This window comes from Melanerpes formicivorus, unplaced genomic scaffold (assembly GCF_026170545.1).
Source record: "Melanerpes formicivorus ecotype bairdi unplaced genomic scaffold, bMelFor1.0.p_v2 SCAF_153, whole genome shotgun sequence".
Classification (NCBI taxonomy): Eukaryota; Metazoa; Chordata; class Aves; order Piciformes; family Picidae; genus Melanerpes; species Melanerpes formicivorus.
Genome location: NW_027142505.1, coordinates 690,493 through 762,581, shown reverse-complemented (window position 1 = coordinate 762,581; position 72,089 = coordinate 690,493).

Here is a 72,089-nt window from a genome sequence, read left to right as displayed (position 1 = left end):
TCTTTTGCTGCAGCCCAGGATGTGATTGGCTTTCTGGGCTGCAAGCGCACACAGGTGGCTCACATTGAGCTTCTCATCCACCAGCTCCCCCAAGTCCTTGTCTTCAGGGTTGCTCTCAAGCCAGCTTCACTGTGACAGCATGTTGTTGTTCATTATTCAAGATGGGTGATTATCAAATTATTTTGTTTGCTGTACCCTCTGTTTCTTGATTGAGTTGCTAGATTGGTTTCAGAGCAAAACAGAAAAAAATAAAGCTGAATCCCCTTGTTTGTTCTGTGATGAGGCTCCCTTATAAAGGGGGAAGAGAGTTGCATGAAAATACATCGAATTGAAGTAGTTACCATCTATTTGTGTGAATGTAATCTCGTTTTACCGAATGTTTGCATATACTGAATAAAAAAAGGGTTGGTTTTGGGGCGAGTTTTTGTTGGTTTGTTTTTTTTTTTTTAAATGGTCAAATAGAGCAGCTGCTTGGAAATCCAAACTGAATATTCATAAACTCTCTTCCTGCCTTATTTAACTGATTTGAGCTTTGAGTCTGCTTCCTCAGAAGTTGTACTCAAATTTTAACTAATAATCTTCCTGTATTTCTAAAGCATGTGAACACACACACGGCACATGTACAGGCATTATCCTCTTATTAGCTAGATTTTGTGGAGGGGGGGAAAAAAAACCCCGACCATTTAACAAATGTATCATTTGCTGACTTTATTGCAGTTTTATAAGAGGCACCATTATAAAAATGGGTTTGACATTTGCATTTCTGTTTAATTGCTGTGGAGTGAACATAAAAAGATAAGAGAGCCAAGAGAGCTTATTAAAACCGAAATGAGGGCAAGTGATAAAAGAATGATAGTTTAGTGGAGCTGCAGTCAGATCTGTCACTTCCCCCCCTCCCTCCCAAGAACAATCTTGCTCTTGGTTTTTTTGGTGGGGAGAGAGGATGTAGGGGTTATATAACCACTCTCTTTTCTGATCTGCATTTGTATACATCATCTCTCAATGCCTGTGTTTCAACTTGGTAGGGCTCAGGAGTGTGTATTCTGGAGAATAATGTGACTTGTTTTCTGCCCCAGAGGGACTGGGGCACCTGGATGCATTCCTGTGCAGACTACCCTAAGTGATCCTGCTTTGGCAGGGGGATTGGACTTAATCTCTTGAGGTCCTGTCCAACATTTCTTTCCTTTATTATTTATTTTCATTTCCTTCTATTCTTTTTTTTTCTGTTTTGATGGGTTTTGCAGTTTCCCATGTTTACTGTGAAAAGGTAATATAAACAATACTCTTCACAAAACAGCCCTAGAAATTAAAAACACAGGTCACAGGATCACAGGATATCAGGGGTTGGAAGGGACCTCAGGAGATTAAGTCCAACATCCCTGCCAGAGCAGGACCATAGAATCTATTGCAGGTCACACAGGAATGTATCCAGTTGGGATGAAACCAAGAATGCTATTTAGATATTGTTTTCCTATGAGTGGTTTTGGTGTTGGATTTTTTTGTTGTTATTTTTTGGTAGGTATTTTTTATTTGGTTGGTTTTGGTGGGTTTTCTTTTAGTCTAAACAGCTTTGGTTTTATAACTACTTTCATTTGGTCTGGTTGCTTTGCTTTAGTGACAGAAAGTACAGTTAGATAAGTTGTGGTTAAAGGGGGGAAAAAATAGTCAGCAGTGTGGTGAGAGTGTCCTGGACCTCACACAGTGGTGGTCACACAGTATCTCATTTCTGCACATCAGCACTGTAGTCTACCTGGACTTCAGCAAGAAGGCCTTTGACACCGTCCCCCACAGCAAACTCCTGACCAAGCTGTCAGCCCATGGCTTGGACAGGAGCACACTGCATTGGGTTAGGAACTGGCTGGAGGGTGAGCCCAGAGAGTGGTGGTGAATGGTGCCACAGCCAGCTGGCAGCCAGTCAGTAGTGGAGTCCGCCAGGGATCAGTGATGGGCCCCATGCTCTTTAACATCTTTATTGATGATCTGGATGAGGGCATTGAGTCCATCATCAGTAAATTTGCAGGTGACACCAAGCTGGGGGCAGGAGTTGATCTGCTGGAGGGTAGAGAGGCTCTGCAGAGGGACCTCGACAGGCTGGACAGATGGGCAGAGTCCAAGGGCATGAGACTGAACACATCCAAGTGCCAGGTTCTGCACATTGGCCACAACAACCCCATGCAGTGCTACAGGCTGGGGTCAGAGTGGCTGAGAGCAGCCAGGCAGAGAGGGGCCTGGGGGTGCTGGTCGATGGTAGGCTGAACATGAGCCTGCAGTGTGCCCAGGCAGCCAAGAAGGCCAAGGGCATCCTGGCCTGCATCAGGGATCAGTGTGGCCAGCAGGAGCAGGGAGGTCATTCTGCCCCTGTACACTGCACTGGTTAGGCCATACCTCGAGTCCTGTGTCCAGTTCTGGGCCCCTCATTTTAGGAAGGATGTTGACTTGCTGGAATGAGTCCAGAGAAGGGCAACAAAGTTGGTGAGGGGCTTGGAACACAGCCCTGTGAGGAGAGGCTGAGGGAGCTGGGGTTGCTTAGCCTGGAGAGGAGGAGACACAGGGGTGACCTTATTGCTGTCTACAACTACCTGAAGGGGGGTTGTAGACAGGCAGAGGTTGGTCTCTTCTCCCAGGCAAGCAGCACCAGAACAAGAGGACACAGTCTCAGGATGTGCCAGGGGAGGTTCAGGCTGGAGGTCAGGAGGAAGTTTTACACAGAGTGATTGCCCATTGGAATGGGCTGCCTGGGGAGGTGGTGGAGTCACCATCACTGGAGGAGTTCAGGAGGAGACTTGACAGGGTGCTTGGTGCCATGCTTTAGTTGATTAGGTGGTGTTGGATGATAGGTTGGACACGATGATCTTGACGGTCTCTTCCAACCTGGTCTATTCTATTCTATTCTATTCTATTCTATTCTATTCTATTCTATTCTATTCTATTCTATTCTATTCTATTCTATTCTATTCTATTCTATTCTATTCTATTCTATTTCATATTAATGGATTGGGTTACTGACATGCTAAAGGGCTCCTAAGGTAGTACTGATGTTTATCATAGTACTGAGGTTCATCAGAGCTATCATACATTAAAGCTGATGCATGCTTTTATGTTACAATCTATTTGAACCTTTTTTGAGTTCTAACCTTACATAAAGCTGCCATATTGCAGGTATTTTGAAATTAGTTTAATCATTTCTTGAATTAAACATACGAAAAGTGTAGAAAATTTCCATTTATTGTTCCACTTTTGATAATACAGCCTACATTTTTTCAGGTAGTGTATATTGAAATATATGTTTAGGATAGAATAGAATAGAATAGAATAGAATAGAATAGAATAGAATAGAATAGAATAGAATAGAATAGACCAGACCAGGTTGGAAGAGACCGTCAAGATCATCACATCCAACCCATCATCCAACACCATCTAATCAAATAAACCATGGCACCAAGCACCCCATCAAGTCTCCTCCTAAACACCTCCAATGATGGTGACTCCACCACCTTCCTGGGCAGCCCATTCCAATGGCCAGTCACTCTGTCTGTGAAGAATTTCTTCCTAACATCCAGTCTGAACCTCCCCTGGCGCAGCTTCAAACTGTGTCTTCTTGTTCTAGTGCTGGTTGCCTGGGAGAAGAGACCAGCCCCTGCCTGTCTACAACCAATGTATGTGTTTGATTATTAGCTTTACTTCAACAGAATAAGTCAGTAATTCTATCTGGATCCTTAAAGAAAGTGTAAATAAATTCTTAAGGGTCAAATATTTCATTGTCAACACATTTTGAAATAACATACTATATTCTTGTCTCTGGCACCAATGCGTACATATGAAAAGCAAAACTTTGCCTCTGTAGATTAAAGACTGTAGGACTTCTGCTCTTGATCTCAACAGCAGCAAGAGTTTTTTTTCATAAATTCCAACCAGCAGAAGGAAGAAGCTGAATATAATATGAGTGCTTCAAAATCGTGTTCTTCAAAACGTTTGTGTTGCGTCAGTACTTTGCGTAGTTCAGCAAAACCCTTTGCTTGCACATTTTCTTTGGTGTACTACAATGTGTGCACTTATTCAAGATCTCAGCATTTCAGTATTTCTCTTTATCTCTCAGTAATTGGAAATTGAAATATTTATGAGTTACTTTTCTGGAAAAAAAAAAAAGAAAGAAAAAAAAAAGGAAAGAGAAGTTTTACAGGAAGCTTCATGATTGTGGAGTTCTGAATATTGAAAAAAAAGCTTGCAAATTCGTCCCTGAAAACTGTGACAAATATTTAATCACTATAGGAGTTCACAAGTTTTCCTTGTTGCTTGCTAGTCTGAAGCGGGGTGGGGAATAGATTGCAGGAACAAAAATATAAAGCAGAAAATGTGATACATAAATGACAATACAGGTTGAATTTTCTATCCAGAAGGAGCTTTATATTCACTCATTTCTCTACCAATTATGCAAATTGATGGTTGAGTTTTAAGCCATAGTGTATTTTTAAACCAAAATAAACTGTGTCATATAGCTATTCCTGTATTTACATAGTTGGGAATTTGAGGATGAAGTGAAGGTCAAACAGGGGATGATTAAACTGGAAGCACCCATCCAGTTGGAAGCTGTGTCCTGCTGTAGGAGGAAGCCTCCAAGCAAGCTGAAGTAGAAATTCTGCTTTTCTGACTAATTAAGTAGACTTCTCTGCAAGACCACCACCACCGAGAAACAATGTGTGAGGTCTCTGGCACTGTCCTTCACATATCTGTGCTGAAAGGCACTGTACAAAGATACTTACATATAAAGGTCGGGCAAAGGTGCAAGTGAAAAAGAGAAGCCAATGACTTGTAGTTACCCTAAAGCTAGTTACACCTAGTTTACCTTTTATGTTTGAGATGGAAATTAAAATGTCTAAAGCAAAGCTGATTTTTGTAAGATTAAAATAACTTACTCATGCACACCTGAATTGGATAAAATTATTCCCTATGCAGAAATGTCTTCATGCATTCACATTGCCACATGACTTGGATTTTCATGTCTGGATATTCTGGGTGATATATGCTTCTGAGAATGAGAGGTAGCAGTGATCTTGAGGATTTCCATTGTCTGGAGAAGTGGCATTGATATGCTGTGAAACAGTTAGCCTTGAAGCAGTCACTTAATAAACGTGATTTTTTCCCGCTCTTGTTTAGTGTCTACCTTCAAAGCATGTCATATTTAGTCCCATTTTTAGTGAGTTGATATGGGAAAGAGTTATGGAGAGAATTTCAGAGGAACTTTATTGATATGCAAATGTCATTTTTCTAATAGCTATAATACTGAGTATTATAATTTTTGGATATCTGTGCATATCTACCTCTCATGAGTAACTCTGATAATGGCACATAAGAAATATCTGTTCTGAAAAGAAGACACTCGTGGAGATAGCAAGAGATAAATATCTAATCATTCAGAAACAAGACAGAAACCTTCAAGGGATATTCTTTCTGCAGCTGCTTAACAGCAACAGAAGACTCCAGCAGCATTTGAGATGGAAGCATAGTATCTGTCCTCCTCTAGCTGCAGTTGAGAAGTATAGGTTGCACTTGTGCTAATTCATCAGGCAAGGAGAGTGAATGAGGCAGAAGCCATTCAGCAGCACCTTTGTTTCCAGTAATGCTTTCAGTTTTAGCACTATAAAAGGGGGTGGATTGCATTTGCAAAATGGATGATTTCGTGCTAAAGATGTTCCAGTATTTGATGACCTTCTGAGTCATCAGGATGTAGTAACACTCAGTTGTTCCTGAATGCAGAACCCTGTGAAGGCACAGCTGCTTGGGCACGCACTGTTGCACCAAACAGTAGACATCATTTTAATGTCCTCCGGCTTCAATATGTGAGCATTTGTTCCATTCATTCTCATATCAACTGTAATTTTTTTCCCTGTCCTTTTTATATAAATCCTTGGAAAAAGTATTTTCCTTTAACAGATCTCTGCTTCCTGCCAGTAAAAAACAAAAACAAAATAAAAAACCTAAACACTGCAAAACAGGTGCTCCATGAATAACAATATACACAGCTTTTCAGAAGAGCGTCTGGGGGCCCTGGTGGAAACCAAGTTGAATGTGAGCCAGCAAAGAAGGCTATTTACAACCTGAAATACATTACATAAAATTTTGCCAGCAGGTCAAGAGAAGTGAGCTTCACAGTGGTGAGGCTATACCTGGAGTTCTGTATCCAGTTCTGGGTTGTCCAGTACAAGAGAGACATGTACAGACTAGAGAGAGTCCAATGAAGATGCACAAAGATGCACCTCAAAACCCACCTGGATGCATTCCTGTGTGGACTACCCTAAGTGATCCTGCTTTGTCGGGGGGTTGAACCGGATGATCTCTTGAGTCCTTTCCAACTTCCAATATACTGTGACACTGTGATATGTGAGGAAAACCTGAGGGAGATGGGACTGTTTAGCCTAGAGATGAGAAGGTGCAGGGAGGAATCTCACCAACAGATCTACACATTTGAAAGGAGGATGAAAGAGGAGGGAGCCAGGTTCTTTTAGTGTGTTGCCTTATTGACTGGACTAGAGGCTTCTGTCTGCACATTGGGAAACACTTCTCACTGTGAGAGTGACAAAGCCCTTGCATAAGTTTCTCAGGGAGGTTGTGGAGTCTTCCTCCTTGGCAATATTCAAAAGCCTGTTGGACATGTTCCTAGGCAAACTGCTCTAGGTGGCCTTAGCTGGGTTGGGAGTTTGGACCAAATGGCCTCCAGAGATCCCTTCCAACATCAAGTGTTTTGTAATGCTGTGATTCTATAAAGGAAAGAAATTAGAGGAATAATAAAACTGTTCACTTGTCATTTTCCAAAAATCCATAATGCTACATTTCGCCTATTCTGGCATGTGGTGTTAAATACAGAATTTATTCTTTTTTAGGATCATTGGTTCCCAAAAGTAAGCAAGTGCCATCATCTCCTGAATTATGAGGAGATAGTTTACCTAGAGGCATTTCATGCTAAGGTATTATCTCCCTGCTGCAGTATGTTGAAAGCCAAAGGGATTTTCATCTAGAAGCTCTTCACACTTCCATCTCCTTTGGGAATATACATTGATCTGCTGCAGAGAAAACATTTAGTGTCATTCTGACACATTGTGACACACATCTCCATTTTAGCACTTTATGACTCACTGGCACAAAGGTTTGTTGTTTTTTTTCACTAGCAATCCTGGGAAGCCCCAGTAAAATTAGTGGTTATTTTAACAATAAGTTTAAGATTAGGACTAAAATATTCAAAGTATAAATTCAGAGCAATGGTGTTCCATACAGTACTCAACTTGTATATTTTCTGAAATGCAATGGTTTTTTAATTTGATTGATTTCCACCCATTTGTTTTAGCCACTTCTCTTTTTTTTTTTTGGCCTGCATACATATGTAAATGCTCTTCTCTGAATGAGTTTACATAGCAAATATTTTCACAGAAAATTACTTTAAAAATTGGGTTTTACTTGCACTGAATGTCATATAGATAGAGTATTACTATGCTGTAAAAACCTTTATATGGTAACTTTCTTTAAGCATATACTCTTTCTGATGAATATTATAATTACTGGTATCGCTAATTTACTCATATGAGGCAGGGGAGAGGCCTCAAGCACAAGCCCTATGGGCTGAGGGAGCTGGGATTGTTTAGCCTGGAGAAGAGGAATCTTGGGGGAGACCTTATTTGCTGTCGGCAACCTCCTGAAGGGAAGCTATAGCCAGGTGGGGGTTGGTCTCTTCTCCCAGGCAACCAGCACCAGAACAAGAGGACACAGTCTGAAACTGCACCAGAGGAAGTTTAGGCTAGAGGTGAAGAGAAAGTTCTTCACAGAGAGAGTTGTTAGCCATTGGAATGTGCTGCCCAGGGAGGTCGTGGAGTCACCATCCCTGGAGGTGTTCAAAAGGTATTGGACATGGCATTTGAAGCCAGGGTTTAGTAGTCATGAGGTCCTGAGTGACAGGTTGGACTTGATGATCTTTTGAGGTCCTTTTCAACCTTATTGATTCTTTGATTCTATGATTTTATGACTGATTTATGCATATATATGTATATATTATATGTATAGACACCTAAAGTATAGGAATATATGATGTAAATATTTGGGAGGTAGTTCTTTTTAAACTGAAAGAAGGCTTTAGCTGCAAATAAAGTGTATATATATGTATGTATACATATGTATATATGTGTGTGTATATGTATTTTTTTCCTATATTCTATATAAGGGTGGAGAGTTACACTATAGGAATATTTAGGTATTCCTGTACTGTAAGAGTGTAGATTTACTTATTTATTTGAAGTTAGCTGAATGGAAACTCTAATTTTATAGAAAATATTTTATGGGGAAATCAGTTGATTTTATGTAATTGCCAAGGCATTTTTTTAATTAAGATTATTGTCATCACTTTGTTCATGTCAATGGATTCCTTCAGGGATCAGTACTGGACCAGTCTTGTTTAACATATTTGTTGGTGACATGGACAGTGTCATTGAGTGCACTCTGGGCAAGTTTGCTGATGACACCAAGCTGTGTGGTGCAGCAGATCCCAGAGGGACCTTGACAGGCTGGAGAGGTGGGCCCATGACAGCCTCATGAGGTTCAAAAAGACCAAATGCAAGGTCCTGCATATGGGTCAGGGAAATCCCAAGCACTGATATAGGCTGGGCAGTGACTGGCTTGAGAGCAGCCCTGAAGAAAAGAACTTAGGGGTGCTGGTGAATGAGAAGCTCAACATGAGCCACCAGTGTGCACTTGCAGCCCAAAAAGCCAATCACATCCTGGGCTGCATCAAGAGAAGCATAGCCAGCAGGTTGAGGGAGGTGATTCTCCCCCTCTACTCCACTCTGGTGAGACCCCATATGGAGTACTGCATCCAGTTCTGGAGCCCCTATTACAGGAAGGATCTGGAGGTGCTGGAACGTGACCAGAGAAGGGCCACGAGGATGATTAGAGGGCTGGAGCTCCTCTCCTATGAGGACAGAATGAGGGAGATGGGGTTATTCAATCTGGAGAAGTGATGGCTCTGAGGAGACCTTATTGTGGCCTTCCAGTATCTGAAGGGGGCCTACAAGAAAGCTGGGGAGGGACTTTTTAGGGTGTCAGGTAATGATAGGAATAAAACTAGAACTGGGTAGATTCAGATGGGATGTTAGGAAGAAGTTCTTCCCCATGAGAGTGGTGAGACACTGGAACAGGTAGCCCAGGGACACAGTAGAAGTCTCATCCCTGGAGGTTTTTAATTCCAGGCTGGATGTGGCTGTGAGCAACCTGATCTAGTGTGAGGTGTCCCTGCCCATGGCAGGGGATTTGGAACTAGATGATCCTTGAGGCCCTTTCCAACGCTAACAATTCTACGATTCTATGTGTTTTGTATTAAAAAAGTGAAGTTTTAACTAAACATGGAAATCAATTTTAGATTGATTCCAAGTCTCACAAGGGATAGGTTTGAGTTACACTTAAAAAAAAATAAGAAAGAAAGGGTTCATACAAAGAAGTCAGTAACACACACATTCATTTTTTCCCACTAGCTTACTCAGTAAAGAAGCTTTAGGGTGTTATGATAATGAAAAAATGCAATTTCCTTTTTAAAGGCTAAATTGTATTATGTTTTTTGTTTTTCAGGACATCAGTAAAAGGCCTTTCACATATGCCGGTAGCTCTGTTTAACACAAAGAAAGTGTTGCTGTAATGCAGTTAGACTTTGGCGTTCTCTTTTGGTGGGTTTAGAGAGGAGAAGGGGAAACCTGGGAAGGCAGTGTGTACCACGTGTGTCAGAAGATAAAATGTGGAAATTTTGGCATCCAAGGGTGGGCACTAAAACTCAACAATGTTTTCTGGTCTGACTAATTCAAACATATGAAAACAACTATCTTGCTGATATTCAGGTAGTCCTGGAGGCTCATGTGCAGTGTGTTATTTCATACTGTCATGCCCTTAATTAGGTGACCCTTGAGGGAAGAAATCACTGCTTATGTAATCTAGTTGAGGTCAAAAGAAGTTTTCAAACTGGGTTGCCCCCCTGGGGTGTGGAAGCAGTTTCTAAGGCATAGAAGAAAATTCCCAGCTGGCCACTTTTTTTTTTTCCCCTCTCTTCCTCCACTCCTGCAGCACTGCCCCGGCACTTGCAGCTCAGTTTGCTCTGGAAGCTTTGTAGAAAAGGAAGTCTGTGAAGGAAGCCGGGAAGTGTGGGAGCTAGACCTCCCAGAGCTTCTGGATTCAAAACAAAACAAAACAAAACAAAACAAAACAAAACAAAACAAAACAAAACAAAACAAAACAAAACAAAACAAAACAAAACAAAACAAAACAAAACAAAACACCACAAATGAGCAACAAAAGGGAACCTTGCATAAAATGTTTGAAAACTACTATCCAGAACAAATGCCCTGCTGAGTGCATCACACCCCACAACAAAGGAGAACTCACTGCTCAGCAGCAATTCTGGCAGCAGTAAGGTACGCTGGCCTTTCCCCTTTTTTGCAGCCCAAGTCCTCAGGAGTGTCCTCAAATAACCCCTGTGCCATCTAAAGGCTTTAATTTATTTTTTTTTGTGTGCAAAAGTTTTAAAGCTCACAAAGAGGCTTTGGAACCACAGGCCAAGAGCAAGTAGCTTATTAAAAACATGTTTTTGTTTTTCTCTTGAATTAATACTTTTCTCTTCAGCTTTCAAACATCTGAATAACTCTAACAGAAGTTACTTGAACTGAAAAAAGGACCAAATTGTGTCTGTAAAAACATGGGGGGGGAAAAGAAATTAATAAAAATCATCATAATGGATCATTTATAGAAAGTGGGATATTGGCATCAGTGGCAAAGTTTGTTTATTGAAATTTAAAATACTATAGGTTGGGCTTGATGATCCCTGAGGTCTTTTCCAACCTGGTTGGTTCTATGATTATAAGAAAAGACATTTCTCAAACTTGACTTTTTCAATGTCTAATTTAGAAGGAGTTGGCATTAAAGTTACTTTGCTAACTCTGTTTGTATGATAGAATAGAATAGAATAGAATAGAATAGAATAGAATAGAATAGAATAGAATAGAATAGAATAGAATAGAATAGAATAGAATAGCATTAACCTGGCTGGAAAAGACCTTCGGGGTCATCAAGTCTAACCTATCACCGAACACCATCTAATCAACTAAACCATGGCATGAAGTGCCTTATCCATTCTCTTCTTAAACGCTTCCAGTGATGGTGACTCCACCAACTCCCTGGGCAGCACATTCCAATGGCCAATCACTCTTTCTGTGAAGAACTTCTTTGTAACATCCACCCTAAACCTCCCCTGGTACAGCTTGAGAATGTGTCCTCTTGTTCTGGTGCTGGTTGCCTGGGAGAAGAGACATACCCCCACCTGGCTACAACCTCCTTTCAGGCAGTTGTGGAGAGCAATAAGGTCTCCCCTGAGCCTTCTCTTCTCCAGGCTAATCAACTCCAGCTCCCTCAGCCTCTTCTCATAGGGCTTGTGCTTGAGACCACTCACCAGCTTTGTTGCCCTTCTCACAGTATCACAGTATCACAGTATAACTAAGGTTGGAAGAGACCTTGAGGATCATCCAGTCCAACCTATCAACATAGACCTCATGACTAGACCATGGCACCAAGTGCCACGTCCAATCTCCTCTTGAACACCTCGAGGGATGGTGACTCCACCACCTCCCTGGGCAGCCCATTCCAATGACAAACAACTCGCTCGGTGAAGAACTTCCTCCTCACCTCGAGTCTAAACCTCCCCTGGTGCAGCTTCAGACTGTGTCCCCTTGTTCTGGTGCTGGTTTCCTGGGAGAAGAGGCCAACCCCTTCCTGGCTACAACCACCTTTCGGGTAGTTGTAGAGGGCAATGAGGTCACCCCTGAGCTTCCTCTTCTCCAGGCTAAACAGGCTGGACACCTTCCAGCATCTCAACATCTTTCCTAGACTGAGGGGCCCAGAACTGGACACAGTACTCGAGGTGTGGCCTAACCAGTGCAGTGTACAGGGCAGAATGACTTCCCTACTCCTACTGGCCACACTAATTTTGATGCAGGCCAGGATGACACTGGCCTTCTTGGCCACCTGGGCACACTGCTGGCTCGTGTTCAACCCAGGTCCCTTTCTGCCTGGCCACCCTTCAGCCACTCTGACCCCAGCCTGTAGCACTGCATGAGGTTGTTTTGGCCAATGTGTAGAACTCGGCACTTGGATGTGTTAAATCTCATGCCATTGGATTCTGCCCTCTGCAGAGCTCTCCTACCCTCTAACAGATCAACACCTGCCCCCAGCTTGGTGTTATCTACGAATTTACTGATGATGGACTCAATCCCCTCATCCAGATCATCAATAAAGGTATTGAACAGGATGGGGCCTAGCACTGATCCCTGGGGCACACCACTAGTGGCTGGCCTCCAGCTGGATGTGGCACCATTCACCACCACTCTCTGGGCTCAGCCCTCCAGCCAGTTGCTAACCCAACACTGTGTGCTCATGTCCAAGCCATGGGCTGATAGCTTGGCCAGGAGTTTGCTATGGGGCCTTGTCAAAGGCCTTGCTGAAGTCCGGGTAGACTACATCCACAGCCTTCCCCACACCCACCAGGTGGGCTACCTGATCGTAGAAGGAGATCAGGTTGGTCAGGCGGGACCTGCCCTTCCTAAATCCATGCTGGCTTGGCCTGATCCCTTGGCCATCCTGTAAGTGTTGAGTGATTGCTCTCAAGATGACCTGTTCTATAATCTTGCCTGGCACTGAGGTCAGGCTGACATGCCTGGAATTCCCTGGCTCCTCCTTCTGCCCCTTCTTGTGGATGGGCATCATGATGAGAAGAAGCATAAGACAGTTTTATTTTTGCTATCTGTTTTGTGCTCCAGTTTGTTTACCCTGGTAAATTACATCTACATACTGCAACATGACTCAGTACAAGCAGCTGATCTCTATTAATACAAAGCTTACCATTTTTGTAGTAATGTTAGCAAAATGGGGAAAAAAAATAATTTGCTGTCATGATGTATGCTGAAAATTCATTTGTTCTGTTGCCAGTTAATTTTCTGATTAATGTTTAATATACCCAGAAAAATCTAGTTTCATGACAGGCCTTGTACTATCATTACTGCATCCTTTGAAAACGAAGGAGAAATAAAGAGTATGCAGAGGAATATAAAGACTGAAGACTGCCATCCTAAGTGAAAAGCATTGTTAGAGGTTGTGGCTGCATTCATGGTTATCATGATTCACCTGTAGTTCCATTACACCTTACTTAGAATGTTGGAAAGATGTTGCGCCTTAAGGGTATGTGTGGTGAAACAGCACAGCGGACAAGTAATGAATAGACTCAGCTTTGCTCCTTCTGTCATGATGATGAAAGGTGCTGTCTGAGGGCTACCAAGTTGTTTAAATCCGCTATTGAGCTCTCTCTGATGAGGCTGAAGATGAAATTAATTACTGTATTTTTTTTTTTAATGCAGAAAAATTTAGACTTTCATAAGAGCAACCCACAAGGCACAGTTTAGGTATCTATTTTACAAAGAAATTGTGCTTTATGTATCTAATTGCCTAGGAAACTCCTTTCAATGTATATGTCAATATAGTAAGTGTTAATGTAGATAACCTATTCTTTCCCTGTTTGTGTTCTCTTGTCTGTTTTTCATTTTGTGTCGCCTCTTCCTCCTCCTTCTGTTGTTTTCTGAGAAGTGTGGCTCTGAGCAACCTGATCTAGTGTTGAGTGGCCCCTGCCCATGGGAGGGGGGTTGGAACTAGATGATGCCTGGGGTCCCTTCCAACCCTAACAATTCTGTGATTATATGATCATTACTACTACCAGTAGAAAAGACCTCATTCCAAAACAAAGATAATTCTAAACAATTCCATTGGACAGATATCTACCATAAGACTGGTTGTACCAAAACAAATGTCTTCTCATCTCCTCTCTTCTTGCTTGTTTGATCATAGGAGATACTATCTTGCTTCTGCTTGACCTTGGCTACACTGTTTTGGTTAAGTTTAACAGCAGCTTTCTCTGTTCTTTTCTTTTCTCCCTTTTGGACAGGGTGGGGACCAGAAAAAAGATAAATAAAGAGAAGCTAGTAGCTTCCCCTAGTTCTTGACTGGGGGGTTCTTGTGCTATTTGTTAACTGTAAATATTTGTAAATGTGGTAAACCCTGTATATTTTGTACATATTCATTGCATTCCATTGTAGATTGCAGTTCTGCCTGTAAATACAGCTTTCATTTGCTTCCAACTGAGCCGGTCTGGCAAACATAATGTTGGGGGGAATTTCAACCCACCACACCAATACAGATTAGCCCATGCTATTTTTCCAAAGCAACCATATCACAGCAGAAAGATTGGCAGAGAATTGACAAAATCTGAGAACTGACATCATGAGGGGGGAAAAAAAGTGTTGGGTTTTTTTTTTTTTAAATATTAAGATTCTTAGTTCCTGACTCTGGCTCCCCCACAGGCATTTGACTGCTACAACACAACAAGAAATGGTGAATATTGCAGCTTTTTGCTTTTTTAGATTTAATGGCCCTACACAAATATGTCAAGATATACTCAGAGGTAGTAGGCATTTGTGTATGTATGGTAAAGTTAGCAATTACATTGTAGCATTTCAGTGTAATTGATTTCAGATGAAATGGATCAGCCACTGCTTTTAATACAAGTACATTTGATAATGATGCACGTATTGCTAGTTAGTGATAATTAATGGTAAAACCCCTTATCAGTAATGTGTTGTTATTAGTTACTAGTATTCTGTGGTGATTGTATTCATTAACTATCTGAATAAAAAAATTAAATTAATTTCATTTAGATTGATTATTCTTTCTTCTGCTCCTAGACCCGGAAATCAGCAACTTGATAGAGTCTCTAGTGTGTTAGTAATTACTAAATGATGAACATTATGCTGGCTGTGAGAGTTCTAGTAATTTTGTCACCCACCCCTTTAGTTTGTTTTTATAGAGAGCTTGCAAAGGCCTTTCACTTTTTATGTGCTACATATTATAACACTATTATATACAAAATTGAATATACCAGTAGGAATTAAAATACATGTGTTTGGATTTTATTTTCCTTCCAAATGTATTTTAGATTGAGTGCATCTACTGACACTTGAATTAACTGATACTACTTTAGCCTAGGTAAAGTAGTATTGGAAAAATCCAACCATCTGGAGCAACATATTGTATCAAAATCATCAGGCTTTTTGATGTTACTGCCTACAAATTTCTCACCTCTCCCTGGTTGTATTTTTTGGTTTGCTTATTGTAATGGTAAGAAAAGTAGAAACAGTTTTTTGCATGGTGGCATGCCTATCACAAAATCACAGAAACATTCAGGATGGAAAAGACCTTCAGAATCACCAAGTCCAACTGATAACCCTACTTGACAAGGCTCACCCCTAAACCATATTGCCAAGAAACACTTCCCAGCTGCTTTTCATGACGTCCAGGGCTGGTGACTCAACCACCTCCCTGGGCAGCACAATCCAATGCCTGACCACTCTTTCCATGATCGATTTTTAATTTTCTCCCTTATGTCCAGTCTGAACCTACCTGGTTGTAGCTTTGGGTCATTTTCTCTTGTTCTGTCACTAATTACCTGTGAGAAGAGACCAGCACCAGCCTCTCCACAATGTCTCTTCAGGTAATTGAGAGTGGTGAATGAGAGTGGTGAAGCCCTGGAATGTGTTGTCCAGGGAGGTGGTCGAGGCCCCGTCCCTGGGGGTGTTTAAGAGCAGGCTGGATGAGGCTCTGTCCAGCCTGATCTAGTGTGGGGTGTCCCTGCCCATGGCAGGGGGGTTGGAACTAGATGATCCTTGTGGTCCCTTCCAACCCTGAATGAAACTATGAAACTATGAAACTATGAAACTATAATTGCAGACAGCAATGAGGTCTCCCCTCAGCATTCTCTTTTTCAAACTAACCATCTCCAGCTCCTTCAGTTGTTCTTCATCAGATTTATTCTTCAGGACCTTCCCCAGGTTCGTTGCCCTCCTCTGCACTGTCTCCAGCACCTCCACATCTCTCTTGTATTGAGATGCCCAAAACTGAACACAATACTCAAGGTGTGGCCTCACCAGATCTGAGTACAAGGGGACAATCACCTCCCAACTCCTGCTGGACACAACATTTCTAACACAAGCCAGGATGTCATTGGCTTTCTTGGCCACCTATGAAGTTGTTCAGTTCAAAATGGTGTTGGGACTATTGCCTAACTGATAATAAATTTAATACACTGACTCAATATTTAATTAAAATGTGTATTTGTATTAATTTGTTGGTTGTCTGCCTCTTAATGTCTCTTGATGACTGAGAAGTTAATTTGTGAGGGTTTGTGTGTGTATATTTTCTTCCTTACAGCTGGTGAATGACAACCTGCTTGGTCAAATGCTGGTATTCAGAGGTTTTTTTTTTCTCTGCAAATTTATCAATGTATCTATTTTTCTTCTCTCTTTCTTAGCGTTTCACCAAGTTTAAAGGAGATACTTTCCTGATATTCAGTCCTTGTTTCCAGGTGAACTACAGGATAGAATGAAAAATGCAGGGGAGAAAAAAAATGAAGCCTCCTAGGAACTACAAAAAAGGAAAAAAAGAAACATAAATCAGCTACAGGAGATTTTTATACATACCTTTAAAAAGAGAAGTGAGGTATATATTAATGCTATAAACATAAAGACAAATTTCATGAGTTTCTAGAAATACATAGCTAATTGATCTCCTGTGTGTTCTTTCACACAAGGCAGAATGAGGCAAAGTTAATTTTCAGCTGTATGTCAAATTGCTCTTCACTGGCTGCTGTAAAGGGTTTTCCAGTGACCTGTTCTTGTTTATTAATCATCTTATTTTTCAATTCTTGCTTTTAAGGGTGAATTAATGTTATGTGTTGCGTTGTGCAGTATTTAGGGAGTAGAATAATAACCTGATTACGTAAAGCATGAAGATCTTTGGTCATGCCTTTGTAAATGCAAAACTTCAGGAAACCCTTGAAAAAATTGCAACAACCAACAAAGCTAATTTAATCTTACTGAAAACAAATTCATTATCAAGCTTTTGATTCCTGAAATTCTGCTTTCTTCAAGTTTCTCAAAGATATCCTTTGTATAGAATTTTGTCTGAAGTTTGACAAGTTGGTCTGTGTCCATTCATGGACTCCCTTTTAAATTTTTCTTCATTTTATTTCATTGTTTTTCCTTTCTTCCCTAATCCATTGGAAATAAGATTTGCAAATGTTTGCTTTTATTTTTTGGGGTGCATTTTTATCATTTGTACTCTGTAAGGAGCCACTGTACAAGCATTTTTATAGACACAGTCCCCCTCTATTCTGCACTGGTGAGGCCACATTTGGAATATTGTGTCCAGATCTGGGCCCCTCAGTTCAAGAAAGACCGTGAGCTGCTTGAAAAAGTCCAGCAGAGCCATGAAGATGATTAAGGGAATGGAACATCTTCCATAGGAGGAGAGAGGGAGCTGGGGCTCTTTAGCTTGGAGAAGAGGAGGCTGAGAGGTGACCTCATCAATGTTTATAAATATGTAAAGGATGAGTCTTGAGAGGGTGGAGCCAGGCTCTGCTCAGTGGTGCCCAATGACAGGACAAGGGCCAATGGGTGGAAGTTGAGGCATAGGAAGTTTCATGTAAATATGAGGAAAATTTTTTTCACTGTGAGGGTGACAGAACACTGCAACAGGCTGCCCAGGGAGGGTGTGGAGTTTCCCTCTCTGGAGAGATTAAAATCTCACCTGGATGTGTTCCAGTGTGATCCACTGTAGATGATCCTGCTCTGGCAGAGGGGTTGGACTAGATGAACTTTCAAGGTCTCTTCCAGCCCCTGAAATTTTGTAATCTCAGCCTTATATTAATCAATGGAAATTTTGTATTTTCAGGCCTATCTGCAATATATGCATAACTTGTCCTTGAATTTTACTTAAGTAGCTGTTGCAGATTTGAGTTTTCAGACTGGGACTGTTTTGAAGCATATCTGCCTGGTCAAAAAGGTCCGCAGTTTGGACCACACTGGAGAACAAAAGGAGAAAATCTGCTTGTAGCATTTGCTTTTGAGAATGAATGTGACATTGGATTATAAAATTTTTGTTTGTTTGCTTGTTTGATCTGATGCCTCCGTAAGAGATGTGCAGAAAATTTTCTTAGTTCTAGCACATGAACAGTTTTTAATCTTCTGCAGTATATGCATGCTTGCTGAAGGGCTTTGCTGACGGTTACTTTTTCTGCTAGCTTAGGGGCTTCACATAAACTCTATCCATCATGCTCTGGCTGTAATCAGCAAACTCACCTCCTCTTTCCTCTTCTTCTTCGTTTCCATCTGGGGACTGTTTAATTTTCTTCCTCTTTTTCTGTTGTGTAAGCCCATTAGCTGGATTTTCTTTGCTCATGCTGCCTTTTATAACCTTGTTTTGCAGATTTGTTTCATCCCAGCAGCTTTGGTTTCTGACACAGATTATGAGATGAGTCAGACTGACAACGCAGTTAGTATTTAGAGTCACAATAAAAACGTCTGTGTCACCAGGGGGCATCTGTAACTTTAGGTTCTCTTGATGATACTTCTGAGAGAACATTCTGTTAGGGAGCTCAGCTGACAAAGTATTTGCTCAAAATGTTTCAGTACCTTATATCTGACAGTTTAGAACTCAATTACCTTAAAACCCAGTCAATTTGTGCTTCTGTCTGTAGGTATCTTATATCCATATGACTCAAATCACAGACATGCACAACTTTCAGTCATTAAATACCAACGTTCTCTTCAAATAATAGGTTCCAATATTCTGAGGTATTTTCAAACTGCCTCTGTTCTTCTAGAACAGGGTGATAGGATCCTAGAATGATTTGGATTGGAAGGGACCTCCAAAGGCCATTTAGTCCTAACTCCTCTGCAGTAAGAAGGGCCATCCTCAACTAGATCAGGTGGCTACCCAGATCCCTGTCAAGTCTCACCTCAAGTATCTCCAGGGTTGGGGCCTCATCTACCTCCTTGGGAAACCCATTCCAGTATTCCACCACCCTTATGGTAAAGAACTTGTACCTCACATCCAATATAAATCTTCTCTTCTCTAGTTCGAAACCATTGCCCCTTATTCTGTCATTTGTAAATGCTCTCTCTCTATCCTTCTTGTGGAGCCCCTTCAGGTACTGGAAGGTCACTAATAAGATCTGCTGTTGTGATGGAAACTTGGATCTGCCTCAATTGACATTGTCACTGTTGCAGAATGAGGCTTTTATCAAGACAAAATAAATCATACTTAGGTGACTTTTTGTGATATTTTTAAGCCACACAATAAACCAATATTCCAAGCAGCACATTAAAAAAATACAGAATAACAATATACAGTAATGAAAATGTGTTCTTTAAAGTATTGGATGCTTTTAAATTGCATGTACAGGTAAGAAGCATGATTGGCACTTAAAGAGCTTAAAAAGCAGCAAGAATGATCCAGATTCAGTGGATGCATACTCTGTTTTGCACAAAGTTTGAACAGCTTTGTTTACTTTATACAGATAGGCTCTTGAAGGAGATAATAAATTATACTTGCAGCATCATTACAAGTCCATGAATTAGCTGGGTACCTAATGGTCCTTCTGTTCCAGAATTTAAATTTACAGAAATCGTAGAATCATATAATTGTTAGGGTTGGAAGGGACCTCAACCATCATCTAGTTCCAAACTCCCTCCCAAGAGCAGGGACACCTCACACTAGATCAGGTAGCTCACGGCCACATCCAGTCTGGCCTTAAAAACCTCCAGGGATGGAGCTTCCACCACCTCTCTGGACAACCTGTTCCAGTGTCTCACCATTCTCATGGGGGAGAACTTCTTCCTAGCATCCAATCTGAATCTACACAGTTCTATTTTTGTTCTATTCCCCCTAGTCCTATCACTGCCTGACACCCTAAAAAGTCCCTCACCAGGTTCCTTATAGGTCCCCTTAAGACATTGGATGGCCACAATTAGGTCTCCTTGGAGCCTTCTCTTCTCTAGACTGAATAGCCTCCATATTTGCCAGTTTAATAATTAGTTATATATCTTCCTTTTCAGGTTTAAATTTTCTCTAGAGAATAAGGCTATAGAGTTCATTGAGTAAGTTACTCTATTCTTTGGTCTTAAGCATTTCTGTCCCACATTAAGAAATCTGAAGAGAATGACAAAATGTAGCTGTCTTTGAGATTGTGCCATGTCCAATACATTCGAGACTGTTGTAAATCATCACTGAACTCATGCAGGATCTTCTTTCAACAGATCAGGGGTCAAATGTATTGACAAAATAGAAGAGAGATCTTGCATTGTCACAGTGTATACAATGTATCACAGTGTGTACTCATTTGATGTCTGCTTGGAAATTCAAAAGAAAAAGAAAAGAAAAACAAACAAACAAAAACAGTACAGCAACAAAAAGTTCAAGTAATTTTTTCTTTGAGCTTAATTAAATTGGATAGTGAAATGTGTGAAGAAAGAAAATATTCCTTAGTCTCTGGCTGCCTGGCATATCAATATCCAAAAGCAGAGGAAGCAGCAAGTTTCAGGAGAGCCCAGACTAATGAAGCTGTTGGTAATGCAGAAAAAACATTTTGGGAGTATGGGAATGGAAGGCTAAAGTAAACAAGTTAACAGCCTGTTAAGTTAAAACATCCTTTATTCTATAATTGGAAGGCTCACAAGATGAGTTTTAATTGAAGTCTGACAAGTTACCACTCCCACTTTAAAGGATGCTCAGATCTGCTGACTGGATGGCTTATTTTGGTGTGGTGCTCAAGTTCCAATTAGACATCAGTCTGTGGTACTACAACATGACCTGTTCACCCCTGAGAACAAGTAGGCTTTTGAGTTTCATTGGTAAATCTATGGAGCTTTGGTTGCCTATTTAATTTGGGAGAAAAGGACTTAATTTGGGGTCAAGGGACTTCTCAGGATATCGGGTAGTGATAGGACCAGGGGGAATGGAATGAAGCTGGAGGTGGGGAGATTCAGGCTGGACATGAGGAGGAAGTTCTTCGCCATGAGAGTGGTGAAGCCCTGGAATGTGTTGTCCAGGGAGGTGGTTTAGGCCCTGCCCCTGGAGGTGTTTAAGACCAGGCTGGATGAGGCTCTGGGCAGCCTGATCTAGTGTGGGGTGTCCCTGCCCATGGCAAGGGGGTTGGAACTCGATGATCCTTTTGGTCCCTTCCAACCCTGAGTGATACTGATACTATGAAAGTAAGGGCACTAGTATTAAAAGGAGTTTGATAAAACTTTCTGTCACAGAGTAAGGTCAACCAAAATACTTTTAAATATTGTAGTTGGTGGCTGAGAAAGAAGTAAAATTATGCTGAATACCTATAAAATACACAAAAAAATACAATGTCTGATTTTTCTATCTTTTGCTTGGGATGAAAATAATGACTTAAACCTAAGTCATATACATTGGCATTTATTATTTTTTTTTTTCATATTAGACTTTTATTTCTATTTTTATTGCATTACAGAAACTCAACTTACTGTATGAAAGTGTCCATTTCGCTGACGGTGGGTGAAAATGACACTGGACTCTGCTACAATTCAAAGATGAAATATTTTGAAAAAGCTGAACTTAGCAAAAGCAAGGAAATCTCATGTCCTGAAATTGAGGATTTTTTATTTCCATTTAGGGAGCCTGAAATTCTGTGGTATAAGGTAAGGAACGTAAAAGATTTTCACCTTCAACAAGATAATTGTGCAATGTTCTTAATATGATATGGATATAATGATCTGAATATGGTATGGAGCTTGGATTGTTTTGCAATTTAAAAGCAGAAGATAGAATCAAGGGTAGAAAAGAATTAACTGAGAGAGAAATTCAAATGCTTCCTTTGGTAACTTAGAAACTGATATTTTCTTCATTTACTTTTATAGACATCACAAAAAAAATTAGCAGCTTTCTGGTAACAAGAGGGATGAAAAAAAAATGAATGTCTGGGCTGGTTTGATGTGCTAAGGTAAAGCAATGTGAGCTGATTAAACAGCAACTGCTTGTGCCATGCCAGTCTAAAGAGTCTGTTTCTAAACCCCCCAAAATTATAAGTAGGATAGTTATTCATGGTGTTGTCTGAATGAATTTCTTCATTTTGCAGCATAAAATGATGCAAAATCTTCCAAAACGGGACCTTTATATATTAGCTTTTACCTGCAAATACATTGTCACTCTTTCTATTAATAACTTTATGTGAATATCATATACTGCTTTCTGGATCATCACTGAATTTCCAAGCTCCTGCAAATAGCACTGCCTATGAGGAGCACACTAGAACTTCCATGAACAGCTGCTTGAGTTCTGGGTTTCTTTCTGCCTGCAGGAAAAACTCAGTACTTCAGTACTAGAAGAGGCACAGTTAAACTCCCCAAACTTTAAAGTTCAGTAAATCTGAAATTTAGAGTCTCTGTATTTTGTCTACACAGATGTCTACAGATGTTTGTGTACACAGGAAGTCCTAGTTTCAATATGTGCTTGTATGCATTCTATTTATCTTTTAGAAGTCTGGTAATTTGCCTGATAGCCTAAATGCTTTTAAATATGGTACACAGGAGTGTGATGTCTAATAAGTAAAAACTTGTGGCCTAGAAAGATTTTAGCTGAAAAACCTGACAGCACATCTAAGATAGGAGGTATGTAAACAGTGCTTTGCTTATATTTCTCTTGTATTTTGTGTTTCTAATACATGCACCTGAAGTTTTGTCAAATTTGAAACTATGGCTGGCTTCTTAAAAAAGAGCTCAGAGGATTGCCTTTTTTATGAGTCATTGACAACATTTGTGTGGATGAACTCAAACAACCTCTTTAACATTTTTAAAAAGCCCCTATGGTAATATCCTAAGAAAATCAAGTAAAATTTTTTGTGACAGTAAATCAAAAGAGAGTATTTTTTCTTATGAAAAGCACAAATACCTTTTTCTAATAGCTTATAAATATATTGGTTTTAAATTAACAATATAATAATTAGAAAACCTAGAAACACTAAAAGTATTCAACACTATTTCAATTAGTGTCTATGTCCCAGGCAGGTTGTGGATGTCTCCTCCCTGGGAGTGTTTAAGGCCAGGCTGGATGAGGCCTTGAGCAGCTGAGTCTAGTTGAGAGGCATCCCTGCTCATGCTGGGGAGGTTGGACAAGATGCTCTTTAAGGTCCCTTCCAATCTAAGCCATTCTATAATTCTATTATTCTATTTAGGTGAAAATAAGTTAATCATTTTAGGAAACCTAAGAAAATTGCATGCAAAAATGTGTCTTTTCATTACAGAAGACCAATGTTTTGATAGCAATAATTGAAGTACTAACTTGCCTTTTGATACCTGTTCAGAAAGCTTTGATTTTGAGATACTTTTAGAAAATTTGTCCCCATTTTTCCCCTTTCTCATGATCTTCCGTTTCCCTACATTTTTATAATTACTTTTTAATTTTTTTTTTTTTAATGCAACCTGTAGCTACTGGTAATGTGACAGTCGTGGATAACAGATGTAAATATAACAGTAAATAACATAATGATGTATGATCCCCTCAGGAAGCTCATGTCAAAAGAAAACCACAGAAGGAATCAGGTTCTCATGGTTTTCATGTCAGAGGGCAAGCTGATAAAATTCTGTAGTCTGTCTTCTTTTTAATAAATGCTTAACTGTATTTTTAGATAGTTAGCATATGTGAAGCTCATAGCTAGATCTTGCCTAGCCAGGCTCAAAGCAAGCTCTTGCATAGTCAGGCTCCTGCCTAGCCACCTTGCCTTTGGGTAGCATTATCAACAGTGGTTCAATCTGAGTGTAAGAACATGGTCACTGAAGTGTTATATTATCTTTAAACAGGAATGCAAGTCAAGGACGTGGAGATCAAGTATTGTGTTTAAAAAGGACACTCTTGTCATTCGGGAAGTTAGAGAGGATGACATTGGAAATTACACTTGTGAGTTAAAATATGGATTCTTTGTTGTCAGAAGAACTACGGAATTAACAGTTACAGGTAATTACAGGCTCTTGCTATCTCTTAGAAAAATCATTGAATGTTGTGATGAGAGCTGTGGGTTGTTTGAGTGCTAAACCACTTTTGCATAAAACTGTGATGAGTGCCTAGATACAAATGGTTGATACTCAAAGGTGTCGTGGATACTTCATAGTATCATGTGGAACACTTCGAGCAAGGCTGAGTTCTGGTCTGCTGATAAAGCTTGTGGGTAGGCCTTGGTTTTGAATGGAAAATGGGTCAAGGAATAGATAAGTTTAGCAAGCACTGTCACTAACTAAAAGTGAGACCATTAAGTCTATCATACTTTGTGTGGCTAAATGCCTTGGGACATAAGTGTAGCTGTAGCTATAACTGAATACCAGTATCTTTGCCTTTGAACACAATACTTGTAAATACAATCCAGTATTTCCAGCCCATTGAAACCAGGTGACAGGTATGTAAGAGGTAGTGTTTCAGCAGGACAGGACTGAAGGACAGTAGTATTATTCCTTTGCTATCTCATCTCCCATCTTTCTGTACTAATACAGAAACTCAGAATTAACCAGGTTGGAAAAGACCTTTGAGATCATCAAGTCCAGCCTATCATCCAACACCATCTAATCAACTAAACCATGGCAGTAAGTGCCTCATCCAGACTCTTTTAAAATATTTCCAGTGATGGTGACTCCACCACCTCCCTGGGCAGCCCATTCCAATGGCCAGTCTCTCTTTTGTGAAGAATTTTTTCCTGACATCCATCCTAAACCTCCCCTGGCACAGCTTGAGACTGTGTCCTCTTGTTCTATCACAGGTTGCCTGGGAGAAGTAACCAATCCCCACCTGGCTACAACCACTCTTCAGGTAGTTGTAGACAGCAATAAGGTCTCTCCTGAGCCTCCTCATTCCTGATCTCAATCTTCATGTACCATGGTTACCAATCAACCTATTTTCTGTTCATCTGATTACTTTTTTTAATCCACCTGTTCTCAACTTCAAAAATATTTTGATGTATCCCGTTCCAAAACATTAATTATGTAGCATAAACAGACTCTATAATTTAACGAGCAGCAGGTGAAAAAACATGCATTTACTATAACCTGTATTTAAAACTCCTGTATCAATGTGTAAAATCTATCATAGATGAAAACTATTTTAATAGTAATATCCACAGCAGCAGAACAATACAAAAACTGATCCATTAAAGTTTCAAATCCTTACTAGACCTCTAACCTCTGTTTTGTAAAACTGAATGTACATCTAAAGTAAAAAGTTAGCCTCCAGAGTGACAGGATGTCATTCAAAGGTAGGAGTATGTAATAACCTGTGTAATGCAATGTAGTTCCACAGCATACTGGAGGTGAACTAGATGCATGTGGTTGACAATGACACTTACATGTATGCTCTTGCACATTCAAAATTCCTAATAAACCATGAAACAAGTATTACAGGAGGAGTTTTGTGGGCTTTTTCTTTTTAGTATCTAATATACAAAAATATGTTGCACCCTGACAATTAGTAACAGCACTGATGTGCATTTGGCTGACTTGCAACACTACTTTTATGGTGAAAAGTTTGCTCTTTATTTTGATGCACCTTATTTTCCCTTTGCATGATCAGAATGTACAGTGAATTATGGTCTGTAATTCTTTTCTTGTAGAGTGGTCTGGAAATCACATGTTTTATGTTGTTTTGAAAGAGTTCAGGTAATCAGTCCTATTTATTTAAGCTCAATATCCATGGTCTCTTAGTAAATTTTGTTTTGTATGGAACTGATTTATTTGGTCACTACAGGCAGGCAATTACAATCTTGTGATTAACCTCACAGTAAATATTCATATACTCTCTTTTATTGACTCTCACACAAAGAAAGTAGAGACAGTCTTCAAGAATATGCTTTGTATCAGAAGGAGGTTTTCAGTTATTTTTTGCAATATATAATGTATGGACTTGAAGAGAACATATTCCCTCAGTCCTTAGGTGATCCCTTCTTTCCCTATGCTTTATGCTCTACTGAGAAGCAGTATTTTAAACAGACTGACAAAAGGAAAAACATGGAAACCAGATGCTCGTTACTATTTGTAGTAATGGTTTAAAGAAATGTAATTCATCACTTATGGTGTAGGTAGGAGTTCAGTATTTAATGTTTAACCAGACAGAGAGAAAAAGAAACTTGGCTGATTTTGACGTGCTAAGAATTAAGGAATGCATATGGAGGGAATTACTCAGTTTCCACCTCTGCAAACTCTGGCAGATATATGGGCAATGTTCAAATTTGTAAACTGCTTGAGCAGCAGTGTAGGTCTTCATATCATCTTTATGCTTTCTCTCTGAGCTGAAATACAGTTTGAGTTGCCCTGGACATACAGTGAAGCACATATAGAATAAATGATTGTTTGTTTTGAAAAAAGGAGTTGAACTTCAATTTAGAAGAAATGAGAAAGAAATGTTTCCAATGTCAGCTTCAGAAAATAAATTGAAAGTTGATTGATCTGCTTTGGTTGATCATAATTAATGAAAATATAATTGTACCTTTCCTATGTATAGTCTCTAAGATCTCTCCAGGCAGTATCAATAAATGATGACATTTGTGTTTACCATTGCTAAGAACAAATCCCACTAATAAATCCCAGCTCCGTAGGGAATGAACAAAATAGTTCTAAGACATTTGAAATTTCTCTGCCAAATGTATTTGTTTAGTTTGTGTAAATTCAAAAGCATGATTGCTTCAGACTTTCCCAGAATCTCTAGGAAGCTCTAATGTGTTTATTACCCTGCAATGCATTTATCAGAGTAGGATTTATGAAACCTAACTCTCTGTATGCATGAGCATTATCTTCCATGGCAGTGGTGGGTGTGCAGTTATCATACAACCATCATTATAAAACACAGCCACTTCTTTTCCATTTTCTGCGTGCTATGCTTCCATGTATGTGTTTAAATATGATTGGCAGGGCTGTTGGACTAGATGATCTTTCAAGGTCCCTTCCAATACCTCATGTTTGTGTTTCTGTGATTCCTTACAAGAAGAGTCTGAGGGAGGTGGGGTTCTTTAGCTTGGAGGAAAGGAGACTAAGGGGTGACCTCATTTGTATTTATAAACGTGTAAAGGGTGAGTGCCAAGAGGATGGAGCCAGGCTCTTCTTGGTGATGCCCAGTGACAGGACAAGGGGCAATGGGTGGAAGTTGAGGCATAGGAAGTTACATGGAAACGTGAGGAAAATATTTTTCCCTGTGGGGGTGACCCTGGAACAGGCTGCCCAGGGGATTTGTGGAATCTCCCTCTCTGGAGATACTCAAAACCCACCTGGGTGCATTCCTGTGTGATCTGATATAAGTGATCCTGCTCTGGCAGAGGTGTTGGACTAGCCAGCCTTCCTCACCTCTCCTTCTCTCAGGGCAACTGTAGAAGATAGCTACTTTCATTTTCCTGTGCAATGACCTTTGTCAGCCTTGCTGTCTCCTATAGGGAAAATATTGCTGCTATTACAGACCATTAAACTCTGGTTATAGTTATTTTATGCACATTATTTTCAATATTGATGTTGTGTATGCATGTTATGATAACCTCAGTGCGTTACATCTTACATTTCTGTGAGCCTCATAGTAAAATATAGAATGACTCATGTTCTGATTGAGAATTAAAGTTGAAAAAAAGAAAGAAGGAAATTCACACAATTTGGAAAAGGACAAACTCGTTTTATAGGTGGTATCCATCTCATCTAAGTATAGACTTTGAAAATCTCTAAGCCATGGAAAAAAGGTCATTTCCCTTTTTTTTTGAAAAATGAGTAAATAACTTGTCCTTTCTTGCCTTAAATTACAATCACAGAATGCCACTGAAGATAAACCTTTCAAGTAAAAACCATACTCATTCAGTGCTTTTATGAAAAATACCTTGTAAATGGCAACAACATTGCACTAATAATTGTAAATAGAACACAAAATCTTCAAATGTTCTATATCTATTCCTTATCAAGATTAAGCATATGGATGCATCTTTTACATTTCTATTAGGAAAGTTCGCTTAACTTTGATTTTATTGTAGTTTAGAAGATCTGTATCTCACACTGACCGCATATTATCCTGTAAGTGATTTGAATCAATTTGCTTATTGTTCCAAGGTCTGTCTGAGAAATTATCTGCTTTGCAAGGTACAGGCTGCTCTGATTATTTCTAACATGTACCTGTAGAAAATATTCACATAAGCAGTATAATTGGTAGTTCTTGGCTTGTGGTTATGTAATTGCACATTCTAAAATGTCCTGCAATGTGCAAAGGCATTTCCTGACATTTATACCTTCAGATTGGTCAGATAAGCAATTTTTTCTTTTGTGGAATTTTAATTAAGGCATACCTGCTGTCTGTGACATAATGAAGTCAATGTTCAGACTTGGCAAAGAATCATATTTTAACAGCATAGTATTAGTTTAATCATAGTGCACAACATGGATCAAAAATATTTCCAGCAGTGGTTTCTTTTAATTAAAAGATAAGTTTAGTAATATTCTTCTTGTTATTTGTATTACCAAGAGGTCTGGCACCAGAAAGTCTTTCTGCTTTTCCAGAGGTTCATTCAGGTCAAATTAAGTCCAGCCTGGATCTAAGAGAGTGTTGTGGGTCTAAGAGGGAGTACATGTGTCCCCCCTGCAACATCTCCATGATGAGTCCAGCCTTGCAGCTATTCAGTTCTCCCTTGGTGTTTTCAGTCTTAAATATGAAAGTATTTTTTCCATTCTCTTTAAAATTAAGAACTCCTTATACCTCACAGATGGAATCAGAGCAACTCAGTATATTCTTACTCCTGAAACCTTTCTTCAGGGATACTCTGTGTTGTCTTTATTCATTTGATTAATCCTCTTAAAGTTCTCTTGAAAACAACTCTTTCTGGAATAAGCACAATTTTAGATTGAGAAATTTAAGCATGTTCACAAATTCTAACAACACTAAATTGAATGCAGGTTGAGACAAGTCTTTTTAAATTTATCAGTTTTGGTTTAAAATATTGCTTAAATAATCCTGAATGTGTCAATTTATTTTTTTCCATCTGCTACCCAGGACTTTTGTCACCCTTAGATTTTCTAGGGGGAAAAAAAAAATGGTATGTAGTTTGATTCACAGTAACACAGTAGTTAGCTCACTGGTTTTTAAAGGTTGTAATTTGTTTCACAGTAATACAGTAGTTAGTTCACTGGTCTTTAATGGTTAAAATTTGTTGAACCTTTGCCTGTTCTTTCTGAGAGAATCTCCATCAGCTCAGCAGACAATCTTAACTCACACATATGTATTTTTAGTGCTGAAAAGTCCACTTGTGAAAAGAAATATAATGAAGAAATAACTAAATTGCACAGCTGGCCTCACAAGTCACTACCTTTCAGGCCTGGCTGGATGAGGCCTTGAGCAACCAAGTCTAGTGAGTAGGCATCGCTGCCCATGGTGGGGAGTTTAAGCAGATAATCTCTGAGGTCCTTTCCAACCTAAGCCATTCTATGATTTGGATCTTATATACATACCCAGTCATCATATCTTATAAAGAGGAAAAAAAAAAGGGGCTGGGAGAATCTTTGAAGGTTTCAGCCTGTTCTAAGTGGTCTATATTCCACCTGTCTTAGCAGGTGTGCCATTTTCCCCAGAAAATGTTGTCTTCGATTCTTTTCAGTTCTGCTGCTCTTTCTCATTCAATACCTTGGAGTGCAGAAAGGTGCTGCAGTAAAGTGTGTACATATTCATTTTCAGCAAGTGCTAAGTGACAAAATTGTGGAAGAACAAAGAGGGTTGTTTTCTAAGTATTTAGAGCTCAGGAACAGACTCTGCTTGGTTTCTGGAGTTAATGACAGGAATGATCTATTTTGAATGCATCTAGCCCTTTCTCGCTTCAAATGAACCTGATAATTATCCAATCACATGTTTTGGATTTTGGTTTTTTGCGTTTGTTTGTTGTTTGGTTTTGTGGGGTTTTTTTGATCATGAATTTAATTCATCTCCAGAAGATATTTAGGGATAAATCCTACTTGCCATTATTCTGTGCAAAGACTAATAAGATGTAAAGCAAACAATGGATGTGTTGTGAAAGCAGCATGCTTAAAATACCAACCTAGCACTTTTTATAATAGATAAAATCCTGTAGGTTTAATAAAGGCATGGCTGAAGAGTGAGTTGGATGTGGGTTTTTTTCATTAGAAATGAGTGATCTTCTTTTATAGTGCAATCAATTCTGTATGGTTGAAAACAAGGGTCTAAATTAATCTCTTGTGTGCATTTGAGTAATAATAATCAGAATGTTATGTAGAGATTTGATTAAAACATTCTCTATAAATGTTCATTTACTATATTAGTGGGTCATTCAAAACCAGACTCACACAAAGACGGCAATGAATGAAGCTTTATGTATTTTATTCAAAGTAAGTGCAAATATTGTCATGTACTGAATCTTACAGGTCAAAATTATGAATTAGAGCAACAGCTCTGTAAAATTTAAAGGGACAAAGACTCCAAGCTATATCAGGATCTGGACATGCTGGAATGGTTTGGAACTGGATGATCCTTGAGGCTCCTTCCAACCCTAACAATTCTAGGATTCTGTGATTTTGAACCTTGGTGCTAGTGACCTTCTAACATTTCTACCTTTTTGCTGTGCTAAATTGGGGTGCTCACAAAGGCCAACTTTAATAATTGGAGATTATTCTCATCCATGGTTACTGCAAAGAGGAAAAGTTCCTCTAGAGAGTAATTCAGAGAAGTATATTGAATTGGGTGATTAGAACTTACTTTATAGGGTGACCTCCATGAGCTTTAGAATGAATAGACATTCCTCTGCCTAAATTTAGATCTGATGAACAAGTTGTTCCTTTAGGGTGAAACGTTTACATTCATAACTTTCTGGATGAAGTCCTAATTCATTCATACTATAGCTAACATTCTCCTCTTCTTAGGCACTGTCTTTTTCTGTTATTTATCAAAGAATCCACCAAGACATGGCTATTATTTCTAACTTTTCTAGTTTTAGTAATGCCTTTAATACAAGTATACCTTATTTTGCACTTCTCTTGATATGACCTGCATCAAACATCAATATTTACACAGCATGACAGCGAAAAAGGATAATTAAAACAAGCTTGTAAATCAAGTATTATGTAACAAGTGCAGTGTGATGCTTTGTATACTTGTGTTAAAATTATCACAGAATCACAGAATCAACCAAGTTGGAAAAGACCTCAGAGGTCATCAAGTCCAACTTATTACCTAATACCTAACACCTCCTGACAACTAAACCATGGCTCCAAGGGCCAAATCAAAGCTTTTTTGAACACCTCCAGGGATGGTGACCCCACCACCTCCCTGGGTAGCACATTCCGATGGCCAGTTACTCTTTCTGTGAAGAACTTTCTCCTCACCTCAAGCCTAAACCTCCCCTGGCACAGCTTGAGACTGTGTCCTCTTGTTCTGTCACAGGTTGCCTGGGAGAAGAGACCATCCCCCATCTATCTACAACCTCCTTTCATGTAGTTAGCTGTAGAGAGCAATAAGGTCTCCCCTGAGCTGCCTCTTCTCCAGGCTAAACAACCCCAGCTCCCTCAGCTGCTCCTCACAGGACTTGTGCTCCAGTCTTCTCACCAGGCTCATTGCCCCTCTATGGACATCTTCAGGTATCTCAATGTCCTTCTTAAATTGAGGAGCTCAGAACTGGACACAGTACTCAAGGTGTGACCTTGCGTATTTCTATCCAGAGTGTTGTTTTTAGAAGCCTGGTGGCTTTTAAAATTTGTATTACACTTGGAGAGCTTTTGCTGTAGATTCATTTTGTTTTGTTTTGTTTTTAATTGTGGCTTTCTTTGTAAGTTTAAAAACTAAGACTTAAAACCAACAACAACAACAAAAAAAGAAATTTACAACCAACAACTCCAACAAAGTTTGTTTTCTACGACAGTTGAGAAAAAACAAAGGACTTTTCCTGGTGTGATGGGAGTTTGTGTGAGTCAGTTACCTTTTCTTGGTGACTCATATCAGAATATTGAAATATGAACATTTTGTGTCATTATTGTTACTGTGGTGCTGCTTCCTGTTGTTTTACTTCAGTGTGCTGAAGATGTTAAGATTATCTTGATCCTACACAGACAAAGAAGCTAGAGAAAAATATTTGTCTCAAAACTGTTAGTGACTATTAAAGACATAAAAGACTTATAAACCCTCAGTTCAATAAGATGTTACAAAAACTAAATAAATCTGTTCTTAAGGCACCCAAGATGCTTGTTAAGCAACCTTTTAAAATGTAGTTAAATGACATTCTGTGTTAATATTTTGCATTATTGCTATGGATCAGAAGGGTTCATTTTACTTTTAGTTTCCCCTAGAGAATTTTAAATCCAACAATATTGTCCCAGCCAAGCATTTATTATTTCCCTAGCTTTTCTGTGAAAGCTTTAGATTATTTATGTGTCCAATGGAGTCTTTCAGGATGATATTTTAATAAACTAGAGTATAAGTGCCACAGCATATGGACTTTGTGTTGCCTCTCTCCTTAAAAACCAATCTGTATGCATACTTAAAACCAATCTGTACACAATAACATTAACTGAATATTTAGCTTTATATTTTTCTACTGTTTTCAATCTCTTTCAATTTATAGAATCATAGAATCTTTCAGATTGGAAAAGACTCCTGAGATCATCAGGCCCAACCTTTAACCCTACTCTACCAAGTTCACAACTAAACCATATCACTAAATGCCACATCTAAATGACCTTTAAACACATTCAGGGGTGGTGACTCAGCTCCCTCCCCGGGCAGCCTGTTCCAATGCCTGACCACTCTTGCTGGGAAAAAGTATTTTCCTAATGTTTTGCCTAAACCTCTCCCTGTGCAACTTGAGACCATTCCCTCTTGTTCTGTCATTTATTACCTGTGAGAAGAAAGCAGTACCTACCTCTCTATATTGTCTTTTCAGGTAGTTGATAAGGGTGATAAACATGCTAAACAGTCCCAGTTCCCTCAGCTGCTCTTTGTCAGACTTATTGCCTAGACCCTTCACCAGCTCAGTTGCTCTTCTTTGCACCCACTCCAGCTCCTCAATGTCTTTCTTGTATTGAGGTGTCCAAAACTGAACACAGTACTCAAGGTGTGGCTTCACCAATGCCGAGCACAGTCTAGTTCTTAGCTCAGAGCTACTAAGTGTAACAGTATTGATAGCACTTAAGTTCTTGCAAGAAATTCCATATAACACATGTATTTAAAATCATTGCAATTGTTACTGTAGGCAGAGAATCAATGAAGAAGAAAGACATCTCATTTTCACTGCATTATTACCTACTTGGGTACAGCATGAAGAGCAGTCTCAAAATCATGTAGAAAGTGTCTGAGATGTATTCCATTGTATCAAAATTACACTTATCGAGGAGTATTCTTGAGTTGCCCTCAGAAATATTGTCCTCTTGAGCTGACCTCAGAAACCATGTCCTCTTCCCTTTACCACCTCCAAAAAAAAGAAGTGATCAGGCTTTATTTTCATATTGTTACCTCACAGTCATAACCATCCAAAATTTCATAGTATGGAAACAATGGAAAAAGCAGTGTATATCATATTTAAGAAACAAGTTTCACTTGGAATTCTTTTCCAAGTGTGAATCAAGAGTGAAATCTTGGTTTCTTTGGTGTCGTGTCAGTTTTCCCACTGATTTATGAGAGCTAATATTGCATCTTTTGAATTTTTGTTAAGAAAGATCAGAACTGAGGTTTATTTAAAATCAGCCCTTTTTTTTTAATACCTCTCTTCTAATCACCTTGATGCTTCTCTGGTTTCTCTCTCATGCATTTTCTTTGAATGAATTATTTAAAAACAAGCAAACAAACAAACATATTTTAGAAAGAGGAAAAAAGGACGAGAGCTACATACTGACCATCCAAACAAGAATGACAAACCTGCCCATCTATTTCTATATGACTCTAAAATACAGAATTTATTCCAAGTCTGGCTGAAGCTGTAGTTTTTCCCAAATTTCCCACTTGGTGAATAAATTGATCCTATTCTTACTGGAATCATTGTGGACAATACATCTGCTGGCTTACCGGAAAAAATACAAGGCTAAAATAGTCAAGAGAACAATTTTTCTGTTCTAGGGTGTGTTATCTCGAAAGTTTAAAAATGAAATATGGGTGGAAAGGAATAGAAATTAATAAATCAGAATCATAATGTAATTTTACTTTTGACATTTTACTTATCTGTGTGAGAGCTTAATATGGGAAAACAATTTCACCAACTTATTTTTTCCTGTGGGAAGTTGATAACACATGGTAATTGTTTTGACAAGTAAAAGGAACTGGAACTTCCAATGACATTTTTCATTTCTGTAATACAGATTTTCCTTTCACTTTGGAGCATTATGTTCATATCCAGAACTGCATTAATTTAAAAATATGAGAGATAACTTCACTGAGACAAGATTGAGGAGTGCTATAAATCAGTTGATTTCCTTCATATTCTTTAAACAAAGTGGAGAATGTCAATTTTCTCCCCTTCTGAATCAGTTTGTCTCTCCTCATTGAGTCCTTCCCATGTAAAACAAGATGATGATATTTCTTCAGGCACAGGATATGACAAGCAACATTTTCAGTCTTCAATAAGCCCTTTATGGTGTCAACAATCCCACAGTATAATTCTACTCAAGTTGTTGGATCTATATTTATGTTCAGTATATGATCTGTTGTGTGTTCTTGTCTCTTGAGGTAAAGCCTAACTTTATTGCTTAAAACCACCTGCACATGAGCTAGTTGCTCTTTGTAGCATGACTTCTAATGCCACTGCATGAAACACCAGATAAGTGATGCTAGACAAAGTCCCGCTTCCACCTCTTGACTATCAAATGACATTTAGGTGATGAACTGAAGTGTAGATTTCAAATATAAGCATCTAAATTATATGAATCTTACTTTAAGATTTCAGTTGTTATGTCTATAATCTTAGCAAATGATAAGATAACTTGTCCTAGCTTTGAGCCATGAGCTGCCCAGGGCAAAAGGACAGAAGATATTTCACCCCTTCCCAAGGAGTAAACTAAAAATGCTCCACACTGGATTGGAAGTTTAAATGGAAATTCTATTAACAAATATATACAAAAGGTATTCAGGTAAAAGGAATACATTCACAAATTAGGCTGAGTTCTTCACCTGCACCCACCAGGACAAAGCCTTCCAGAGCATTCCAAAACCTCCACCCCACTCAGCTTCAGCAGACCCAAGAGTATTCAAATTGCCCCCACCTTGAGACCCAGGCCCACTGCAAGCTTCAACAGGCTCAGTGGTGTATCTGGAAATTTGCTGCCAGCCAAGGCTCCCCCACAAACCATTAAAATAACAGTGTGCACATCCCAGCTCAGAGAGAAGAGAGATAAAATTGGCTGTACAGTCCCTTAAATAGAGAAATACAGGAAAATGGAATAGAATAACAGAATAACAGATGGGGAGGTGGTAGAAGCCTCATCCTGGGAGATTTTTAAGGCCAGGCTGGATGTGTCTCTGAGCAACCTGATGTAGTGTGAGGTGTCCCTGCCCATGGCAGGGGGTTGGAACTAGATAATCCTTGAGGTCCCTTCCAACCCTAACAATTCTAGGATTCTATGATTACAGTATCCTGGCACAAGCTATATCTACCCCTGGGACTCTTTATCCTCTGGAATACTTTTCATTGTGTTTATAACAATCAACTCTTAATTTCCCTTAACATACAGCACAGCTCTACATAATATTTTCTTGTTATAAAAGAAGTCCAAAAATTATTGACAACTTTTTGAAGCAGACAAGAACAAATCTGTAGTAGGAATGTCATTTGGTTTTTAGAGTGAGATGTACAGATGAAAAAAAAAATTAAGCCAGTTGCCTTCAGATCCTTAGGGGCTTAATGTACCTGCTGGTCTAATAAAATGTAGTGATTCTAGCTTGTTTTGCGTATGCCACCATGTCTGCAGCAACATTACTATTACTGTTTTTCATGGTATTTAAGTTCTCTTAGGATGGAATCACAGCATGCATTTCTTTAAGCTAGCTGCATTGTGCAAAATAAGTATAGGGGGTTGTATTAAATTATTACTGTTTTAATTCACTTTGGCAGCTAGGATAAACTGAGCTTTACATGTGACACAGAGTATACCCTTTTCCATTCTGCGCTTGCTCTGAATGTGCTGATTGTGGTTATAAGGTAACTGAAAGCTTTCCTTTTATCTTTTACTATTCTGAGAAAACAACGAAAATTGAGTCCTCTCTGAAACAAAGAAAAAAAAACCCCCCAACAACATTTGAGAGCTGCAGTAAACATCATAATTATTTTATTAGTCAGCAGGTGGGTTATGAAGTGGCAGTGTCGAGTTGGTGAATTTAATTTACACTACAACTTCTGTTTGCTGCTTACATGTGTCTCCTAACATTTTTAATGCCACCTTAAACTGGCATTAATTCTGAGGTGGGTGAACAACCTGAGGAGAGATGTGGTTTTTATTTTGTTGTCATAGAGCTTTGCTAGGAAACCTTGTCTCTTCTGTACACAGCATGTAAGGCAAATGTTACTCACTGCAAACACCTCTTGCTTCCTCTGCAGTTTTGAGCCTGTCTCTAGAGCCCAAGCACTAGCAGCCTTGTAGCTTCCCATGCAGGACCTGTCCTAATATATCATTCCCCCTCAATCTGACATAGTTTGTGTTATCAATGACCAGACCAGGCTTTTCTTGCTTTGCCAGTCCTGTGATATCAATGACTAAAACAGGCTTCTCTTGCTTTGCCAATCCTGCACTTTGAAAGTGCAAACCAGTGATGCACTTCAGCTGTTGGCATTTCTTCCAAGATGCTGCTTTGACAGCAGCAGTAGTGGGGACCCTCAAAGGTGCCGCCCTGCCTATGCACAAACACCATTGCACTTGTTGCTGCCCACCTGCAAACCACCATCTGCATATCATTCCCTGTGGGAAATTTGTATGCTGGCCTGGTAGGAAGACAACACAAAACCAACCCGCTACAGATGGAGGTTGCAGGGACTGCTGCTTCTATAGGGCTGAAGGGAGCTCCTACCTACCCTCATCCAAGTAGCTGAAGAGAGACAGCCTCTGCCTGGGCAGGGGCAGAGGATTGCTGAAATCCAGTTTAATTTTGCAGGTGTTTTGTTACTTCAAAACAATTCTATTACTTTTTAGGAATTTTTTTGAGCTAGCATTCGGAATTCAAAGTCACTCCTGAATAACTTGGCAAAGGGCAAACAAATGCATTGTGAAAAGCTAATTTAAACAGAAATAGGCTCATTCCTTTGTGGGGGTTGCATATGCCTTTTTTTTTCTTTCCAAGAAGAAAAATCTAGATTTTTATGAGCAAATTCAGTTGTCTGAGGAGCTGCTCTGACACATTCAGGAAGAAAAAATGAAAAAATAGAGCTAGGTGAACTGTTTGTCATTTTTGTACAGCTGGCACTATCTAGACTTTTTGGTTACATTTGCGGAATGACAGTTTCATGGGAAGAATGGGAAGGCAGGAAGAGAGATTAGGGAAGAAAAGATACTTGCAAAATGTGGATAATGCAACATTTACTGGAAATATTGTGATCATAACAGAAAAAAACCCCAAACATTTATTTTCACCTACTTTTGTGCACAAATGGAAAGCTGTAGACTTCATAGGAAACAGTCCTGTGCAATTACTGTTCTGACAAAGACAGGCGCAAAAGACTGAAGGAGTAAAAAAAGCTCTTCTGACTTCTAAAATGTCAAGGACATTTAAAGATACTTTTTCATGTGCTCTGCAACACCTTATTCTAATATATTATAAATGCTAGTTGGCAGATTACATCTCATATTTCCAAAAGCTAAATTCTGTACTGTTCTGCTCTAGGTGTCTTCTTGTCTGTGGGGTTCATGAACATCCTTGTGATCTGTCATAGTGGATTTGATATGCACAGAAACCTGAGAGAACAATGATTTATAAACTCCACTCAAAGACATAAAGGTATATAAAACTATATAGGGTGGACAGGAAGAATAAAGCAGTGAACATATCTGACTTGATGTAACTTGGAAGAAAATACGATATTTACATACAAGTAACAGACTGAGAGTTTTGGGGCTATTCAGTCTGGAGAAGAGAAGGCTCCAAGGAGACGTAATTGTGGCCTTCCAGGATCTGAAGGGGGCCTGCAAGAAAGCTGGGGAGGGACTTTTTAGGGTGTCAGGTAGTGATAGGACCGGAGGGGAATGGAACAAAAATAGAAATGGGTAAATTCAGATTGGATATTAGGAAGAAGTTCTTCCCCATGAGGGTGGTGAGACACTGGAACAGGTTGCCCAGGGAGGTGGTGGGAGCCTCATCCCTGGAGGTTTTTGCAGCCAGGCTGGATGTGGCTGTGAGCAACCTGATCTAGTGTGAGATGTCCCTGCCCCTGGCAGTGGGGTTGGAACTAGATGATCCTTGAGGTCCCTTCCAACCCTAACAATTCTATGATTCTGTGATTCAGTGTCTTGTTACAACTCAGTCATTCCATAAGAAATGTGATCCTTCCTTTTGATAGTCAGTGTTATCAGTTTTCTCGACCTGTCATTTTAAAACAACAATTTTGAAAAGTGATATTTAATTTAACGAAGATAGAACTAACCCAAACAATATAAAGGATGCTTTGAGGCCTTACATGCCAAATGAAAAGATTTTCAAGACTTGAAATTATTCTTTCTCTTTTTCAATGTATGGCAAAGTAAAATCTTCTGAAAAAATGCCAACTCATCTAGTTTCTTTATTAAACAGAGTGCTTCATATTATTGAAGGACAGAAAACTTTCATTTACTTGATTAAAAATACTATTCTGAGTCAATAAGAAAATTATGAGTCTACTCTTGGGATTATAAAAGGATTTTGTGAGCAGAAAGAAGGCCCTTTTTAATAAGTAAATTGTTACAGAATGAATAGTTACATGTGTAGAAGGTCCTTATAGGTCCTACTCATGAACGTTATGGAAGAGTAAATGAATTGAGTAGAATACAAAATGCAATTCTCACTAAGGAACTGTGTTGGAGGGGTTGTAATTCTTGTTCATTTATGGCAGTGGATTGCATCTGGTTAAATTAACTGTTAAATTTTCAGTATATGGATTGTTTTCTTCACCAGGCATATCAAAATGATATTTATTTTGTTAGAGGGCTTTCAGCATCATTGGTATGTTAGGATAGAAGGAAAATAAATAAATAAGTAAGTAAATAAAAGCTGTTTGCTGCAACTTCAGCCATTAAAAGAGAAGGTAGGTTGGTGCTGGAATAGGACTGTCACAGAACCAAATTACTGAAGTGGGATTACATGAGACGGTTTGCATTTTCCTGATTTATTGTAATTAGGTGAGAGTTGGTCTCTTCTCCCAGGCAACCAGCAACAAAACAAGAGGACACAGTCTCAAGCTGCACCAGGGGAGGTTTAGGCTGGATGTTAGGAAGAAATTCTTCACAGCAAGAGAAATTTGCCATTGGAATGTGCTGCCCAGGGAGGTCACTATCACTGGAAGTGTTTAAAAAGAGACTGGATGAGGCACTTAGTGCCATGGTTTAGTTGATTAATGGTATTGGGTGATAGGTTGGACTTGCTGATCTCAAAGGTCTTTTCCAACCTGGTGTATCCTGTAATTCTGTATACAGGATTTTAAGAGAAAGGGGGGAGAGGGGGGAAGTAATAATAAGGATATTATTCACACTGCAGTGATGGGCTGTTATATTAAAAGATTTGAAAGAGAATTCAAAATGCCTTCACCTCTGTCTAAGAGACATTTGCTACTTGTTTACTTATTCAAAAATAAAACATGGAAATATAAAACTGGTTTTAAAACATGACTGGTCTTTGCCTGTTGCAATTTTAATTAAAAGCATTTGAGTGTTTGTAATTAAACACACACTCATTGAATAAATCTGAATGGAACTCAGAAGTCAGCAGAAAACATTCTCAGTTCAAACAAGTGCTCTTTATCTTCTCCCAAATCTTTACCAGATTTTTCATGGAGAGAAGAATAGGTTGTTTATTCTTTGTCAGATTATGTGGGGAGAAGGGAGAACCCCTGCCCTATTTTTTTAACAATGTTAAGCTGTATTTAACCTTTACAGAACTTTTCAGTTACATGCCTTTGAAAAATATATGAGGATTTCTGACCTGGAAGTAAAAGACACTTTCAACAAAAGAAAGCCAATTTTAAAATCTTACTTAGAATATGAAATAAGAGGAAGATTTTCATGCCTATGGTGGTGCATCAACTCTTTTTTCCTAAATAAGCTGACAGTCTTGCTGGGGGACAGGGGAAGGGATTGCGATGAGTTCAAACCAAGACAAGAATGGATAAACCAAGTATTTGTTTGAGACAAAGATATCTCTCCTTTTACCATGAAACATAAATTTGCTAAGACTTTAAAAATACACCTTGAGAGATTCAGTGCCAATGAGAGAGGATTATGAGAAGACAGAAGGAGTAAGAAGCTTCCACTAGTTGAGATAAGAAATGCACACACAGTGAAACAGTGCTTTACTTGTTTTTTTTAAAGAAGCCCTGCTGTAAATGTGTTTATGTTTTTCCCTTATGTGGGAATTTGTACCATTTTTCACAAGATAGTAATGACACTAAAGACTCTGGTGACATAGTCAGGAGGTGGGAATATATTTAACTGAATGCAGTTGTATCTGCCACAGTGAATGGCTGCTATAATCGCATCCTCTAAAACCTGGTTTAGATTTCAACAGCCCGTGGTGCAATGGAACTCTTCAGAAGTGCTGTAGGTGTTAACATTCTGTTAATGAAAACAATATGAGTGGAATGAATATACCTAGACTTTTTTTTTTTACTCTGTACAACTGATTTATAAAGGAAATAGAGGAGAGAAAAACAAGAGAGCAAACTACTGTGAAAAATAATTAAAGATATAAATACTTGGAAAGTGAAGACTGTTTGACATTCTTTAAACTATTAAGCAGATTCTGTATTTTAATATTGCATATTGAGATATTGCTATTATTGTCAGAGATATCACACTGAATTTTTACTCTAATTTCCATTAAAACAAAAAGGCTTTGATTATTTATGAACTAATGGGTTATATACCAACTATTTTATAAAATTTGCTCAGTTGAAATGATGAGTAGATGGATTCTGAGAGGAGTTCATAGGTGATGGATATTCAGTTTTTTGGGTTTTGTTTAGGGTTTGGTTTTTTTTCATTATGTGTTTCTGCATTCAGCTGGTGAAAAATCTACCTTACCCGATTCTCACTGAGCTGATGTTTTTGCATGACTTTACCACCCAAGGTTTGTATAAAGCTGTGAAAGAGTCCAGTATAGAGCCACAAAAATGATTAGGGGATTGTAAAATCTCCCTGATGAGAGACTGAGGGAACTGGGGCTCTTTAGCTTGGACAAGAGGAGACTGAGGAGTGACCTCATTCATGTTTAAAAATATGTAAAGGGTGAGTGCCAAGAGGATGGAGCCAGGCTCTCCTTGGTGATGCCCAATGACAGGACAAGGGGCAATGGGTGGAAGTTGAGGCATAGGAAGTTCCATGGAAACAGGAGGAAAAAAAACTTCACTGTGAGGATGAGAGAACACTGGAACAGGCTGCCCAGATGTGTTATCACAGATGGGTTGTGGAGTTTCCCCTCTCTGGAGATATTCAAAACCAGCCGTGATGTGTTCCTCTGTGACATGGTATTGATGGGAGGCAGGGGGGTTAGACTGGATGATCTTTTCAGGTCCCTTCCAGCCCCTAACATTCTGTGCTTCTGTGAAATCGATTAAATGAAAACATCGCCTAAAAGCAGAGCTAGACATCATTTAATTATTTAATAAATAATGATCCCTCCCCCCACCCAGGAGTAGTTTTCACAATCTTTTCAGAATTTGTATGAAATCCAGTGAAGAGTTTTGCCTTTACATGTCATCATGAAATATTTCAACTGTGTTATGCAGCCTCTCCTGTTTGAAAAGCTTGTCCTAACAAGTGCTAGACTCCAAATTGCCCTTGAAATTATTGCATGATTTTGCTTTACTTGCTTGGTTACTTTAAGTCTCGAAATAGCATTATAGCAAAACAAAGAAATTGTTGAATCTATGACTTTATTTTTCTCTCTTCCTAAGTTTATGTTTGCTATCTACACAGATATTTGAGAAATACCTGTGCATCTGATACAGACACATTAAGTGATACCAAAATGTAAATGTATAAAGAATATAAAAATTGTTTTTAAAAGCTAAAATTCATATATAATGTGGCTTTATTACAGAATACAGAATTGAACAGGTTGGAAAAGGCCTTTGAGATCATCAAGTCCAACCTATCATCCAACACCATTAATCAACTATCCATGGCATCAAGCGCCCCATCCAGTCTCTTCTTAAACACCTCCAATGATGGTGACTCCACCACCTCCCTGGGCAGCACATTCCAATGGCCAATCACTCTTTCTGTGAAGAATTTCTTCCTAACATCCAGCCTAAACCTCCCCTGGTGCAGCTTAAGACTGTGTCCTCTTGTTCTGTCACAGGTTCCATAGGAGAAGAGACTGACCCCCACCTGACTACAACCACCCTTCAGGTAGCTGTAGATGGCAATAAGGTCTCCCCTGAGTCTCCTCTTCTCTAGGCTAAACAACCCCAGCTCCTTCAGCTGCTCCTCATAGGGCTTGTGCTCCAAACCCCTCACCATTTTTGTTGCCCTTCTTTGGACACATTTCAGCAACTCATAGCTGACTATAGCCTGTAAGCCCTCCTCCCTCCTCCCCATGCTGCACTGAAAGAAAAAGCCCAATATGTTAACTAGGTAAAATGAGAAACACTTTAAAATTTGTTTGTTTAAAGTGAAGTGCAATTTTTACACCCACATATAGCATTGTTTTGAAATAACCTTGACTGGCCTTTGGAAGCTGATTCCATGTGCACTCCACTCAGGCAAATATTGTAAATGTGATACTGAAGGAGCTCGACAACTAGACAAGCACTTAGAATTTTTCTAATCCTTTTTTCGTATATCATCTGTAAGAAAATGAATGCTTACATTATAAATCAGGGTTTTAAGCTTTCCTTGCTAATGCCTTCCTACAAGATTTATTTCTGGCTAACAGAGCAGGAAAAAAATACCTGAGATTATTTAGATTTTTTTTTTTTTCCCTCACAGAAGCCTGAGTCAAGTCTTAATGGTCAATGAAATATGAGTGCAGAAGTAAATGGGAAAAAAAAAGGTTATAATTGAAAAATTAAACCATGAGGAAGCAAGGAAAATTCTGAGGACGTTGCATGTTAGAGGAGGCAGATACTGCAGCAAGTGAGGGTCAAAACAAATCTTAGTACTGCTACTGGTGATTCATTACTGGGACATGGGGGTGCTGGTGGATGGGAAGCTCAACATGAGCCACCAGTGTGCACTTGCAGCCCAGAAAGCCAATCACATCCTGGGCTGCATCAAGAGAAGCGTAGCCAGCAAGTTGAGGGAGGTGATTCTCCTCCTCTACTTCACTCTGGTGAGACCCCATATGGAGTACTGCATCCAGTTCTGGAGCCCCTATTACAGGAAGGATCTGGACACGCTTAAGTGTGTCCAGAGAAGGGCCACAAGAATGAGCAGAGGGCTGGAGCTCCTCTCCTATGAGGACAGACTGAGAGTGTTGGGGCTGTTCTATCTGGAGAAGAGAAGGCTCTGAGGAGACCTAATTGTGGCCTTCCAGGATCTGAAGAGGGCCGCCAATAAAGCTGGGGAGGAACTTTTTAGTGTGTCAGGGAGTAATAGGAGGACTAGGAGGAAGGGAAAATAAACTAGAAATGGTTAGATTCAGACTGGATGTTAGGAAGAATTTTTTCACCATGAGGCTGGTGAGACACTGGAACAGGTTGCCTGGGGAGGTAGTAGAAATTCTATCCCTGGAGATTTTTAAGTCCAGGCTGGATGTGTCTCTGAGCAACCTGATCTAGTGTGAGGTGTCCCTGGCCATGGCAGGGGGGCTGGAACTAGATGATCCTTGAGATGCATTCCAACTCCAACAATTCTATGATTCCATGTGCTTCTTGAAAGATCATGCTGTTTGTAGTCTTCTTTCTGAGTGACGCAATTCTGTTACTTGCCCTGCGGTTCCATCAGTTGATGACTTTTGTGACACTGCTAGAGCCAGTGAAGTGTCACCCCTGTCTGGCAGTCATTCTTGAAAATCACATTTTTCTTACCAAAGAAACAAATAAATAACAAGATTCTAAGCAGCTGCTGTAGGACGAATTACAAGAGCAGTAATAGACAGGAGCATTCTGGATGTTTCTAGGCAGTTCCAGGCTTGGACACCTTTAGGAAATTTTGTTTTCACTGCTGATGAATTCAAAGGCTCAAAATTAAAAATTTCACTTAATCTCTCAGTTGTCTGCATTGGGTTCCTAAGGAGAGGAAGAAAAAGTCCCAGAATTTCTGTTTATAAATTAACAGACTTGTCTCATTGTGCTTCCTGTCTGACAAATATCTGGAAACGTCATTGTGGTCCACAATAATTGGCAACCTCATTGGTAATCTCAGCAGTGAAAATGAGACTTGAATAGCTTTGGAGGTTGTGCTACCAGCCTCACTGTTAGGTGAAGTCATAGAATCATGGAATGGTCTCGGTTAGAAGAGATCTCCAAAGGTCATCTATTCCAACCCACTCTGCCTTGTTGAGGTTCACCTTGAATATCTCTAGAGGTGGGGCCCCAACTGCCACCCTGGGCAACCTGCTCCAGTGTTTCACTACCCTCATGGTAAACAACTTATTCCTAACATCCATACTAAACCTGATTTCCTCTAGTTTGAAGTCATTGTCCATTGTGTTATAACTACAGGCCTTTGCAAACAGTCCCAAAAGTATATTAGCCAAAGAGGAGTCGAGAAACCTTTTCTGCTCTGGTTTGTGGATAAACAAAAGAATTTGGTTCACGATATCATGATTGTTTGCTGCTTAGGACAAATAACTTCAATTAAAATTAAATGGGCTGTGCCCTGTTTCTAATTTTATTTTTTTCAATACTTTGCCTTTGGCTGTCATAGAAATGGAAAAATAACTCGTGAATGTCAAATTGAGATGGTTGTGAACGTGTTGCCAAGATTCAAATTATTTTTTTCCCACACAGAAAGCAAGAAAATAGTTGTGATATTGCCTTATTTTGCTTCAGATCAACTATGTTTTGCAGCCAGAGTTCAGCAATTGACAGTAGTCATTGGTTTGTGTACTAACTCTTGACAATGGCTTTCAGAGGTGATCTGTCTTTGCTGTTTGCATTTGAAACTCATCATTGCTGTAATCAGGACCCTAAAGTTCACTTGGTGTTCTCTGGAGCACTTGTGTGGTGTTATTTCAGATAATTTTGCAGGCTTAAAATAAAGTTTGAGGCAGTTATTGTGAGACCAGTGTGAGTATATGTAGGTATTTTACAATATTAAGCAGGTTAAATTGTTGATCTTTTTACTCAGTTCTTAGATAATTGTTTTCAAATAGCAATTTACAGAATGAAAAATCAGTATTAGCATTCAGAAAGGCAGTATTCCTTCAAAATGAAGAAACAAACAAAACCTGACCAACTAGCAGGATAGCTGAGAGCTGGTACCGTGAAGAGAGGGCAGAATATTGAGACTGCTGTTACCATTATGCCCAGATTTAAAGCTGTTGCCTTTAAGTTCACAACTGCACTGCACTTCTACTGCTATCTCATCAACACTACTGCAAAATGGAACACTGAACTTTGCTATGAGAGCTGAGACAGGCACTGAAAGTTTCTAGAAAGGTCAGCTGAAATATTCCCAAACTGCTCACAGTCTCTCTTCCCAGTGACTCTCAGGCTACCCACAGCCCTGCTCATTGGAGGAGAGCTGTGCAAAATGCTTTACAGCAGCAGCCCCTTGGTAATTGTTCCTCTGTCTAAAGATGCCAGTGCTTCTAAACAAGGGAACAGGTAAAACTGTCAGTGAAAACTGCACTACACACTGTTGCCTACAGCTGTGAAACATGCTATTGATGCAGGAGATAAACCTCAAGGAGTACTGTTTTGTAGGGAAGAGTTGTTTCCAGCTAATCAAGATTTTTCTGGCCCACTGCTGGCTTTTATAAAGACAGGTTGAACGTGACAGTGCTAGGATTACCCATTAGCTTTGTACTCACAGCAAACTGCAGTAAATTTCCTCTAAAGAACCTTTCAGTTGCTTTATTACAAACAGAGACATGCAGTACTTCTTTGAGTGCTTGCCTTTCCAGTCATAAATTCTTCTAATCAGATTCTGAGGGAAAGAAAATTGAAAAGAAATCTAGTGTAGGTTGCACTGCAATGCATCCAGGCAGGTCTTGAAAGTCTCTGGAGAAGGACTCCACAACCTCTCTGGGGAGCCTGTTCCAGTGCTCCATGACCCTTACAGTAAAGAAGTTCTTTCTCATGTTGAGGTGGACCTTCCTGGGCTGTAGTTTCCATCCGTTGCCCCTTGCATTTCACAGCACACGAGTGAGCAGAGGCTGTCCCTTCCCTCTTGACACTCAGCCCTCAGATATTTTTATACATTTATTAGATCCCCTCTCAAGTCTTCTCCTTTCCAGACTAAACAGCCCCAGGTCTCTCAGCCTTTCCTCAACAGGCAGTGTGCCAGTCCCTCAGTCCTCTTTGTAGCCTTCCATTGGACTCTCTCAAGTAGATCCCTGTCCCTCTTGAATGGGGGGAGTCCAGAACTGGATGCAATATTCCAGGTGAGGACTCGTAGGGTATAGTAGGGAGAGAGGAGAACCTCCCTCAGTCTGCTGGACGCACTCTTCATTCCCTTGACTCCAGCACTGCTGGCTTGTTTAGAATCACCCTTGTATTGGAAAAGGGTTCTCAAATTTACAATAAATGAGTAAATAAACAGAAAATTAAGGATTAAACAATCAATTTTGAAAGAGACTGTGTGGTAAAATAGCCATAGGATGATAGCACTCTCAAAACAGTGCATCTTTCATCCATCTGCAGTTTCCAGTTCCTTGAAAAGACCCTTACAAAACCACAAAAACCAAAATGATGGAAGAAAAAGAGGCATGATGCTGGGCTAAATACATTTTCTGCAATATTTTGCTTCTGTCCTTTCAAGGTATAATAAAATGTAATTAACTGAGAATATGAAGCAGAATTGAGTGCTTGAAGGGAGAAGGGTTATTTTAGCTGTGTTTGGTATTTAAAATAGATCTCAGATTGGCAGAAGCCTTTTCTAAGATGATAAGCTGCAGATAATTAGAGATATGTCATTTCTGAAATTTTTATTTCTAAAATATATTTGTTACCACTGAAATGCCAAGAAAGTTTGTTGGGGTTTTGTTTTGTTTGTTTGTTTGGGAGTAGTTTTGGTATTGCTTCAGGTTTTGGGTTGGTTCTTGGTTTTTTTCTTCTTTTCAATAAAATATTTTGAATTTGGACTTTGTTTTCTTTTTACTTTTTCCCTTTTTTAAAGAATACTATGCAGTATGTTCTCCAAGCAATCTCTTTTCCGGTGTTTAAAGATGTTAAAGTAGTAATGATAGACAGGAGAAAAAAAGGGAGCATGGATCTGTGTATAATCTTGCCTGTATTCTCAAAGAGAAATGTCAGCTGGCAAAAATAGGATAGCATTAAAGGTCCGTTTGACAGCAGCTTCCTCCCTATTACTATTTCACGGTATCTGAGAAATGATGGTTTGTTCCTCACAGTGAGAGATGGAAGTCAGCAGGGCATTTCATCTCTGAAAAGAATTGAAAGGTACTACCTCTCAGCTGATTATATGTTAGTATATTTTAGTAGCATATTTTATGGAAGAAATGTCAATTTTATACAGTAGGGCCATGGTTTGGCAAGCCAGACCTCACTGACATGACTTATTGGTGGCTTCCTCCTTCTAAAGCACTGAAATTGCTACCTTGTATGCATCAGAGTTATGTTTCAAAGCTTAAGATCTCTAGCTGTGATCTCTAATTGTGATTTTAGATAAGGTTTAGCTATAAGAAGGGGGAAAATATCTGAAGAATTGCACATTTATACTGATATTCACACTACAATTATCAGCTTTTTTTCTTGAGGCATTGATATCCATCAGAAAATCTGTATGCTGTTAAACTTCCACTAGAAAAAAACATATTTGTTCAAAAGAATCTTTAAAGATTTGTATTGATGTGAAACTGCTTTATTTTTCAGCTGGCAAAGGCACTCACTGATATTTACCTGTGCCAGTTACCATAGCTTGGTCCTCTCCAGTCAAATAAATGTATGATCCAACTGAGTGTAAGTCCTTGTTATCACAAAGCCTGATGCCAGTAGCTATATTGCCCACACAACTGTAAATAGGTAGTATATATGAGTGATATTGGATTAAATGTGTGTGAAACAAGATGATTAATCAGCTTTCCTTCATGTTCTCTTAACCTTGTCTCTGAGTGCCCAAATAATTTGAAAATTCAGAGCTGCAGCGTTCTCAGTTCCCAACAGATCGCAAAGTCAGTGAACCAAACATAGATTTGTAGTCTAAGACATTAATTTTTCATTGAAGTTATAAGAAAGCAGTTACAGTGTGTGTTTAAGTAGCAAATGAATTCTGCATCGAAGTCAAAGGCTGTGAAATTTAAATAGAACAAACGTTCATACAGAATGTGTTTATACTTGGTTGCATATATAATTTAGCACTTCTAACTCCTTTTATCATGTAGTGTAGCTCAGGAATGTAAGCTTTTTCCTCTCTTGTTTGAGTCTCGGGAAAAGGCTTTTCAGTTAGAAGATTTATTTATCTAGTTATCCTTAGGTTCAGAGTTAACCACAGAATGGTTAACCATGGTGGTTAACCATAAATGGTGGTTAACATATTTTCAACTGTTCACAGTCAGATGAGTAATTCTAGATATCAAAAGTAGAAACTCAGCAAAAAAAAAGTTATATACAAAATATATTCATGCATTTATTTATGAATCTCCCTTGTAAAATATTATGGTGTTTTTTACTGGCAATATGGAAGAATTTCAACAGCAGTATTTTAGCTGTTTTGTTGCTTTTTCAGTGTGCAACACTAAGCTGTAGCTACTTCTCAGATGGCTGTGACAGAGCAGTCTTGTTTTCATTAAGATAGCCAGTGCTGGGCTCACCAGTATAGAGGAAACATTGACTTAACTGTACCAAGCTCAGAGAAGGGCTGCAAAGATTAAGCACCTAGAACATTTCACATGTGAGGAGAGTCTGAGAAGACAAGCCTGAGGGAGATTTATCCATATACATACATACCTGAGTGAAGATGTAAAGATAACAGAACCACACTCTTCTCAGTGATGAAACAAGAGGCAATTGACACAAACTGAAACACAGAAAATTCCACTTAAGTTTAAGGAAAAACTTCTTCATTATACAGGTGGTCACATATAGGTATAGGCTGGCCAGAGATGCTCTGGAGGCTCCATACTTGGAGATATTCAAAGCTCAGCTAGACACAGCCTTGAACAACCTGGTGTCTGAGCAGAGGCTTGGACCAGTCCATCTCCAGAGGTGTCTCACAGGTTCATCTAGTCTGTAAATCTTTCAAAACATTTTAGTGAACAAAACATGGTAAAATGAATAGATGTGGATAAGAAGTGGCCTGTATGTCTTGAGCACTACACTGTGTCATGGTTCTTGCCTCATCCTTTTCATTCATTTAATGAAAGATTGCTGAGGCCACATGCAAGCAAATGTAAAAGGAGGTAGAAAAGCACAAGAATTTGGACTTTAGGTTATGCCTGAAATTTTATGTTCTTTTTCACTTGGTATAGCTATACCCAGGATAAATAAGATGTAAATGTTGTAATAAAAAATAAATGTCTGACAGCTGCATTCAGAAAATGTCAGGTTAAACTTGGTTATCAATATAATAGCTTCCTGAATTTTGGTGATAGCAGACGGAAAAGGAGAAAGTTATGTCAGCGGTGGCTTTTTGTAACTTCACTGAAATTATCAGTCATCTGAAATCTCTATTAACTGAAATATCTTTAATTGGGACAGCTAGTCAGCTGATGCATAGAAAATACTTATATGCCTGAAAAATAAAGATACAAGGTCTTATTGCCTGATAGAAGCTGACTCTTTCTTTATGCTGTGCTGTTCTTGTGACAGGCTTCATTGGTCAGGCTATCATGGGGCTAATATGAGTTCTTGAGTTCACGCTGCCTGCATGAAGGTTGGTGTTCAGCGCAGTCACCCCAAGCTCTTTGGAGCCAGCTTTCAGAGTGACTGAGCTCCTGGGTGGGACCATGTGTTCTGGACAGATTCCAGTAGAGGTTATTACAGTCTGCTGTATGTAATTATCCCCTACACTTTCAATTTGCTGTTTTATTCACTTCCAGCACTGTGCAGTTCTGTGAACTCCTTTTATTTGCTTCATTTTATTTGAGAGAATGCTGTATTTTAGGAGGGAAAAAAAAAAGAAAAAGTTATTTTTCCCTTCCTTTCTCCCTTTCCCTTCCACTCTCTCTCTGGATGTACATATGTGCATATTTACACAGTACCAGTATCACAGTACATCAGAGGTTGGAAGGGACCTCCAGAGATCATCAAGTCTGACCTTGCTGCCAGAGCAGGGTCACCCAAGGTAGTCTGCACAGGAATGGGTCCAGATGGGGTTTGAAAGTCTGCAGAGAAGGAGACTCCACAACCTCTCTGGACAGCCTGCTCCAGTGCACCATCACCCTCACTGCAAAGAAGTTTCTCCTCATGTTCAAGCCTGAACCCGTTGTTCCCTGTCCCACCACTGTACACCATCCAAATGAGTGGCCCTCTCCACCTGACACCGAGTTAACACAATTGGCTGTTCTTATTGCAAGCCACTGTTAAATAACAACTGTAAATCAGCTTATCAGCTATTTGTGATACATAGTTCAGTAACTTTCACATTCACTGCTTTCCAAAGGATTACAGAGAGTCAGAGGTAGAACAGCTGAGGTCTCAGCACTCCAGCAGTAGAAACCATGGCATGTTTCAGTTCTATCTAGTGATATGAGGTATGCCTTAGCTGTGCCACAGTCATAGTAGTTTTGCGGAAAAATGGAAATAGTGGATGGCATCATCTCTGTGTCTTAATGGCCATGTCAAAGCCTTTTACATCTGAGCTGATGAAACTGATCTTTAAAGGCACAACCTTAGCAATACTGTAGAAATCTAGGATGCCTGTGTACCTGTATGAAATGTTTTCAGACAATGTACATTTTTACCACTACATAAAATCAAATCAAAATACCAGAGCACATACCTGCCAACCACTGATTTGCAGGAGTAAGTGTAGGGGAGTTTGGTGTGGAAAAGTAATTTGTCTTTTTAAACAAGATTGAAGCTATATACTTCCAACAAGGAGGAATATAGAGAAAATTTACTACATAGCTTGAGACTGCAGGTCTGTTCTGGAATTTTCCTGTGTGTTTCCTCCCAGAGATATAAATCACTTATGGAAACCAAGTGTTTCAGCCTGAGCTTGTGCATAAGTACTCACAACAGAGTCCCTGAAGTAAAAATACTGATTTTAGCAGAAAAAATAACCGCATTTATCACAATCCACAGTAGTTTGTTGGGTTTGTGTTTGTTTGGGTTTTTTTAATTCCTCTAAAATAGCTGTCTCTGATTGATGTTGTGAGTCTGATTTAGTTCACTTTGTTATTGTTTACCATGACTCAGGTCCCCAAAGATATTGAGGTGCCCAACTTTCACTTCAGGTCTCTATGACTATTGACTCATAGTTTCTTAAACTTAGGTGCCTTTTGCCTTTGAGCCTCTGTACCTAAATTGTTATATAAGAAAAAAACCCTTAAAGTATTATTTTATTTTAAAAGAAATGGCAGAGTTTTCAGTAATTTTATACACATTTGACAGTAGCTTAAAACGTTTGAAATGTAGGAAAAAAATTCCTTCTCTCGCTTTTGCTCACTTAATCTCATTTGTGATTTTGGGCGTAGACATGCAGCTAAGGGCATCAGGACTCTGATACTTCTTTGAACAACTATTTGCAGCTTCCCTATATTTTGTAAGCATCTTTGATCTGAGTGAAAATATGGGAATAGAAACATTGTTTTTCACTTTTCTTAAGGTTAAATGTAAATGTTTCAGCATCATGTGGCAGTTTTGGGCTGATGCCTAGGAAATTTTCCACAGATTCAGTAGAAAGTGGTAGAATGGAAATAAATTACCATGTAAAATAAAAATAATGATAAGATCTAAATCATAGAATCATAGAATCAACAAGGTTGGAAAAAGACCTCAGAGATCATCAGGTCCAACCTATTACCTAATACCTAACACATCATGACAACTAAACCATGGCTCCTAGTGCCATGTCCAATCCTTTTTTGAACACCTCCAGGGACAGTGACTCCACCACTTCCCTGGGCAGCACCTTCCAATGGCCAATTACTCTTTCTGTGAAAAACTTTCTCCTCACCTCAAGCCTAAACCTCCCCTGGCGCAGCTTGAGACTGTGTCCTCTTCTTCTGTCACAGGTTGCCTGGGGGAAGAGACCAACCCCCACCTTTCTACAACATAGTAGTAGTTGTAGATGGCAATAAGGTTTCCCCTGAGCCTCCTCTTCTCCAGGCTGAACACCCCCAGCTCCCTCAGCCTCTCCTCACAGGGCTTGTGCACCAGACCTCTCACCAGCCTCATTGCCCTTCTCTGGATACGTTCAAGTGTCTCAATGTCCTTCCTAAACTGAGGAGCCCAGAACTGGACACAGTACTCAAGGTGTGGCCTAACCAATGCTGAGTATAGGGCAGAATGACTTCCCTGATCCTGCTGGCCACACTATTTCTGATGCAGGCCAGGAAGCCATTTGCCTTCTTGGCCACCTGGGCACACTGCTGGCTCATGTTCAGCTAGCTGTCAACCAGTACCCCATAAATGATCCCATTGGTCTGGTAACTAACATAAAGTTAGATGTTTAAACTAACTTGCTCTCTTTCTCAGCTCTTCGCTCTAGCTGATACTAGCTGGTGGCTTTTGCTTGGCTGTTTCTGACTTTGGTTTCATTCTTGTTGTGGCTAAGTACTAACAACCTCCTCTCTACTCTCCCCCTCTCTCTTTTCCCTTGTACAGAATGGGGCAAGTGAGTCAAGAGGGGAAAACTATTGGTAACCTCCTGATTTTGTCCAGTGGGGTTCTTGCATTGTTTATACATTGTAAATACATGTAAATATTGTATATTTTGTACATATTCATTGCATTTCATATTTCTTGACATTAATTTTGCTTGTAAATATAGCTTCATTTGCTTCCATTTCAGCTGGTCTGGAAATTTTGTATTGGGGGTAATTTCAACCCACCAAACATCATTTTCTTTCAGCAATATTTATACACATTCTTTTCATGGGCAGCATAAGTATGCAAGAGAGCTGAGCACTGTCTCATTTACGGTGCTAAAAAGAAAATGCCTGGAGGAGATTTTACAATATCAACCAGGCTGACAAGATTACTTGATTTGAAGAGAGATGATAAAGTTTCTAATGTCCTCATCATGTCACTGAGAAATAAGTATTAAACCTGAACTCCAAATGTGAAAAAAACATGTGCATTATTGCCATGCAATATTAGCTGTCACTAAATATTGTTCAAGATCATCATGAGGAAAAGGCTAGCAACAATTTAAACTTCAAGTTGAAGGCTTGTTTTTTTCTTTATATATATATGTGTGTGTGTGTGTATATATATGTAAAACTTCTGAACATGAAGGCCAATTATTGTCTCTTTTCTACTGGCAAACAGCTGCTTGTAAACTCTTCACAAAGGCTGTTTTAATGTTCTGTATTATTTCAGACATTATTTTATTTTATTTATTTTATTTTATTTTATTTTATTTTATTTTATTTTATTTTATTTTATTTTATTTTATTTTATTTTATTTTATTTTATTTTACTTTGTTTTATTTTATTAGAGAGCATTCTTGTGTCATGTGATGCAAGTGATACCATCCTGTGCTGCAAAAGTGCTGAATACTACATTAACAAGCTAATGACCTTTATGTATGTTGCTGGTGACATTTGGTGTCAGATTGTTTCCACTCACCTTGGTTAATGGGTAATTCAGATGCATCATGAAGGAAAATGTCATGTTTTGAATGTAATTTAAAGGTTCACACTCTGAATGGGTCCATTCCTCAAATTTCTGAGTACATGACTTCTCCTGACAAGTATGCAGAAAGCTCATTAGCACTCAAATACAGTTGATACATATTTTAGAAGCTCCTCGTTCTACAGTTCAGCATCTGTATATTAATTAGCATAAGGAGATGTGAGTAATTGTTTTAATGAAAATTTCAAATTGTTTTAATGAAAATTTCACCTCTGAATCACTTTCCTCTGAGTTTGTGGTGAATGTAATTAGGTCTGCCATAGTCTTCTTCCTGTGAGACTGCAGATAAGGCACAGGAAAAAAAATAGAAAAAAAATCTTTGCTATAATCCTTCTGCTTAAAAATTATAGGGGAGGCACTGATGAATTTATTACCATTCATGTTCTCTGAACTAGAACCCCCTTAAATAATAAAATATGGTATAATGTCCCATTTGTTTAAAATACATGCTGTTTTTTTAAACAAAGAAGTAATAAAACTTTTAAAGAAATTAATTATAGGGCACCCACTGTAATAAATAAACATATCCCATAGTCTTTAGTCCCACACAAACAAGAACTTGGACATGCACTTTATTTGACCTTTCATTAGTAATGACTAAAGGAAAATGTTTTCTCTCTTTGTATTCCAGTGAGGCTGCTTTGGTGTGGTGGTTTGTAAAATGCACTGATGTGACAGTAATTGTTAAGCAAACATTTTTCTTTATGTGAGCAGTTGCTGAAAGATTTTAACTTTGGAATTAATTCAGGCATATATTCAAGGATATATTCCATATATATATATATATATATAATATTTTTTATATGATATTTTGCTTCCTGAAAAGTCTCATATGACTTGGGAAGGGGAATTGTTTTTTAACAAAGCTTAGTTAATGAATGTTAATGCTGTTAAGCTATGGCTGAACTCTGTCCATCAATTTATCACGTAAAAATAATTCATTTGAGAAAGAGATTTTCTTAGTGTTTGCATCACTGCATCCTGATGATCATAGAATAACAGAATATAGACAGGTGGAAGAGAACTCAAAGATCATCCATCCCAACCCTTGACCCAGCACTGAAGGGTCAACACTAAACCATGTCCCTAAGTCCCAGGTCCACATACTGCATAAACACCTCCAGGGACAGTGACTCCACCGCTGCCCTGTGCAGACCATTCCAATGTTTGATAACTCTTTCACTGAAGAAATATTTCCTAATATCCAGCCTAAACCTCCTCTGGGACAGCTTGAAACCATTTCCTCTAGTCCTGTTTCCTGACACCAAGGAGAAGAGGCTGGCCTCCTCCTTGCTCCAACCTCCCTTCAGGTAGCTGGAGAGAGCAATGAGCTCTCCCTTCAGCCTTCTCTTCTCCAGACTGAACAACCCCAGCTCCCTCAGACACTCCTTGTATGTCATGTGTTCTAGGCCCTTCATGAACCCCATTGCCCTTCTCTGGACACTTTGATTTAAATGGAAATGTTGTTATAGGACTATTGGAAGATATCTTTCAAACAGAAAGAAATTCTGGAAGTCATGATATGTTTTAATGGAGAGATTATTAAAATTCTGTGAAATTTTCCTTAATACTGGACTAGAAAAAGAACTGCCAACCATGTGGCAACTTTATAACCACTTTTTTTTTTTTTTCTTTTAGACATTAAATGAGTGTTTGGTGCTTGTAAGGTGCAGGCAGAGCAGAGGGTACCTCAAGGTACCTTGGGTGACTTTCAGAGATTTGGTAAAGTCACATATTGAGCTATAATGTGGTTTGAAACTGCCAGTTTGAAACTGCATGAATATCCCATTGCTTTTTATTTGAGGGGTTTATAGGGAATAGTAATTTCATGGGACAAAGTTAACTGGTTTGGCAAATTAAATGCTTGCAGAAAGCAAAGGCCTATCCAAAGTTCTATTTCTCATTGAAATTCTATCGCAAACTGTCATAGAAGCCTTTGGATCATCCTAGGGTGACATTCTGCCCATAGTCACCAATAAAAAACCCAAAACCCAAACACTTGCTATTTTACTGTTGTGTAAATTAAAAGAGAGACAATTCATTACCAAGACAGTCTATGAGAGCAAATGGGAAGAGAGTATTATAGGAACATGCTGGAAGGCATCAAGTTTTGTCTTATTATGCATAAGTCTGAATCACAGGAAAACAAAAAGGAAAAAAGGTTCTGCCATCTTGGACAAGTTTTGAACAGGTAACAAAGTCAGTCAGTGTCTGTCAGATAAACTGATATGAAGCGAAGCAATTAGAAATGGAGTGAGATGAAAATAGAGATCTAAGTTTTTTCATCTGAAGCTTCTATCAAAAATACTCACTAGGATCACCAGCTGCTTGTGCCATTGAAAGGTGTAGAAAAGGCTGTTTCACTTTCTTATTGCTGACCAGTAGGCACAGATAAATAAAAGGGAACAAGCAGACTAGCTGAGAAAATCCAGAGAGGCTAAGTGGTCAAATGTGAAGGAACTGGAAATATTTTTTTCTAAAGATTGATAGATCTAACTTGTTATGCCTTAAATGTATATGTTTTCATTTCAGATTTATCCAACATTCTTATATATTGTACATATACATCTTCCTGAATGGAGCTTGTTTGTTTGTTTATTTAAATACGACCTACCTGGTCAGAGAAGAGTGGTCAGTTGGTAGCATCAGTTTTTCAGTGTGAAAGCAGATTAAGTCATTTGGGGGGTTGAATGTTCTCTGGAGGCTGAAAAGGCCAAATGCTGTCCATTTTATCTAATTAAAGAACTGTTCTGTAGGAGTATAATAACTGGCATTGCAGAATGTTTATGCATGCTGAAGTATAGAATGCAAAATACACAGAATACAGAATTAACCAGGCTGGAAAAGACCTTTGAGATCATCAAGTCCAACCTATCCCCCAACACCATCTAATCAACTAAACCATGGCACTAAGTGCCTCATCCAGTCTCTTTTTAAACACTTCCAGTGATGGTGACTCCACCACCTCCCTGGGCAGCACATTCCCATGGCCAATCACTCTTTCCGTGAAGAATTTCTTCCTAACATCCAGCCTAAACCTCCCCTGGTGCAGCTTGAGACTGTGTCCTCTTGTTCTGTCACAGGTTGCATGGGAGGAGAGACCAACCCCCATCTGGCTACAACCACCCTTCAGGTAGTTGTAGACAGCAATAAGTTCTCTCCTGAGCCTCCTCTTGTCCAGGCTAAACAGCCCCAACTCCCTCAGCCACTCCTCATTGGGAATGTTCAAAATGAACAGACCAAGATAATGATCAACTCAGGTAACTTTTCCAGAAAGCAATGAAGTTTGCACCCAAAAATGATGCATCAAAACAAAATATGTTTTAATTGCAAAATTATATTCTTTTGTAATTCTAGTTTCATAACAGAAGGTCTTATCCAGACCTCCACTTAACAGGTGTTTATATAATGAAGAAAGGCTCTTCTTTCCCTCAATAGTTTGCTGTCTAAGGGTGACAAAGAATTTGTAATAGCATTATGATAGCACATAATAGAAGGAAACAATAAGACATTGCTAAGTATGAATAGCTAACTTCCCTTGAGGACATGGAGAAGGAAGTACTTTGTGAGTGGGAAGTGTAAAGTGAATCCTTGGTACTGAAAGGTAAATTATAAGACTATCAATATACTGTGAAGTCTTTTGTATCCACTTTCATTTATGATTTGATCAAGGCATTCAACTGAGATGGAGTTAATTCTACCCAGAGTAGCTTTTGTAGTGCTGTGTTTTGCAGTGCTGTAGCTGGATGTTGATGACACACCAGTGATTTGGCTACTGCTGAACCCAGCACCAAGGCTGTGTTTTTTCAGCATTCCCCGCTGCCCCTGCAACAGCAGGCTGATGGCTGGACAAGATCTGGGGAAGGGACACAGCCAGGCCAGCTGATCAAAACTGACCAAAGGGCTATTCCATGTCATGTGATGTCAGCCCAGATATAAAAGCAAAGAGAAGGAAGTGTGGGGACATTTGTCCTCTGAAGCATGTGTTGGAGCCCTGCTTGCTGGGGAGAGGCTGGACATAGTCTGCTGATGGGAAGTAGAGAATATCTTTGTTTAACACTCTTGTTTCTGTGCATGGCCTTTGGTTTTGCTTTTCATCCTATTAAATTGTTTCTTTCTTGAGTCACAGAGCTTTGGTTACACTTTTCCTCTACCCTGTCCATCTAAGACGAGGAGTGACAAAGCAGCTTTGGTGGGCATCTGGCCCCCAGCCAGGGCCAAACCACTATGGAAGTAAAAAGAGGGAATTTGAACTTGGAGCAACCACTTCAAATATATTTTTTTTCCTTTTGAGATGGAAAAGTTTTCTTAATTGTAAAAATAAAACTTCTCAAAACACAGCTATCCCAAATGTGATGACCCAAGTAAGAGATATGATTTGAAGATGATATCCAAGTTAAAAGCCTGGGTAGAAATTTTTGGTTATCAAAACAAGGTAGTAGGAGGCACAGTAGGGGGAAAATTAGGTTTAAGCAACTGATCTTGTGCTTATAGTGGGACATTAGGTAAAATATGTATCAAAAGTCAAATGGAGATCTTAGCTATGACAGCCTGAGTGACATTGTGTGACATTAACATCTGACATTAACCACCTGAGGTCTTTTATAGCTGAGTGGAAACAAGCTGTGTAAAATAGTCATATGAAACACATCAGTGCCTAAAAATGTTGGGCCTCTTGTTGCTATATTGGTTTGGTTTGTAGTTTGTTTATGTATTTAATTGTATTTTAAAATTATTTTTTATTTTTTATAATTACTATAAGGAGCAATGTGGTTTATTGTTCCTGACACTGTTGCCCAGGGAGGTGGTAGATTCCTCATCTCTGGAGGTTTTTAAGGCCAGGCTGTATGTGGCTCTGAGCAACCTGATCTAGTGTGAGGTGTCCCTGGCCATGCCTGGGGCATTGGAAGTAGATGATCCTTGAGGTGCCTTCCAACCTCACGAATTCTATGATTCTATGATTTTACTTGTACAAGATATGTGAATTGAAGATGCCTAAAGTTACATGTGACAAATTTACAGTGCAGGCACGTGTTGCAATGTAACAACAGAAATTAAATTTGTTTTCTATGGAGAGTTTTCATGAAAGAAAGAAATCATTTAAATAGTGACGGTACAAGGCCAAGAGTACTCTGGTAACCACAGAGAAAAGTGCTATGGGGTTCGAGATCATATTTTTATGTTTAGAATAGACCGAAATAATGACTTAAGGGAGGTAGAAAGAAAGTTAGAAAGGATGGAATAGCAGAAGAAAAATAAAGGCAGAAGAAAGGAAGAAAATTGCCTCAATAAAGCTAGTAAATAAAAGAAGGAAAATAGGCCACTTCTATTAACATTAGAACAGAGAGAAGATGCTAAGAACTCTGTCTTACTAGTTCTTGTAAAATATACAGAAACCCATCTGGGGGCAGACATTGTAGTATTCTACACTTGTAGAAACTGAAGAGAAAGCACATAAAAAGAGTTGCTGGCAAGGAAATTTGAAGGCAAGGAAAGCTGGACCACAAAGTGAAAGGAGGCAAAAGGTGATAAACTCTGTGGGAGAAAGGTTTGCAGAGAGTGGCAAAGCTCTGATTAACATTTCCAGTTGCCACTGCTGAGATAGATGCAACAGTGTTCTCACACAGTTGGATAGGATATTTCTTATGCTTTTAGAGTAAGATGCAGCTGAGGAGACTGAAAATGAAGAAAATGTAGGGAGGACTTCAGGTTGGGCATCAAAAGATGCTATTTTGATGTTAGGAAAGGTCTCTGAGCTATAATTGGAGGGAATGGCAGCTGCTGAGGTGAGGAGGATCTGCAAAAAATTGTAAAACCAGCACAAACTTTAAATTGTTTGTGGCAAGACAAAAGTTAACTGTTGCTTCTGAATTACTGCATGAATATAGCTACCAATTTATTGGGCCATGGGTGAATCATGGGACACGGTTGTGGCAAAGACACCTGCAGAGCTGATTATTTATAGGTCACTCTTGGAGTGCAACCCCAGGATGGACAACTGGACCCAAGGATCAAGTGATCAATTTGCTTTTTATCAGATTCAGAGCTAGATCAAGGGAATACTGGAGAAAGACATAAAGCTGCAAGTCCCAGAAGAGGGAGGAGCAGGAAAGGCAACACAAAGGTTGCAGCAGAGTTGGGAAGAGTAGAGGAGAAGGAGGGGTTGAACTTGATGATCTTCAGAGGTCCCTTCCAACCCCTAACATCCTGTGATCCTGTGAGTCTTGCTGACCCTGGGCTTTGAGCATCAACTGATACAGGAGTGAGTGAACACCTCCTGACAGCCTTTGCACTCCACTCTGATACTGTGATGCCCTGTTCCTGCACATGGGCTTCTAGGGTTTATCAAGCAGTCTTGACAAGCTTCACAGGCTGGAGAGAACTCATGAAACTATAAGTGCCCATCTTAAGGGACCTGAGAGTGCTTGCAGTAACTACAACACTATGTTGTTAGTACTTACCATGATACACTTCTTACAGTGAGTGGGATAACAGAAACACATTTGGAGTAAAAAGAAACATGCAGTAAATATAAATCTGAGGTTATAACAAAAGGGGAAGAACAGAGAGGAAACACATTTGGTGGATGATACCCAACAAAAAGCAAAGGAGATATTCTGATTTATGTGACTGGCAATTATAATGACAATTGATGTGAACATATATGCAGTATGTAGCAGCATGCACACAGTTGTAGTATAATAGTTTAACCACTCCTTGAACTGAGTACACATCCTTGGTTTCATATACCTGGAGTCGCCATCACTGGAGGTGTTCAAGAGGAGACTTGATAGGATGCTTGGTTGCATGGTTTAGTTGATTAGGTGGTGTTGGATGATAGGCTGGACATGATCTTGAAGGTCTCTTCCAACCTGGTCTATTCTATTCTATTCTATTCTATTCTATTCTATTCTATTCTATTCTATTCTATTCTATTCTATTCTATTCTATTCTATTCGCCTGTCTCAACTGCTTTCTCTCTTAACATAAAAATAAATTAATAGATATTATAATAGCAATAATTCATCTAATGTCGTTATCTAATGCATTATTAGCTATCTAATGTATTATTAGAAGGATGAACATTAGTAGCTTGCTGGTGAGTATCATTTTTCTGAAATGCAATTTGAGCATCATCTTTCTGAAATGCAATGCAGACACGCTGGAGGGAAAGAAGGCCATCCAGAGGGACCTTGACAGGCTGGAGAGGTGGGCCCATGACAGCCTCATGAGGTTCAAAAAGACCAAATGCAAGGTCCTGCATATGGGTCAGGGAAATCCCAAGCACTGATATAGGCTGGGCAGTGACTGGCTTGAGAGCAGCCCTGAAGAAAAGAACTTAGGGGTGCTGGTGAATGAGAAGCTCAACATGAGCCACCAGTGTGCACCTGCAGCCCAGAAAGCCAATCACATCCTGGGCTGCATCAAGAGAAGCATAGCCAGCAGGTTGAGGGAGAAGATTCTACCCCTCTACTCCACTTTGGTGAGACGCCACCTGGAGTACTGCATCCAGTTCTGGAAGGATCTGGAGGTGCTGGAACATGACCAGAGAAGGGCCACAAGTCTGATCAGAGGGCTGGAGCTCCTCTCCTTTGAAGACAGACTGAGGGAGTTGGGGTTGTTCAGTCTGGAGAAGAGAAGGCTCCAAGGAGTCCTAATTGTGGCCTTCCAGGATCTGAAGGGGACCTACAGAAAAGCTGCTGAGGGACTTTTTAGGACATCAGGTAGAGATAGGACTAGGGAGTGGAGCAAAAATAGGAATGGGTAGATTCAGACTGGATGTTAGGAAGAAGTTCTTCCCCATGAGGCTGGTGAGACACTGGAACAGGTTGCCCAGGGAGGTGGTAGAAGCCTCATCCCTGGAGGTTTTTAAGGCCAGGCTGGATATGGCTGTGAGCAATCTGATCTAGTGTGAGGTGTCCCTGGCAATGGCAGGGGGGTTGGAACTAGATCCCTTCCAACCCTGACAATTCTATGATTCTACAAACTTGATGACTGACTTGATCTGGCTGTGTGCAATATAGTCTGAAATATTGTTTCTACACAGTCATATTTTTGAAGTGGAAAGAACTTACTTGAATAATTTCTAGAAGGCACATTTAATGTACAAATATGTAACAGTCTTCACACTACAGATATGTTGAGATTACATTGTCCACTTACTACCTTATTTTCCAGTCAGCTTTCTAAAAATGACGTGAGATTCTGACTAAGCAAACACATTTAGTCAAGTTTGCTTTATTTTCTTTTCCTCCACTGATCTTCCAAGAAGTTCATAATTCAGCAGAGTATATGTATTCTGGAAAGCACCTCATCAAACATATGATTACTAAGATATTTTTTTCTCTAATATGAGAGTTACACAAAAATCAGCAGGGTAGCTGTTTACAAGGGGCAATGGCAAAATGAATTCTGTATAACAAGTTATCATCATAAGCAGTTTATAATCTCAGCATTTTACCAGCCCTGCAGTTATTTTGTATTGTGAGCTTTGTATCTCCAAAAGATAGAGATGATATGTACAAATTAGTTTAAACACAGCTATAGAACCTTTTCCACAACCAATTTTTATTGATTTTGCTGTTAGCAAATGTAATATATAAATATATATATATATGATAATAATAAGGTTGCAACATTTTCCTCTTACAGAGTAGAAGCAGTATCTTTCAGGGTGAAAGGGATTGAGTGCTTAATCCCCATACTGTGAGAAGAAAGGTTAATGGGAGCCAGGAAAAGCTTTCTTGGGAGAATGAGAATATGGACAGGTAATGAAAGTATTACTGCCTGCTGCTTTCCCATTCTTCTAAAAGTAGATTAGGTAGAAGAAAGAATGGACAAAGTCCAGGAGTGGGTCTGTGCTTCAAAGGTCCAGGTTTTGGACTGGAAATTGCAAAATGCAGCAGGAGGGGTTTAGAAAAGCAAACCTGGGGAAAGCTACAAATGTTTAATTTCTGTTGAGTACTCACTGGGAATGAGCCATGCTAGGGGAGCCTAGGGGCAGGCCAAGATTTCCTGAAAAAAAAATTGTTTGACTAAAAGTCATATTAGAAATTCAAATCAGGGACTTGAACTTACCCTTCCTACAGTAAATACAAGGGATGTGCTGCTCTGGAATGGGCATGGCTCATTCCTCCTTAAATGGCAAAAATCGTGGATTTATTCATACAGACAGGGTAATTACCTGATACTGTATCATCTTTAGCTATGTATCACAGTCAGGAAATTATAGGTCTCTCTTTTTCCTACACAGTAAACTTACAAATGAAATATTTATGTAAAATTTTGATCCAAAATAATCTCCTCGTAATATAAAACCAATGAAAACTTTCAAAATCAATGAAACACCCGGGTAACACCATGGAATTCACAGAATCATAGAATTGTCATGTTTGAAAGGGACCTCAAGGATCATCCAGTTCCAACCCCCCTGCCATGGGCAGGGATGCCTCACACTAGATCAGGTTGCTCAGAGCCACATCCATTCTGGCCTTAAAACATCCAGGGATGGGAATCTACCACCTCCCTGGGCAACCTGTTCCAGTGTCTCACCACCGGTGAAGAACTTCTTCCTAACATCCAGTCTGAATCTACCCATTTCTATTTTAGCTCCATTCCCCAGTCCTATCACTACCTGATGCCCTAAAAAGTCCCTCCCCAGCTTTTTTGTAGGCCCCCTTCAGATCCTGGAAGGCCGCAATTAAGTCTCCTCAGAGCCTTCTCTTCTGCAGACTGAACAGCCCCAACTCCTTCAGTCTGTCCTCATAGGAGAGGAGCTCCAGCCCTCTAATCATCCTCATGGCCCTTCTCTGGACATATTCCAGCACATCCAGATCCTTCCTGTAACAGGAGCTCCAGAACTGGATGCAGTACTCCAGGTGGCATCTCACCAAAGTGGAGTAGAGGGGAAGAATCACCTCCCTCAACCTTCTGGCTATGCTTTTCTTGATGCAGCCCAGGATGTGATTGCCATTCTGGGCTGCAAGTGCTCATGTTGAGCTTCTTGTGCCCCAGTACCCTCAAGTCATTTTCTTCAGGGCTACTCTCAAGACAGTTGCTGCCCAGATTTTATCAGTGCTTGGGATTTCCCTGACCCAGATGTAGGACCTTGTACTGTTGCAGACTCAGGTTGAGTCGTGATAGACATGTCTTCCATGGTTTATGTTTTGTGTTGTTTTGGTTATTTTTTCTTTAAAACCAAGCCTGTGTTTTTTCCTTTCAAATATTCTTTGTAATTCTCTCTCTTTCTTGGCCTTACCCTGAAATATGGAAATGGAGTGCTGCTTGGGTAGCCTGCTAGAGATTGGAACACTATGATGCAGGGTTTCTGTGTGAGCATTTGATAGGATCTCCCTGCCAGCTGAAGACTAAGCATTCTTTTACAGTATCAGGTTATTGAATAGTTCTTTATTCAGTGGTGGCATCCAGTGGGTATTTGTTGTTTTTTCAAGATCTTATTAGCTATATCCAAGTCCCTTTTTAAAACACATCTCCTAAATAGAGCATGAACCCATATAAATTTCATTTGGCTTGCAGTCTTCAGATGAACTGAAGCACTGTGTGTTCTCTCACTCTCTCTAGCAGTCCTATTTGGAGCATAAGCATCCTGTCAAACAGATAACAGCTGCTGGTGGATAAACTATTGTAACCCTGAATGGAGTCTCTGTTACCTTTAAAGTTAAATTCTCAAATGCTCATACTTAAGGCTAGGATGCTATTATCTTATTCTAGGACAATTTCTGTACAATACTTTGGTGAGCTACTGTCTCAAAAATAAGATTTGTGGCATGTGCAGATTTTTTTTGGTGATTTTTAAATGCGGGCTGCTGCTATATTTCTCTGGCTATGAATGCCTAAATGTACACATGAACCCACAATTTCCTATAATCACATAAAAACTGTGATGCTACTCAGAATTTTTTCTAACTTACAGAATATTTAGCTTCTTCCATCCTTGAGTTATGAATGTAATATGCAGCTTAAAGTCTGAATCACTTGTTAAATCATTTGTTAAATAATTAGCCTTGAAAATTCTGTGGGAGTCATGAGCGCTGCAGTCAGTGAAAGACTTTATTCTTTAGACTATGAAGGAGAAAACCCACTAAATAATGTTACTTCTTAGCTTCCCCTGCCCCCACTGCCATTGCAGCATTACACATCTGCCCTTGGATGAGTGCTTTATTTGATTCAATCAGGAAACTGCAAAAAAAAAAGGCTCATCCAAGTTCACAAAGTTTGAATGTTAGTTTCTGCTATAATTGAAGTCTTGGATTTTCATTCTGTCTTTGCAAAACTAAGTATAGAGTTTTTAATAACTTAAGAAGAATATTTGTAGTTGAATAGCTGAAGCTAGCATTCAGTATAAACATTTAATCATTATCAAAAATATTGTTTGGTTTGCAAAATCCAATTATCATTGCACTTGTGATTTGCCTAGGTACCAATGCACAGGGCTTGTCAAGCAGTCCAGATTGAGAGTTGTAGCTAGATGCAATAATCTTCAGAAATTGAAGCAAGAATAATTTTGAATATACTGCTAAGAGGTTGTGATTCTTGAGATGTCAGAATTGATCACTTGCTCAATAGATCCAATTTGGAACTTGTTGAAAGCAGTTACTTCCATGACAATACATCTTGTAATGAGACAAGATCAAGTCACATTTGCATTTTGGCATAAATTATTCATCATATGTAGTCAAGATTAAAAAGCATAAAATCCGGTCTACACTATTCCCCCAGAGAAAAATCAGTATGATTTAATTAATATTAAATAAGTTACCTGACAGAATTATTTTCTTTCAGATAACTCTGTGATTCTATGACTTTGCATCCTCTTGCATCCTCTTTAATATTTTAGTGATATTTAGTGATAATAATGGTCACAGCTGGTTACAACAGGGATATTGAGTGATTAAGCCAATGTAAGTAATTAAATTTTAATACCTGAAGTTTCAAAATACAGGAAGCTGTCTCTCAAATATAGTCTTTCAGTGGCTTCTGGAGAAGTTTTACTGTTTTGAAGTACTACTTTCCTATATTGGCCATTGGAATGGGCTGCCCAGCGAGGTGGTGGAGTCACCATCAGTGGAGGTGTTTAAGAAGAGATTGGATGAGGTTCTTGGTGCCATGGTTTAATTGATTAACAGACTGGTTTAATTGATTTACAGACTGGTTTAATTGATTTACAGACTGGTTTAATTGATTTACAGACTGGAAAAGGGGAAACATTGCCCCCATCTTCAAAAAGGGCAAGAAGGAGGAACCAGGGAACTACAGGCCAGTCAGTCTCACCTCTGTGCCTGGAAAGATCATGGAACAGATCCTCCTGGAGTCACTACTCGCTCAAAAGAATAGTGAAGAGGTGATTGGGAACAGTCAGCATGGCTTTGCCAAGGGCAAATCCTGCCTGACCAACCTGGTGGCCTTCTATGAGCAGGTGACAAAATTAATAGATGAGGGGCGAGCAACTGATGTCATTTACCTGGACCTGAGCAAAGCCTTTGACACTGTCCCACACCACATCCTGGTCTCCAAACTGGTGACACATGGGTTTGATGGGTGGACCACTAGATGGATAAGGAACTGGCTTGATGGTCGCACCCAAAGAGTGGCTGTCAATGGCTCCATGTCCCAGTGGAGGCCAGTGACAAGTGGAGTCCCTCAGGGATCAGTCCTGGGACCTGTCTTATTCAACATCTTTGTGGGGGACATGGACAGTGGCATTGAGTGCACCCTCAGCAAGTTTGCTGATGACACCAAGCTGTGTGGTGCAGCAGACACGCTGGAGGGAAGGGAGGCCATCCAGAGGGACCTTGACAGGCTGGAGAGGTGGGCACAGGCCAACCTCATGAAGTTCAATAAGAGCAAGTGCAGGGTCCTGCATCTGGGTCGAGGCAATCCCAGGCACAAATACAGGCTGGGCAGTGACTGGCTGGAGGGTAGCCCTGAGGAGAGAGACTTGGGGGTGCTGGTGGACAAAAAGCTCAACATGAGCTCTCAGTGTGCACTTGCAGCCCGCAAAGCCAATCAGATCCTGGGCTGCATCAGGAGAAGTGTGGCCAGCAGGTCGAGGGAGGTGATCCTCCCCCTCTACTCAGCCCTGGTGAGACCCCACCTGGAGTACTGTGTCCAGTTCTGGAGCCCCTATTACAAGAGGGATGTGGAGGTGCTGGAACGTGTCCAGAGAAGGGCCACGAGGATGATCAGAGGGCTGGAGCACCTCTCCTATGAGGACAGACTGAACGAGTTGGGACTGTTCAGTCTGCAGAAGAGAAGGCTCCGAGGTGACCTAATTGTCGCCTTCCAGTATCTGAAGGGGGCCTACAGGAAGGCTGGGGAAGGACTTCTCAGGATCTCAGGTAGTGATAGGACTAGGGGGAATGGAATGAAGCTGGAGGTGGGGAGATTCAGGCTAGATGTGAGGAGGAGGTTCTTCACCATGAGAGTGGTGAAACCCTGGAATGGGTTGTCCAGGGAGGTGGTCGAGGCCCCGTCCCTGGGGGTGTTTAAGAGCAGGCTGGATGAGGCTCTGTCCAGCCTGATCTAGTGTGGGGTGTCCCTGCCCATGGCAGGGGGGTTGGAACTAGATGATCCTTGTGGTCCCTTCCAACCCTGAATGAAACTATGAAACTATGAAACTATTAGAGGGTGTTGGGTGATGGGTTGAACTTGATGATCCAAAAGGTCTTTTCCAGCCTGGTTAATTCTATTCTATTCTATTCTATTCTATTCTATTCTATTCTATTCTATTCTATTCTATTCTATTCTATTCTATTCTATTCTATTCTATTCTGTATTTTTTCCCTGTTTAATGTGATAATTTCTGTTACGAATTTCTACTGAATGCTAGGATACATGGACCCCATATTCAGCACAAGTATTGCAATTATTTTAGAGCAATATAATTTCAAATGCTAAATTCATTAAGCAATCTTTTTCTTCTGACAGTGTGGTACAGCTTCTCACAAGAGCTGTGGGCAGTCACTGCCACTCTGAGCAGAAATAAGATGAAAAGCAAAGATGGGATTCCTGGGGTGGGTTGGAAGGAAAGGAGGAAATTCTCTTTACCAGAGTACTGTACACTAGGTTAATTTTAGAGTTTTTCTTTTAAAAAAGTCAGAGGGTTTGCCCTGTTTTTTTCTCATATGTGGATTTAAAAAACAAAACAAAATTTTCTTTGTCAGCCACTAGTTTTATTTATGTTTTCAGAAAGCTAATTGGTTTTGGGGAGCTGATGTTATGTATGAGCTATAATAGTCATGCCTTTAGTTCAGGGCTCACAGGGAAACAATCGGTGCCATTTCAAGATAACACATTTGATAAATCTCTCTTGTTCTCCCTTTTCAATAAAAGACACTATCAGAGACTCAGAGCAGAATATAACATCAGCTTCAAAACAACTGTCTGCTGGATTAGCCTGAGGGTTTTAGATGAGATGGAGAAAGATTTAGATACTACATTAAGATAGTCTGTTTGGAAAGAAAAGAGGGAAAGTGGTTTAAAGTATTATATGCTGGCTTTTAGGCTGGCATTGCTTATTATTTTGCCATGTGCCTGCATTATACAGTGGGCACAAAAAAAGTTATAATGAATATAGATATAGTACACAATGTTTGAAATAATATTAAAGATGTTTCCATGTATTTTTTTTTTTCTGGTAAAAGGCTATTTTTACAATATACTGGTGGAAACTAATTAGGATGCACTATACTTAAAATATATTGTAATTAAAAGAAGAGTGGTTTAGGGGTACTTTTCTCCATAAATATGTGGTGCTTGTTATATGTTTTTTTTTAGCTATTTTGTGCAGCTCACTTTTAAATAGCTCTTAGTCATTTACAAACAGATGATTCTCCTCTGTCTAGAGAGACCTAGATAGGCTTGAGAAGTGGGCTCAGGAGAACCTTGTGAGGTTCAATAAGGTGAAGTACAAGGTCCTGCACCTGGGTCAGCACAGTCTTCATCAATACAGATTGGGGGATGATGAGATTGAGCAGAAAAGTGGGTACTGGTGGTCAGAAAGTGGACATGAGACAGTAATGGGCACTTGCAGCCCAGAAAGCAAACTGTCTCCTGTGCTGCATCAAAGGAATTGTGGCCAGTAGGTCTAGAGAGGTGATTCTGCTGCTCTTCTCTGCCCTGTTGAGACCTCACCCGGAGTACTGTGTCCAGCTCTGGAGTCCTCAGCACCAGAAGGACATGGACCTGATGAGTCAGGGTCAGAGGACAGCTACAAAGATGATTAGAGGGCTAGAGCACCTATCCTAGGCTGAGAGATTTGGGTCTCTTCAGCCTGGAGAACAGAAGGCTCCCAGGGAGACATCTAAGATTTTGATTGATGTTGTTAATCTGTCAAAGGTTAGACCAAACTATACAGACTGAAAGTGGTGAGGATTTTATTACATCTCAGCTACGTACCAGCAAATTGAAAATTTACATTCCAGATTTTCCTACTAGGACACAAATAGATAGATAGATAGATAGATAGATAGATAGATAGATAGATAGATAGAGGATATAAACAAGGCCATGATTTACACAAACCCCTCCACTTACCATTTCAGCAGAAATCAGTGTTTTATAAATTAACCACTTCTAACACCAATTGCCTGCCACACAGTACTTGTATCTTGTATTTTACCTTGCTGTTGCTAAGATCTTTTCATTGGAAACATTTGAACATTTATTTATTTTATGTCTCATAGGATCATTTATCCCCCTTTCTGAATTCCAGGCACAGCATCAGTCCGGAAATACAAAACACTTTCTTCCAAGTCATTCCCTGAATGCAGAATGTTTTTCCTAAGCTGATTTACATGAGTATGCTTCTATTTAACCCCCACTCCTTCAAGGCTGTGTTAATGACAATAAATATGCATCCTTACATATGCCAATGGGTTTAGTCTTTGCAGAATATCTCTGTGGGCTTACTTACTACGCTGCTAAGTTTTCCCCAAGCTCATATCACACTCTGGATAGATTCCTACTAGGACCATCTTATATTTGTACATTGTGGTATGCTCACCAGATTCTTGTTTCAATAAAAATGGATGACTTATATGATTTATATGATGAATTAATTATAAAATCACAAGGAGCTTTTAATGCATTGTTCAGAAAATGATGAAAGACCCTCTAAATAACTGTATAGAATAGTAATTAGAGATTTAGATATCATCCTTTTAGGAATTCCTAGGAGCTTTTTTTGTTTACTTGTTTGTTTGTTTTTTACCTCATTTATATTTAGAATGTTCTAGTTAAGGAAACAAACTACTAGGTGCAGATAATTGTATATTAGTAACAATATTTGCAATGCCAAATAGAGAAAAAAGATTAGGCAACAAGCAGACTGTTGATGGCCATGTGGCAACCTTTGTGATCATTAGATAAGAACAGTTACACTTTTTTTTTTTTCCCCATCAGATTAGGAAGATTTAGAGCTCAAAATCAATGCCTGATCAGAATGAATGGTGCAAGATATGCAATATGTGTAGATTAGTCAAACACATTTAACCTAGAATTATGCACAATGTGCCCTTGTGGCCAAGAAGGCCAGTGGTATCCTGGGGTGTATTAGAAGGCGTGCAGTTAGTAGGCTGAGAGATGTTCTCCTCCCCCTCTACTCCACCCTGGTGAGGCCTCATCTTGAATACTGTGTCCAGTTCTGGGCCCTTCAGTTCAAGAAGGACCTCAGGGAAACTTCTTGAAAGAGTCCAGTGCAGAGCCGCAAAGATGATGAAAGGAGTGGAACATCTCCCTTACGAGGAAAGGCTGAGGAAGTTTGGTCTATTTAGCTTGGAGGAGACTGAGAGGTGACCTCATTTATGTTTATAAATACGTGATGGGCAGTGTCAGGAAGATGGAGCCAGGGTCTTCTCAGTGATGTCCAGTGATAGGACAAGGGGCAATGGGTGCAAGCTGGAGCATAGGGGGTTCCATGTGAACATAAGGAAGAAGTTTTCCACTGTGAGGATGAAAATAAAAAACTGGAACAGGCTGCCCAGAGAGCTTGTGGGGTCATCTTCTCTTAAGACATTCAAAACCCACATGGATGTTTTCCTGTGTGATCTGGTATAGGTCTGGCAGTGGGGTTGGACTGGATGATTTTTCAAGGTCCCTTCCAACCCCTCATGTCCTGTGATTCTATGTGATTCTGTGGTTCCACTAAGGTTATGTGGACAGAGATATAAAGTCTGTTAAAATGAAATCTCTGCCATACTGCTGTAGTGCAAAGACACTGATATGAATTTGTGGAATGTTGTTGTGGATATTGGTCATTTTCCCCAGGAAACAAATGATAGGGTGAGAGAAAATGGCCTTAAGTTGTGCCAGGGAATGTTTAGATTGGATATTAGGAATAATTTATTCACTGACAGAGCTGTCTAGTGCCAAATCAGGCTTCTCAGTGAAGCAATTGGGTCCCTGTGTCTGGATGTACTGAAAAGAATTGCACAAGTGGTGCTTATTGACATGGTTTAGCTGTGGACTTGGCAGTGCTAGGTTAACAGTTGGATTTTATGACCTTAAATGTCTTTACTAAACTAAATAATTCTATTATTCTATTAAATAAGTTTCTTTTTTTCTTGCTTCATTGGTTTATTTTCTCTGGTTTAAAAACAAACAAACAAACACAACAGAAAAATCCCAAAAGTTATATGTCAGCATGTTAAGTTCTACATTTTAGTCTCATTTTATTATCATTTTAATACTTTGCATTGAATATTAGATTCATTACTTTTTTTGCTGTTCTGTTTCTCTCCAGATCAACATACTCAGTAAAGCTGACCTAATTCTAAAACTCATCATCTAAATAACTTTGTATGTTGTGTACATCTCTATTTTTTATATCGGACAACTACTGTATGACTCTATTTAGATTCTGATTGCTGCATCATGAGTGTGTACAAAATGATTGAACACCTGATTAAAGGTTAAAAATAAATAAATCTCCTGGAAACAGTTAAAGGAACTAATTCCCTTCAGGGATGGTATGCCTAAGAGATTCTTGAAAATGGCAGAGGGATCAGCCTAATTTTTCACTGAATATATTGAAGAAGTAATATGGTTGAGCTGCAGCTCAAGTGCTAG